Below are 72,089 nucleotides of genomic sequence, written 5' to 3'. Positions count from 1 at the left end.
AGCTGATGTGCATGCAATTGTTAGCATTTCAAAGAGCGACTTTGTAGATTTTCGATACAATTTTGGGAATCAGTACAGTTATTATTGTGCCAAGGAGAATTCTGCCCATTTCAGATGGGGACTCCAATCAGGCTTTTGAGTTGAAGGAGGTCAGGAATTCAACACCAACATGCCTGATCTTCGTTAGCATTGAAGAAGCACCACTCCAAGTCCGCTCAAGTACTAGTTAGACCACGGTGGCAGAGCTACGTGTTCGCAGGTGTGGGCAACTGCCCACACCAGCATCACAAAATTTCTTTATTTTCATATAAAGGGCCTTCAAATATTTGAAGCTACCCCTCAAGGGAATAGGTAATTGTTGTGGACTTATTAATTATATATATATATATATATATATAACACTTTTCCTGTTTAGATTCATGAGAAGGGCTGACGCTTGCAATTGCTCCTCAGGGCATCGCTCAACCAAAATCTCTACATCGCCGCTTTGGAAATGACTTCAACGACGTTGGCCGTTGCAATGACCAACCTCCTCCCTGCCTTCACATTCATTTTGGCAATCATGTTCCGGAAACTACTTTTCCTGTATATGATACAGAGAGCTGGAGATCGAGAGAGAGAGAGAAAGGGAGATTGTTCATGTTTTTTAAATTGAAGATCAGTGAAACTTAACTTGTTGACAGATGAGTGTAAGAGAGGAAAAGATTTTCGAATATTTTGAACTTATTGGCTAAGTTTGACCTGTTTGGTAGACACAGAGAGAGAAAGGTTAATCGATAACAATGAAAATACAATTGTCAAAGTAGATGACATGCTTCCACTAAAAGTTAGCAGGTCGTGGTCAATTCAATTTTCATGGGTACTCTGGTTGTAAATGGTGGATTCACAACACTCTATTTAGTTGGAATATTACTCTGCGCCCAAGTCCTAAAGCAAGCCTGTATCTCAAAGGCATGGAAAAGGGAAGGGGTTTTAGCCTCTTCAGGTATCCCGGTCTTTACAATGAAAGTTACAAAACAAGGCATAAATAAAGAAGGAAACACAAATAAGAGAGAGAGAGAGAGAGAGAAAATTGAATACGGGACGTACCCACTACATGCCATCCACTCTGACCCAAAGGTGGCCATAGGGCCGGGTCGCCGGTGGGTACCCGGTACCCAGCCCGGTACGGGCACGGTTCGAGGCCCGGAAAACCCATCTAGATTGGCCCGACGGGGCCCCATAACTTTGTAAAAAAAAAATTATTATTAATATATATTTTATTATTAAAATATATTTTATGATATTCAAAAAAATTATTTTATAGTTTAAAAAATAATTTTTATTGTAACCGAGCTTGGCTCGGGTTCAATTTTATATTAAAAAATATTTTATATTTTAAAAAATATTTTTTTATTATAATTAGCCGACCCGAGCCAGGGCCCAGGCCCAGACCCGAGTGGTGGACATTGGGCCGGCCCAATGCCCACCCTTACAATGACCAGTTGTATTCCCCATCATTCCAGGAGAGAGAGAGAGAAAAAAAAAAAAGAAAGATTTTAAATTATTAAGATTAATTAGTGAAAATTGACCTGTGGGGCAAATTAGAGAGACTGGAGATTAGGTCTTCAAGAAGCCAGGCTAAGGTATTGGGGACAGCAGTAGGCGTGTGTGGAGCCATGCTACTGACCTCTATCATGGTGCAAAGCTCCAGCTGTGGTCATTCCACACCCACCTACCGCACCATCACCCCAACCAACATCAGTCTAGCAACCAAGTACTGGGCTGGGACGTCAAGCTCTTGACTACCATTTACGGGGTATTTGTTCTCTCTTAATTGTCAATGTTGAAAATAATCAAATTATTCCCTATGGGTCTAACAAGTAACTATGGAATTTTACCATCAAAATGCTTATTTTTCAAGAAACTATAATTATTAAACGAATTGGGTATTGTGTTTCTGGAATTAGGATCACATAAGTTTGAAGCATGTGACTTATGAAAGCACTTGGAATTTGATTGAGTCAGTTCTTTCATCTCAATTTTCTCTCTTGGGGGCACGCAGGCCGTGTTCGTCTCAGCGATGGTGTTGTCTCTCATGTCATGGGCCGTAAAGAAAAGAGGGCCAGTGTTCGTCTCTGTTTTCAGTCCCCTCTCACTTGTTATCACTGCCATCTTGGGATCCATATTTCTTGATGAGACTCTCCACTTAGGAAGGTAAAAATTTGGAACTACTTCATTTTTCAGATCCTATTTATACAAAAATGGTTCTTTTCCTTATGAACCATATTGCAAATAGTCTCTTTGTCGAGTTGCTCTGCAATTTTTTCTATCTTTCCTATTGTTGTTTTAAGTTTTGGTCTCAGAGGATGGCTCTTAGTTCTCAGAGGATGCATGGTTCTCCAAACTGAGGATCTCATATCAGATGCCAGACCTAAGATCAACATGAAAATACCTGATTTCTGACATTAAATCCATGGATCTTAAAGGCTTAAGATATTCATACCTCCACCAAACTTTTTAATGTATGATCTAATTGTGGTTTCAGTGTGCTTGCTTCTGGATTTGTCATCTTGGGGCTGTACATGGTGTTGTGGGGGAAAGGAAAAGAAATGGAGCAACTTATTGCTGAGCTTCCTACTCAATTGTCATCTGGAGATCCAGGTAAAGCTTCTTTTGGAGGCATGCTTCTGGAGTCTCCGGCATCACATGATGAAGGAGAGACGAAGTACAAAGGAAAAAAGAAAAATTCAGTTGGTGTTCAAGTTGGTTGAGTCAAGAGAGCATAGTTCTCTGCTGCAACTCTGTTCAACAAAAAGAATAGCTCATGATATGTATTAGCAAATAAAAGCAGCACACGTTTATGAAGCAACACTGCCGTAGGCTGACTCATTACCATGGCACTTAATTCTAAGAGATGGAACTAATATGAGCTTGTCCATGGTGAAACACTTCATCGTAGAAACGTTTAGAAGTGTAAACGTTGCCGGTGAATGGATGAGCCAATTTGCTTGGGTTTATTCAGAGTTGTGTGTAAATACTGATTATCTAACAAGTTCTTGTCGATTGATGAGGAGGATAGTTGGGAGGATAGTTGGGAGTGAATGATTTTCATTATACCGTAAATTATTGTCTATGTGATTATAATTATGATGATGGCAACGGATCGTATGCATGCATGATTAACGCCTAAATCCTAATCATGATGAAGAAAAGCTCATATGTGCAAGCCAATGTGTAAGCTATAAATTCTCATAGATACATGTTCTATTAACTAAAACTAATTAATCATGTAGTTCAGTTCAGATTTGCATGCAGACTGATTTCTTTAGGATCGATTCTTACATGCAATATGCTGGAACTTTACTTGCTTATAGGATTTTCAGGTGATTCAAAAATGGATGGTGTGTGAAAATATTTTCAAAATGTTCTTATTAATAAAAAAATATCCTGCAAAAGTGATAGATTGGGGCATCGCTTCTTAACAAATCAACCATATAAATAATCTCTGCAAGGTGATTTAATCAAAAGTATTTGTCGGGTGCATATGTACATGCTTGTTCTTGAGCTTTTAGTACATCTCATGAATCTAAATCATGAATAAATGCAGCTCCAATATGCAATCGGAAGCGCAAGCTGCAGCAAGTCATGCTACAAAGTGGGCTCGATGAATCTTTTTGACCAGCCTGCACAGCCAATGAGGCCGCAATTTGGACAGTGTTTGGGCCAAGCCGGGAAGGCTAGGGTTGGTTTAGACCACTGTTTGATTAGACAACTCGAACAAGTCTTCACTCGGTGGCCGCACCAATTGCGTGGACGTGAATTTCGTAACTTTACTCGGCGCCAAGATTCATGTCGCGGAGACTCAACAACGTATTTGCCTTTTGGCGCTCGGAAACATGTCTATGAAATATATGAATCCCTTTCTGTTTTAAAACTTATTTCTTCGCTTTTCTTTGTCTGATTAGGTACTTTACGAATCTTATTCTTTAGGCTTTCTTTTTTTCCCTGTATTTTCAATGTTTTGCCAATTATCAATTTGAAGGGTGTTTGTTGGAACAGACTGTTCCGTTCGGTTCTGTCACTTTTGCCCTAGAAGGTGATTGTTCGTTGCCGGACGAACAATGTATTGAGTTGGATCAGGTGCATATCCAAACCGAATTGCTTCACAAAATAGGTTACAGAAAAAATGTTACATTTAATTAAGAAATCCAAATTTAAAAATGACATCTAATCGGGTGCAGGTCCGGATTCGGTTTTGAATATATATCTGATTGGATTTTGATTCAGATTCAGTTCTAAGTAAATATAGTATATCTAATATCTATACATTTTGAAGTCCGTTAATATATCATAATATGGTCTGAATCCAGTTGTATATTTAAAATCCGATTCAGATTCAGATGTGGAGTTAAACGTCAGATTCAAACTAATGTTAGGATTCAAACTAAAGTATGAAAATTACAATAGACAAATTAGATATGGTAAAGCGTAAATACGCTGTCAGCTTGAACACAAGCACAAGCATAGCACTAAACAGAGTGCATAATATGTTATTCCTGTGAAGACTCAACACAACTTCAAAGAATTTCTGAAGAAGCCAAGCTGCGCCCATTTGCAAAATACTTTCACTGCTTGAAAGTGAAAAATCATCACTTATTGGATGGTGGAGAAATGCGGCCATCCAAAATAGACATTAAAAATGTCCAAGTAACTGCCACAAGTTCTCTGAACTTTTGCACTTATTTACTTTTAGCCGAGGACATGAGTAATCATAGGAAAGTAAGCAGCTTTGTTGGGATTTGCATATAAGAATGTAAGCTAAATCCTTTCAGACTAGATGGGAATTGTCAGTGTTTAGCAGCTGGATGAGAAGTACTACTTGAATCTTCTTGATTTCTAGTTTTCTTCATTATCAGTTGGCTTATTAGACATTCTTGCATTTTCATAGATAATCCAGTACAGAAAACCAAGTTGGAATGTTAATCATTCAGGTTTGTGTAACAGCGGAATCATCTCCTTTTTCAAGTTACCAGAGCACAAGTCTGTTAGGTTTAAATGTTTAATCAGCATTCAATCTACAGTTATTCATCCAAGTCTGAGAACCTGACAGGATGAGTCCCAATCAGAATCCCATTGGTAGAAACTTGGTGAATCTGGTGTGAAGCTTCACTTCCCCTTCTGTTGTTTCTTTTCTTTCTTTATCCTTTTTCCTTAATGTATAGAAAGTGACAAACCAGGTGAAGTAATTAGACTGTCAGAGCAGAGAAGGTGGTACTGTCCAATTAGAATTCCTGCTTACACTCAAAGGATTGGCTAGGGCCTCTACTCTAGGAAGGCCGCTAGTTCCCAACAGCTTGCTGGCCGGGACTGGATTTCTATCAATCAACATGTACGTCAATTAGAAAGTACAATCTTTGAAAAAATTGTAAAAATCTCCGGTTGCGTTTACACACCCTAAAAGGAAATTAGCTTTCTTCGCAAAAGGGCTTATTTTGACCTTTTTTTGGGATCTCCTTAACTTCTATTCTCATTTGTGCGTGCAGTCGATGTTTGGTAAAAATCCTTTGGATTCATACCTTTTTTTTTTTTCAGCCCTTTGTTCTAATTATTATGATTTTTTTTATGCTTCACAAAGAAAATACTAATCCCCTGATTCAGCTGGTCAGGGAATAGGCATCGACGAAGAAATCAACTTCAATGATGATAATAAAATCACGATTGATGAACTTGAAGTGAGCGGTTCCTGTTATAGTGTTCAAACTTTGAAGTAATATTCAAGGTGGAGACATTGATTTAGTATCGGATATTTGATCGATGAAACTGTTTCGGAAAAATCGGATATAGAAAAAAAAAATTAATATTAGCTTTTTTAGCTGTTTGATTACATAAGTCTGAAGACATTTTTCACAATAGCTGACTCCATAGATCAAATTGTATAAGATCATCATAACAAGCATGTCACAAAATTGGCTGATGTAGCCCCAACACCTATTGGCTAGCTCGGACTTTCGTATCGGTTAGTGAAACCGATACACATTGATGCCAAGTTCACAGCTTCGATCACTTACTCTCTTAAGAAAGATAACAACTTCGACTGCTTCATTCATTCTCATGAAAAATCACAACATACATCACATTATGTTACAATTTTTTTTTTAATGACAAAAAATCAAGAAAAAATCGATGACAGAATCAAATCTGTTAAGAGTTGTAGCCTTCAAGACAACCCCACCCAGATGTGGCAAAATTCAAGATACAATTAAAAGGAAGCATGCCGTTTTTTTGGCAGAAGATATAATTAGAGCATTTACACTTAACTACCTGAATAGTGTCAATAGTAATGACACCTTACATTTTGTTTACTTTCTCTCTCTCTCTCTCTCTCTCTCTCTCTCTATCATCTATAAATTCTCTCTCTCTCTCTCTCTCTTTCTATCATCTATAAATGTAACCCCGTATGACCTATCTTTCATCTCATTTCAGTGCTGATTTTGAGATTGGCAACTTCAGCCTGTTCGCATCTTCTTTTCTCTGCAATATCGTTGGTGAAAAGAAGGCAGAAGCAGAAGAGCTAATTCAAGAAGAATAGAGAGAAGAGAGAGAGTTGTCAAATATATATTACGAGGAGGGATCAAATAGTAATGAACATTATTACAGTAGGAGGAGGAGAAGGGTGAAAGTGATGAAGGTGGTGGTGTGCACGGTGGTGGTAGCAGGAATGACGATCCTCTACAAGATCTCCGTAGACCAAGGGATGAGCCTCCGAGTCCTCATCGCTTACCGCTACATTTTTTGGTCCACCCTCCTCTGCCCGCTTGCCTTTTTCTTGGAGAGGTATGCGTATGAATTAACCCGATCACCATTTAAAACATATTACTTTAATGTAGTCTTTTTGACTAGCTTATAGATCTGATCTAATTAACTCTTAAGAGTAATTTGTTATATATGAAACGTGTGTTATGAAACGTGTGTTATTTTGGAATATGTTAAACATGTGCCGTGTTCCTATTTGGGATTTAAATGTTCTTTTTTCAATAATCAAAATATTAATAGCTTCTATAATATATCGAAATTTTCAGAAGTATAAAAGGCAACATTTTTTAAAAAATAGCTTGAATCTAATCATAAGTACATGCGTTATATAGCATGCCAATAAAAGTTTGCGAAATCACCAACAACGTGGTCGGAGGTGGATTTAGAAGAATGACAATCTCAAGAATCACCTCTCTTAAATGTAAATCCCCCAATAATGGTTCACCCCTACTAAGAAAATCCCCTGTGCAGTTGAGATCCAGCAAGAGCCATGCATAAGTATGGTCACCAACATCGTTTCCACATTTTAAGCAGCAAGGTTTTGATGAGTATAATAGAAAAATAAAAATAAAAAATGGTAAATTTTGAAAAATATTAAAAATCATTAGATTCGATCTTTAGTTTTGTGATCTCAGTTTGTTTGGATCTTCCAAAACGAACCAGAAGATACCCAATACAACCTAAGTGAATGGCACATGATATATAAATCAAAAAGATAGAAATGAACTACTCTTGCCAGCACAAAATACGTCATAGAAATGTACTTCTTTTGCCAGCATAAAATATGTGCAAATGACTTCATACTAAATACGTTTCTTTTGGACTTCTTATATACATTTAAACATAAGCGAGTGGAGAAAATACAAAATACCAAATACAAATATTCTCTTGGTTAAAAGATCGAACATATCCAATTTTCTTTCGATTGGTACAAGTTCTCATGTTTTTTTTTTGTGTGAAAAGAAGAAACTGTACAAAATGGAGAAAGTGAAGGTCAGAAATGGGTACTACAGGCAATATGAGATGAACCCAATAATCAAAAGAATAAAAAAATATTTTTTTTTCTTTACATTGATGGAAAGGAGCAACAAAAGAGTATAAATTTCATTAACAGTATCCTCTTCATGAATTATGCCCCAACAATTTCTTTTATGGTTGATGGGATTGTTTAATGCAGGAAGAAGAGGACGACGATGAGCTGGGTTGTTCTTGGCCAGGCCTTCCGTTGTTCCCTTTTTGGTTGAGCCACACACATACCTTATGTAGAGAGAGAGGAGAGGGGGGCAAAAATCTTTACTTCGCCTTATTTTTTAAAAAATATTGTCTTGCAACAAGAGCAGGACGACGAATTTGTTATAATGTGATGGAATTGTGCAGGGCAACAGTAAACCAGCATCAGTACATCGCCCCAGTCAAGATGGGTTCGGCGATGCTTGCTATTGCAATTTCCATGCCATCACCTCCATTTTGGCCGTCCTATTCAGGTGAACACCTTAATTCCCACATGAGAATTCGGAACGATCATTATCAGTTGTTTAGTTATACATCTAATTGGATGAATTAATATGATCTACTGCCTAAAAAAAATATTTTTCAAATTAAGTCGAAGTTGTAGGGTATAATTTTTTAGGTGAAAAGTTGTATAGTATATTTTCGTTTCATATAGCCCCCTCGATCGAATGTATGAACAAGAAAGGTAAAGCTAACATGGGTGGAATCTTATATATATATATATAACTTCATTGTTAAGGGGCCACGATTTGAAACAGATTCGAGAAGCTACAAATGAGGAGCTGAGCAAGCCAGGCGAAAGTGATTGGGATCTTCATAGGGATGGCTAGAGTTGCGCTACTCACCTCTTGCAAGGGCGCAAGACTCCAGCTTTGGTCCAATCATGCCCACCTGCTGCGCCGGCATGCAGGGTCACCGGAGCTAGGCATCCTCCAGATGGGCTCGCTCTTGGCTACAGCCAGCACTTTGTGCATGGCCATATGGTTCATCATCCAGGTACTGAATTACTACTCCCCTAAGCATATACACCAAATCAATTATCTTCTACTTTTTATTCTAACAAGTATAGAATTAATTAACTTAATTGTTTAATTAAATTGATCTCTAATGACAGGTGAAGACGAGCCAGAGGTACCCGCACCCGTATACGAGCACTGCGTAACTCAATGTGATTGCAACCGTCCAGTGCACAAGCATTGCAGCCATTACAGAGAGAGATGCATCTGCATGGATGCTCCGTAGGGATGTTAATCTCTTCACTGCCCTTGTATATATTATATTTATATATACCCAAAACTGAAATCCTCTAGCCATCTTGAACTTCACCTAATATAAGGGTGCACGCTGGGCCGGGCCGAGCCACCGACGGGTACCCAGTACCCGTCCTGTTCCCGATCCGACTCCGCAACCTAAAAAAAAAATTATTAATGATATATCTTTTATGATTAAAAATATATATTTTATATTTAAAAAATTTAATAATTTTTTTTTTATTGTAACTGGGCCGAGCAAGGCCGGGGTCCGGCCCAATGCTCAGGTCTAATCTAATCACAATGGCCTATTTGTATAGAAGCTGGTGCATGTGCACCAAAACAAATATGTATATGAGTGTGCAATGACCAAAAACACCTCCTGCATACTTGTTGCGTGCACAAAAACTCAATATGTATTTATACTGGTCCGGCCATCCGGGTACCAGCTGCTGAAGTAACCTACACCATACTCCCGTACTCGAAATCAGATCATTGTTTGGGGGCAAAATCCATTTATAATTGGGCCATTTACATATATTTTCTGTTTAATTTTGTTGATGGGCATGCAAGGGGTTGTGATATCAGAGATGATGATGTTACTCACGCTATGAGGCATCCCAAAGAGAGGACTTTTGTTTGTCTCTGTGTCTAAACCCTTGTCTCTCATCATCGTCACCGTCTTTGGATCTGTATTGCTTTAGGAGTCCAGTCATTTGGGTTGGTAAACTGTGAATTATTAGACTGCCAAAACTTACATTTTATCACCAATATTCAACACCGAGAGTTTTATAATGACTATGTCAGAATCTTGATCAAAACACCCATGAAGGTTGGTGAGGGGTAAATCAAAGTTTCTAAATTTTTTTTTTTTTGAGGTTGGGCCAAATCCCATGCGGGACCCCCTCCCTCCATGTGTTTGTTATTACTACAATAGAGAGACTTGCATTCTGCAGAAGTTACAAATTTGCGAAACTTAATTTCCTGCGTTTTAGTCTCGTTCATATTGCTTCTAGATCAATCTTAGGGAATGATCCCAAGAAATGACATGCTTTTTAAACGTGATTGTGGTTTCAGTGTGCTTGGTGCCGGATTCATCATCTTGGGGTTGTACACTGCCCTGTGGGGCAAAGGAGAAAAGGTGAAGGAACTTGCCCTGCTTTAGGCACACAGGTCTGCTGGAGAAGCAACTAACCTGGATTCAGTGTGTGAAGCTTCACCTACTGAGAAACTCTCCTGTGCAGTTGAGATCCAGCAAGAGCCATGCATAAGTAGAGTCACCAATGTCGTTTCCACATTTTAAGCAGCAAGGTTTTCATGAGTATAATAGAAAAAAAAATGGTAAAGTTTGAAAATTATTAAAAATCATTAGATTCGATCTTTAGTTTTGTGATCTCAGTTTGTTTAGATCTTCCAAAACGCACCAGAAGCTATCCAATACAACCTAAATGAATGGCACATGATATATAAATCAAAAAGATAGAAATGAACTACTCTTGCCTGCACAAAATATGTCATAGAAATGTACTTCTTTTGCCTGCATAAAATATGGCGCAATAAAAATAAATTGTGGCTGCTAACCCCACAGTGCAGAGTCGGTGGAGGGTCTGACTGAATAAATTTAGTTTGAGAGAAATCAAAAGTTTCTTTTGGAATTCTTATATGTATTTACACATAAGCGAGTGGAGAAAATACAAATATTTTGCTGGTTAAAAGATCGAATATCTCCAATTTTCTTTTGATTGGTACAAGTTCTCAAGTTTTTTTTTTTTCTGTGTGAAAAGAAGGAACCGAACAAAATGGAGAAAGTGAAGGCCAGAAATGGGTACTACAGGCAATATGAGATGAACCCAATAATCTAAAGAATAATTTTATTTTTTTCTCTTTACATTGATCAGAAAGGAACAACAAAAGAGTATTAATTTCAATTAACAGTATCCTCTTCATGAATTATGCCCCAACAATTTCTTTAATGGTTGATGTGATTGTTTAATGCATGAAGAGGATGACAACGTTGAGCTGGGTTGTTCTTTGCCAGGCCTCCTGCTGTTCCCTTTTTGGTTCAGTCACACACATACCTTATGTAGAGAGAGAGGAGAGGGGGAGAAGAAACTTCACATCGCCTATTTTTTTAAAAATAACGTCGTGTAGGAAGAGCAGGACAACGAATTTGTTATAATGTGATGGAATTGTGCAGGGCAACGCTAAACCAGCATCTGTACATCGCCTCAGTGAAGATGGGTATGGCGATGCTTGCTATTGCAATTTCCAATTTGTTCCCTGCCTTCACCTTCATTTTGGAAGTCCTATTCAGGTGAACACCTTAATTCCCACATGAGAATTTGGAACGATCATTACCAGTTGTTTAATTATACATATAATTGGATGAATTAATATGATCTGCTGCCTAATTTTTTTTTTTTAAAATTAAGTCAAAGTTGTATGGTATAATTTTTTATGTGAAAAGTTGTATAGTATATTTTCATTTCATTTAGCCCCCTGGATCGAATGTATGCACAAGAAAGGTAAAACTATCATGGGTGGAATCTTATATATATATATATATATATAGTATATATATATATATATATATATATATATATATAACTTCATTGTTAATGGACCATGATTTGAAACAGATTGGAAACCTACAAATGAGTCGAGCAAGCCTGGCGAAGGTGATTTGGACCTTCATAGGGATGGCTGGAGCTGCGCTACTCACCTTTTGGAAGGGCGCAAGACTCCAGCTCTGGTCCATTCACGCCCACCTGCTGCGCCGGCATGCAGGGTCACCGGAGCTTGGCAACCTAACGCTGGGCTCGCTCTGGGCTACAGCCAGCAGTTTGTGCATGGCCATATACTTCATCATCCAGGTACTGAATTACTACTCCCTTAAGCATATACACCAAATCAATTATCTTCCACTTTTTCTGCTAACAAGAATAGAATTGATTAACTTAATTGTTTAATTACATTGATCTCTAATAACAGGCGAGCGAGAGGTACCCGCACCCACATACGAGCACTGCGTTACTCAATCTGATTGTAGCCATCCAGTCCACATGCATTGCAGCCATTACTGAGAGAGATGCATCTGCATGGAAGCTCCATTGGGATGTTAATCTCTTCACTACCCTCTACATTGTATGCCTTCTTTCCTTCCTTTCTCATTTAACTCTCTACTTAGGCCACATATCTGTCTAGGAAATTTTCTTTGGAAAAACTATACATATATGTATATATTGTATTTATATATACACAAAACTGAAATCCTCCTCCACCTACAACTTCATTAAATCTAAGGGTGCACGCTGGGCTGGGCCAGGCCGAGCCACCGGCAGTTACCTGGTACCCGTCCTGAGCCCGGATCGGCCCCATAACTTAAAAAAAATATTAATGATATATATTTTATGATTAAAAATATATATTTTATATTTAAAATTTTTAATAATTTTTTTTTATTGTAACTGGGCCGAGCGAGGCCGGTGTCCGGCCCAATGCTCTGGTCTAATCTAATCACAACGGCCTATTTGTACAAAGCTGGTGCATGTGCGCCAAAAAAAAATGTATATCAGTGTGCAACGACCAAAAACACCTCCCGCATACATGTTGCGTGCACAAAAACGCAATTTGTGTTTATACTGGTCCGGCCATTCGGATACCAGCTGCTACAGTGCTGAAGTAACCAACACCATACTCCTGTACTCAAAATCAGAGCTTGGTTTTGTGGCAAAACCCATTTATAATTAGGCCATTTACATATATTTTCTGCTTAATTTTGGGGATGGGCTTGCAGGGGGTTGTGATATCAGGGATGGTGCAGTTAGTGAGGATATGGGACATCCAAAAAAGAGGACCTTTGTTTGCCTGTATGTTTAAACTGTGAATTGTTATGTGAGAAAATTGCTATCAGTAGGGTTGTCAACATATCAGATTCAAATCAGATATTCTCTTAATTGTATCTACTTTTTTGGATATTCACGTATTGGGACTCAATTAATAATGAAGGAAAAGTCATTTTTGAATCCAAATCCAAATTTTTGACCTGAATCTGACTGATTTCCAGAATATAAGAACACTGGATATAGTAAATCCAAACCAAATCCCGTTAGATATTTATTTATGTCTGAATCCAAATCCTTCCCGATGTTGTCATTTCTTAAATCTAAATCTAATCCAATTTTTAATCGGATATAGAAAAAATGTCATATCCGATTTTTTAGAACAGATATCCAATTCAAATGAGATACATAAGTATTGGAGCCAAATTTTGTGCTTATCATCTCTACTCCTTTATTTAATGAAGATTGAGTGGGGTAGAGTTTTACAATGACTGTATCATATTCTTGATTAATTGGCTCTAGTTGGGCACCATATTTATCATCTTGGGCCTGTACACTGTGTTGTGGGGCAAAGGGAAAGAGAATGAGGGGCTTGGTAGGCTTCCAATGCAAAAGCCGGTGGCCGGAGAAGGAGCAAAAGCAGGTTTGGACGGTTTGCACCCAGAGCCTCCGGGAGGAAGGCTAGAAGAGAACAGAAATGAAAAAAAAAGATGTTGTTGATCAATTTGCTGGTGGATTACAAAGCACTCTTGGTTCTTTCTGACTAGCAGTTACGAATGCATTGAGGAGAGCTACAGGGGAACTTGCCTGGATCATATATGTGGATATTGATTGTAGTTCGGTGAGCATGTTGGACACAAATCCAATTGAATTTGAATTTGAATGTTAACTAAATTATGTGTGAAACACCAACACTTATAGCATTCTTTGTCGTTTTTAAAATCTGAACCCAAACGCAAATCTGAATGGTGAGTAAATTGGGGTCAATTCCCTCATCAAGTGTCATGAGTAGTGATTGACCCCAAATGTTGGCACATCATGTAATCCCCTATCATGTTGTCCAGAAAAAATTCTGATCTCTTCCACCCTTTTTGGTGATCCTTATCGGGCAGACCTCAGTAATATTTGAATTTATGAAATGACGTGTAATTGCCTTTATGTTTAGATTCACTTTTACGTAAATGTCCCATCAACGTTACTACAGAATTTCTCTCTTTCTTTCTCTCTCTCACTTACTCTTCTCTCTCTCTCTCTCTCTCTCTCTCTCTCTATATATATATATATATATATATATATATATATATATATATATATATATATATATATATATATATATATATATGAGGATATATATGAGGATTATTGTGAAATTCCAACCTGTATGTACATTGGTAACTCATGTGAATTCCAATGGCTTTGGCATTCATTTTTACTGTTGAAATTTATAAGCCTTTCCGAGGGCTTTGGTTGTCGATATATATAAGATTTCCCATCGGCTTTGGACGTCGGGTATTTCAAATAAGCAGAGCAACACAATCTTTGGATTTTTGTTCATTATTCTCCTGGTTTGGGTCCAGACCCATGCATCCGTTTCTACCCTATTTAAGGGCATTTAAGCCTCACTTGCAATCAGTTTTTTGGAGTGAATCAAATCTTTAGATTAGTTAGGCATCGATAGTGAATTAGAAGAGGAATCCTCTTTTCCACTGCATGAGGTCTTCTGTCAAAAAAGGAACATTGGCTTGGGCAGTGATGAGGCTGAACTAGCGATTGTTAAAAAAAACTAGCGATTTTGTGTAATCCCACACCGGAGCGATCAACGGGAATGATTGGGGCCGACCATTGGAAAATAATTGTCTGGTGCTGGCATTTGCAAATGCATCATTATTGATCAGCAATTTGTTAGTGCATCGTTCATTAGAAAATGCAGATTTGCTATCTCTAGCCTTCATCTTAATGGTCAAACTCCACGACACACGCTCAAAACCTTAAATCCCAAACTCAGAGAAGAAGAGCCGCCAAGGTGTTGGCACCTGGGAGATGACTTGGTGGCGGATGAGGTTGTCGTACTTGGCAAGAACTGGGACGCCGGCCGAGCAATCCATGTGGCCGTGTGTCGCGTGAGCATGGACGTGCTTACTGAGCGTACCGGAGCTGCGGGCGTCCTCGTCGCCCTCTCCACCAGCATCGCCTTGCTGCGCTTGAAGCATTTATAATACCCCATGGCGAAGGCATCTATCATGAGCGTCCCCATTGCGGACACCATGGCGGTGAAGCCCACGGAGAGGAACTCCTGCTACGGTTGCTCGCTCAACAGGACGAGCTGAGGCTCTCCAAGGCGTCCCGAAGCACGTGGATGAAGACGGTGGCAAGGATCACGCCAGCCGCGGCGAACGACTTCACGGCGAAGAAGGCATCCCTCTCAGGGCATAAGATGGGGAACTTGTAGAGGATGGGCATCCTTCTTGACGCCACCTGTGCGCTATTACTATGCACACCTTGGTCCCTTCCACCCTTCTCTTCCTCCTACTGCAATAATTTTCAGTATAATTTGATCCCTCATAATATATATTTGATAACTCTCTCTCTCTTTCTCTCTATCTCTCTCTTCTTCAATTAGCTTTTTCTGCGTTTGCCTTCTTTTCACCAACGATACTTCAGAGAAAAGAACACGCTGAAGCTGCCAATCTCAAAAGAAGTTGCGAACACGCAGCTGCCAATCTCAATCTCAGCACTAAAATGAGATGAAAGATAGGTCATACATGGTTACATTTATAGATCATATAGAGGAAGTGTTAGACGTTATGCAAATCTAGTTGATATAGGCAAGTTGAATCTCTTCAAAGATATCACCGTTTTAAAATCCCTCTTTTCTTTCCTTTTTCTGAGGATGAGATAACACTTGGACGTTATTCACTCTTGTATAAATACTGTAATTTGATTACAATACAATCAATCAATTAAGTTTTCTTCAGTCCATTGTTATCATGGTATTAGATCAATTAAGTTTTCTTCAGTCCATTGTTATCATGGTATTAGAGCTTGGTCGAAGTCGACCAGGGCGAGCACGGGCAGCATCTGCTCGTGCTTGATCTTCCGCAGCGCCAGAGGATTCCGCAACAGAAGTCTTGCTGGTGTTTCCTTGCAGCAGAAACCCTTCTTCCTTTGTTCAACAGAAGTCCTGCGCCCAGCCCTTGTTCTTCTGCTTACCATCACCGGCGTCGGCAACCGTTGGCCTCCATAGTGCTCAGGCAGTGCCCTCTATTCGTTCTGGTTCCAACGAGCCCAAGCTCGACCGGAACCGATGCCTGAGCCGACCGGAATCTCCAGATTTCCGGTCGCCTTCCCTGCAGTGTTCTTCTCCTTCACAACCACTGCCTGCCAACTTCAGAAATTCGCCGTTATTTCCACCGACCATCTCTCACCCCGAGACTGAACAGGAACCATCGTCTCTCCGTTGCGCTTCCAAAGGTCCGGTGCTCGACCGATTCTGACCGGAATTACAGCTTTTCCGGCCGCCTGTCCCTTGTTTCCCCTATTTTGGGCGAGCAGTTTTAACGACTGTTGCTGCGAGAAGTTTTAACGGCTGTTGTTGTGTCCTTGCTTCAGCCGACCTCGTTACAAAACAACAGAATCACCTCGGTTTTTCTCTCCCATTTTGGGAAAACGCCCAATTTCAGGCGACGAAGGAGAAGATCCCCTTGGAAACTGAACAGGCCATTCCAACAGCAGGCAGGCCACCGATCGAGGCGGACGCGAACAGATTTGAGTACCTCTATAAATTGACCTAATGGACTAGATGCAGAGTCTGGCCGGTGGTGGACATTTTCCACAAGAAGGAGTGTCATCTCAACACGGATATGACGAAGACAATCCCTTTCATCTCCATCATTAGGACAATCCTGGTATGGTTCTTGTTTCCCAACCTTTAACTGGTGAAAACTATGAAGTTTGGCATCGTGCTATGACAATGGCTTTGGCAGCCAAGAATAGACTTGGTTTTGTCGATGGTTCTATTCCTAAACCAACATCTCCTAAATCTCTTGTCGTTTCTTGGGAGCGATGCAACAATATAGTTTTGTCTTGGCTGCTGAATTCTCTCCATAAAACCTTGTCGTCAAAAGTGGTTTATGCTAACAACGCAGCGCATGTTTGTATTGAACTTAAAATTCGCTTTTCTCAATCCAATGCTCCTAGGCTTTATCAGATACAAATGCAGATTATTAACTGCAAACAATTGCAGTCCTCCATTTGTGTTTATTATACTCAACTTAAATCTCTATGGGATGAGTATGATTCATATGTTATTTTGCCTACATGTGATTGTGGTGCCATGCGACAAGTTAAGGAGATACATGAACAACAACGTTTGCTTGAATTTTTAATGGAGCTCAATGAAAGCTACAGTGCTATTCACAGCCAAATTCTTCTTATGGAGCCAACGCCTTCTATTCCACGTGCTTATTCTTTGCTTGTTCAAGAAGAGCGTCAACGAGAAGTCCATGTTTCTCTCCCATCTGAAAGTATTTCTGCTGCAGCCATTCAACGACAAAATAATGATAGAGACCTTAATGTTAAGTTTAAAGGCAAACCACGTATGCAATGTGAGCATTGTGGAAGAATGGGGCACACTAAAGCCCGCTGCTATCACATCCATGGTTTTCCTAAGAGGAGCGTCTCTAATTCTCAAAGCCAGCAGCCTAAGGTAAACTCTTCAACTTGTGATGCCCTGTTGCCACTCATTCACCATCAAAATCTCCAACCGGTGGCGTCAACTTGGAGTCAATTCATGGATTTCTTAAACACACAAACTCCCAAAGTTAACATTGCAGGTATGATACTCCAGCCTATAGCTTGTTCTGTTTATTCACCAAGGTGGATTATAGACATCAGAGCCACCCATCATATCGCAAGCTCCATTTCTATTATCTCTTTTCCTATTCCAGCTGATTGTAACCCTGTTAAAATGCTAAATGGATCAACCACACCTATCACTCATAGAGGACAGGTTCGATTAAATCCATTTCTCACGTTGTCCAATGTTCTTTGTGTCCCAACCTTTTCATTTATTCTTATTTCAGTCCCTAAACTTGTCACATAAAATAACTGAGATGTTATTTTTAATGATTGTTGTTGCATTGTTCAGGACCGTCACTTGAAGAGGATGATTGGGCGGGGTAAATTGGAGAATGGCCTATACGTTTTGGAGATTGAGAAACCAGCCGCTGCACATGTGATGTCGGATTCTTCCTTATGGCACTACCGTCTTGGTCATCCTTCATTCTCTAGACTCAAAAATTTATTTAGTTTCTCTTGATTTGTCTCATGTTGATGAACATTGTTCAATTTGTCGCCTTGCCAAACAATCTCGATTACCATTTCCCAATAGTTCAATCTCTACTACCAGATGTTTTCAATTGAATCATTGTGATATTTGGGGAGGCTACCAAACGGATCACTTTCTGGTGCACATTATTTTTTGACTATTGTTGATGATTTTTCTAGATCCACATGGGTATATTTGAGGCGTTACAAACATAAAACTTTTTTTATAATTCAAAATTTTATCTGTATGGTGGAAAATCAGTATCACACAAGGATAAAAAAGCTTCGTAGTAACAATGACCTAGAATTTTTTTCCAATGATATGACACAACTTTTGCAAACCAAGGGCATAGAAAGACAACACTCTTGTGTGGGCACCGCACAACAAAATGGAGTTGTCGAACGAAAGCATAAGGATCTCCTCAACATAGCTCGCACCCTTAGGTTTCAAGCTAAACTTTCTTTGAAATTTTGGGAAGATTGTGTCTTAACTGCAGCATATTTATTAAACCGTTTGCCCACAAAACCATTAAAGGAAAAAACTCCTTTCGAAATTCTTCACGGCAAACATCCAACTTATAATCATATTCGGACATTCTGATGCCTATGCTATGCATATAATATTTCAAATCGTCATAAATTTGATGCTCGTTCGCGAAAATGTGTCTTTATTGGATATCCGTTTGGACAAAGTGCTTATAAACTTAACGATCTTGAAACACATGAAGTCTTTACAAGTCGTGACGTTCATTTTGAAGAACATGAGTTTCCTTTTTCTCGCATCCAAGATAGTGATAGTCGGCTTGTGTTGCCTCTCCCTACACGTGAATCTCTTGAATATGAGTACATGGTTCCTAGTTCTGATTCCATATCTCACGAAACTACCACCATATTGTCACATGAACACTCTTTGTCAACATCACCAAACGAACCTCCACCACCCACTATGCCACAACCTGACTCCAACGATACCACTATTAGTCACCTACCATTAAGGCATTCTACTCGGCAGCGCATGGTACCATCTCGTCTACAAGACTATCGGTGCTTCTACTCTACCTCGCTCAAATCCTCTAATTCGGGTAATGGTACGAACTCTACAACACCAACACATCACCTAATGCACCATTTTCTTCATCTTGATAATTTCTCCCAATGTCACCAAGCCTTTTTAACTACTATTCTCAACAACCGAGAACCGTCTTCTTTTAATGAGGCAATATAGTATCAGAAATGGAGAGATGCTATGGATGCTGAGCTTCAAGTGTTAGAGGCAAACTATACTTGGGAAATCACTTCTCTTCCACCAGGCAAAAAACCCTTTGGTTGTCACTGGGTTTACAAAATCAAGTATAAAGCTGTGACAGACACAAGGTGCGACTTATTGCTAAAGAATATACACAAACCGAAGGTATCAACTACATTGAGACCTTTTCTCCCGTTGCCAAAATTTCGACTATTCGATGCCTTCTATCCATTGCTGCTATTAAAGGGTGGTCTCTTTACCAAGTGAACGTCAATAATGTCTTTCTTCATGGAGATTTGCAAGAAAAAGTCTATATGTCTCTTCCACTTGGTTTTACCCGACAAGGGGAGAACATTGTCTTTCGGCTAAAGAAATCTCTTTATGGGTTGAAACAGTTATCTCAGAATTGATTTTTTAAACTCACTGAGCTCCTTCAACACCTTGATTTTTCTCAATCTAAGGCAGATTACTCCTTGTTCTCTAAGGTCAACAAGAATGGCAGTACTTTTATCGTGATATATGTTGATGACATTATTATTGTAGGGGATAATCAACAAGCCATTGATCAGTTGAAGGTCATCATCAATAGTAAATTTCAATTGAAAGATTTAGGAGAACTTAAATATTTTTTGGGCATTGAAGTTGCAAGATCAAAATGTGGAATTTTTCTTTCTCAAAAGAAATATATAATGGACACTCTCCATGAAGCTGGATATAGTGGGGCCAAACCAGGTGACACACCAATGGAACAACATCTAAAGGTAGATGATGAAAAAGGTCAACTGTTAGAAGACCCTACTTTCTTCAAAAAAATTGTTAGTCGTCTAGTCTATTTGACCATCACACGACCGGATATTCTTCATAGTGTCCATATTTTAAGTCAGTTCATGGCACACCCAAGAACCACTCACTTGGAAATGGCCTTTCGCATCCTTCGATATATTAAATCATCTCCTGGACACGGTATTCTTTTATCATCTAATAGCAACATTGTTGTTAAAGGATTTTGTGACTCGGATTGGGCCTCATGGCCAATGACAAGGAGATCAACTTCTGGATTTTGCATATTTATGGGAGACAACCCAATATCATGGAATGTCAAGAAGCAATCCACTATATCAAGGTCTTCAGCAGAAGCAGAGTATAGAGCTATGGCTCTAGCCGCTTGTGAAATGACTTGGATAAAATATATTCTCAAAGATTTTGGAATCATTCATGAGTAGCCTATGGAGTTACATTGTGACAATAATGCAGCAATACATATAGCTGCAAACCCGGTGTTTCATGAAAGGACTAAGCATATAGAGATCGACTGTCATGTTGTTCGCGAGAAAATCCAAAGTAAAGAAATCTGCACCAAACACGTAAACTCTGGAAATCAAGTTGCTGATATCTTTACAAAGCCTTTAGCAAAGGAATCATTTTTCAAATTAAAAGGTATGTTGGCCTTAATTGACCCAGGAGCTCCAACTTGAAGGGGAGTGTTAGACGTTATGCAAATCTAGTCGATATAGGCAAGTTGAATCTCTCCAAAGATCTCACCGTTGTAAAATCCCTCTTTTCTTTCCTTTTTCTGAGGATGAGATAACGCTTGGACATTATGCTCACTCTTGTATAAATACTGTAATTTGATTACAATACAATCAATCAATTAAGTTTTCTTCAGTCCATTGTTTATCAGGGAGAGAGAGGGAGAGAGAGAGAGAAAGAAGGTGAGGCATGCCGGACATGCCCGGCATAACTACTAAGGTTGGCATGCCCGGCACGCCTCATCTACTCACCTACCGATCGGATGTTATTTCTTAAATCCAAATTGGATTATATTTTTTTGCTTTTTTTAGTATACGGTCCTTAAATAGTTAACTATATTTTTTATGTAAACTTGTAGTGGGTCAAATGATAAATTTACCTATCGAACACTTGAGTTCAAAGAACTAAACATATACACCTCTTGTTTTTCCTTAGCTAAAGGATTTAAGTGCGGTTCCAACAATATTGAAAAGTTGGGTGCGCTTATCAATTACAAAAAATAAGGGCATGCATGGTTGATGGTAATCAATTTTAGAACACCAAGCTCTCAAAGAGATTTGAAGTGTTCACATAGTAAGATGAGCCACCTCCGGCCCAGGTGCGTTGTGCTGCTTCTTGCAGCTCTGCGGACCTCTTTCGTACATCCAAACTCTCATTTGTGGGCACCGTAAGCTGCTTGACCGATCTCTCGATCTTCTCGGCCGGCAGCACCTCGTCAGCTGCTCCCCACTCCCAAACCACCACCCCCATCTTCAACACATCAGTGTGGCTTATGTGGGGCAAGCATATGCTCTACAGAGCTCATTCTCTAAAAGTTTAAATTAGTGGTTGAATTTGGGTGAATCGAGTCCAGTTAAATAAGAGAGTAGTACGAGACCTAGGTTACTAGTGACCTCATAGCCAATCAAAAATTTGTTAACTATAAACTCAATGTTCCATGAAAAATTTTTTTGCTTTATCTTGAATAATAAAAAAAAAACAATTTTGGATTCTTAAGGATGAAGAGCATTAATCTGTAATAAACTAAATTATATGTCGAAACACCAATACTTATAGCGTTCTTTGGCGTTTTTAAAATCTCAACCCAAACCCAAATCTGAATGGTGACTACATTGAAATTTCATCAAGTGTTATAGTTTGTGATTGACCCCAAATGTTGGCACATCATGTAATCCACTCATGTCGTCCAGAAAAAATTATGATCTCTTCCACCCTTTTTGGTGATACTTATCCAGCCGAACTGAGTAATAATTTGAATTTAAGAAATGATGTCTAATTGACTTTATGTTTGAATTCAATTTTACGTAAATGTCCCATCAACATTACTGGATAATTTCCCTCTCTTTCTCTCTATCTCTCTCTCTCTCTCTCTCTCTCTATATATATATATATATATATATATACACATTGTTAACTCATGTGAATTCCAATGGCTTTGGCCTGCACTTTAACTGTTGAAATTTATAAGCTATTCCCAGGGCTTTGGTTGTTGATATATATATATATATATATATAAGGTTTCCCAACGGCTTTGGATGTGGGACATTTCAAGGAATTCCTACATAGGTTAGGTTGGCAAAGTAAAGAGAACATCACCCAAAACTATAGCCGTTGAGGGTTCTTTACCAACCGCCCCACAATGGTCATTGGCAGTGGTGGAGCTAAGATTTTTTTTTTTTTTTTTTTATTAAATAGCAATTTTTTACTAAATAGCAATTGAGTTGGCGACATAAGTTTGATGTGGGCATCACATCTAATTTTTGAGTCATGACAATATGATCTGAAAACTCTATAATAAGTTTTTTTGTTGGGTTGATGTGGGTAAATGTTCACACTAGCCAACAAGCATCTCTGCCACTGGGCTGCTATCAATGCGGTGCGCCTCTTAGATGTCTGACGCTTTAGATGTTGACACTGAACACTAACTAATGTTTGATCTATGAGATATGCACCTACTACATAAAAAATTGGATGCAGCCTGTAAAGAAAGATTCCAAAACCTTCTTCCACTCAAACGACAACTAGCTAAAAATATGTATGAGATGGGCAACCTGCGTACAAAGTATTAGGGTTTAGAATTCACAGTTTCGGATGAGTTTCATATGGGATCGCAGACATGCAAAGTGCAACATTGCTTGAATTGTAACCGACAAAAAATATTTGGTATTTTCTTGACTATATTGATCATCGTCACAAAAAATGCGTTAAAATGTCATAAAATAAGTCAGTCGAGTAAAAAAGCAAAAAAGATTTTTTTAAAACACCAAATAAAAAAAACATATTTTGTTGTTTTGTTTATTTTAACAGTTTTTTATGTTTTTTTATTCTCAAACTGCTTATTTCTATTTTCTAATTTTTATTTTTTGGCTATTCACTTCCATTTTGTTGTTGGTTACTAATTTCATATTTATTTTATTTTTCTTAATTTTTAGATTTTTTTTAATTTTAAAACTTACGGTGTTTTTCTTGATTTTCTTCTTCTTTGAAAGCTTGTCGTATTATACTAAAAAAAACTCACCATTTAAAATGCAAAAACAACAGTTGTAACTATTATATAGACTAGTCAACCATTAAATTCTTGTCGATGTTAGGTATCATTTGCCAGTAAGGATACTGAGTGAATATCCCATTGTCCTGTCCTAAAGAAATGGAAAATATTCATAAAATGCTTTGAAGTATATTTATAGATCATTAGAATCTACCATATTCTTTGGGGCTCATGGGTAATATCCTTTGTGGCCGATGCTGCTCAATGACCATTTGGAGTTAACTATTGAAATTAGTGGCGGACTATTAAATACATGCTCCAATGTGGTTATGTGGGGAGGCATTTTTGTTTGCTTAAACGGCAATTATCACCTTTCCACATTTATCCTTTTATGAGGCAGTATTGACTCTTTCTTATTTCAGGCATTTTGGTCATTTGGCATCCCGGCATTGAGTTCAAGCGCTCGAACATTAAATTTGTTTCAGCGTATGGTCTCTTTGACAATGGTAAGTGAGACAAAGTCTTGCTTTCTTACTACGTTTCATATAAGATTTGGATTAGTACAAGCGACAGTTGTAAAGCAAATGGGCCTCGTTGGGCAACTGCCCACACAGACCCATTGGTGCTAAAGTAAGAACGAGGCTCGACTGAGTCCAGCCTGTGAGTCATTAGACCATGCCAGCTTTGGCCACTGTTTAGAGAATATATCTGCTGGATGCTTCTTCCTAAACCGCACTTAATTCTCTTTAGTTGAAAATTTATCTCCACCAATGCTCCAACTTTTTTTAAAAATTTCCTTGTTCTAAGGCAATTACTAAAAAAAACGTGAAAAAGCAGCAGTCAGGGAAGCAGGGACACTTTGCACTTATCTCACCAACTTGTCCCATTTTTTTTTAGCAAATTCATGACACATTCCATAATGTCTTTGATGCCAAACACCCTCTTGTGGACGTTCAAGAGGTGATGTCAGTGAAGATGGACTTTTGCCAACGTCTACCCCCAAATGTCGATCAACAACGGCCTTCATCGACCCGTGTAGGGTACATGTCGTTGAAAAGCTATTTTTAGCGATGGCTGTGAAGTGGATGTCAATAAAAGTATATTTTTCAACGACATGTTAACTTGTTTTCTTAATGTTCATTGTATGCATGTGGACATTGCCAAACTTTACACGATTTTCACTACAGTGATGACATTAGTAGGAGAGCAATTTTTGTTCTTATTTTTATGTCATAGCACTGTGGACATATACATATGCTTTAACTTTGGTTATTACATTTTTGTAACTTAGAACTTTATTTATTCAGTTGCGGTGTAAAATAACTTCTAACATTTGTTATATATATTTGTTTAGTTATGAACACATAATTGTTTGATAGCTTTATTGTAAGCAAGTTTATATTTGCATATCTATTTTCCATTTTTGGCAGTGGCAGACGAAGGGAACAAAAATTAACAACTTTTTAGTGACGTTTCAAAAAAAAAAGTCAGTTAAAGTATTATTGACGTCCAAGTATGTGCCGATAAAAAAAAAATTATCAACGTCCAGCCACCTGTCTATAAAAATCTTTACCGACATCTGTTGGAATGTTGATAAAAAAATTTATCGACATCTAGGGTGTCTTGATAAAAATTTTTAACGACGTCCAACATGATGAACGTTTTACCAACGTCCACCAGTCGGTAATAATCTATTTAACTAAGTTTAGGATGCATCGGTGACGATTTCTACATCAACACCCACACCGACGCATGCCGTGGAAGTGTCTATGAAAGTTTACACCGTCATTTTCTTCAACGAAGGCCGATGTAGGAGGCGATAAAAACTTTTTACCTATGTTTACTCTCTTGTTAACAAAGTTTTCCGGCTGTCTGTGAATCTACTTTTTGTTTTGGGTACAATATATTTCTTTGTGCAGTACTTGAAATCAAGTAAAAGAAAGTCAATGGCAGAGACTGGTATACACTCAGAAAGCACATTGCAAAGAATCGAATTAGGTGCTGAACAGACTGAAGTCCACAAACAGACAGACTCTACATTTGGCGAAATCTTGTTTGGCTACGGCCCACATGCAGCAGAGAGTATGTAACAAAAGAAAAGTTCTGCTTGTTGGGGTTCCCTTTTCAATCTGCAGATTGTCTAATGGAAAACTGTCAGGCTAGGAGTAGTACTGGTGGGCCGGAGAATCCTTTAATAATAGAAAAAGAGCCATTCCTCACGTCAATGTGAAGTTCTCTCATGGACTTAGGCAAACAAGAAGCAAAGTCTTGGTAGATTTAGAGAGGGAGATCAGTAGAGACGGTGGTAGCCATTAATGGAGGTAAGTGGAAGAGATCGGAGGGAGGGGATGAAGGCAGTGCTGTACATGGTGGTGGTGCATGTAATAGTTGCAGGAATGAACATCCTCTACAAGCTTTCCGTAGATGGAGGGCGGATGAGCCTCCGCGTCCTCGTCGCTTACCGGTACATGTTTGGAGCTGCCTTCCTCTGCCTTCTTGCCTTCTTCTTGCAGAGGTATGCTTGCTATCTATTTTAGAGAAATGCACAGATCTTCTAGTCTAGAGGAGGAGGATCTGGATGTATATATACCTTGGAATTTAAACCCTTTATCTGGCGCACCACTTATAAGCTGATGTGCATGCAATTGTTAGCGTTTCAAAGAGCAACTTTGTAGATTTACATACAATTTTGGGAGTCGGTACAGTTATTATTGTGCCAAGGAGAATTCTGCCCATTTTAGATGGGGACTCCAATCAGACTTTTGAGTTGAAGGAGGTCAGGAATTCAACACCAATATGCCTGATCTTCGTTAGCATTGAAGAAGCACCACTCCAAGTCCGCTCAAGTACTAGTTAGACCACGGTGGCGGAGCTACGTGTTTGCAGGTGTGGGCAACTGCCCACACCAGCATCACAAAATTTCTTTATTTTCATATAAAGGCTTTCAAATATTTGAAGCTACCCCTCAAGGTACGGAAGCTTTTGGTTAGTGGCCCTCAGCACAAATTTTTTTGGTTCCACTACCGCTTAGACCACACTAGGTATAACAAACACATGAATGTTTTATGATCTTTATTTAGAATGTTATCTGGGTGTGGAGATGTACGAGCATTTTGATTGAACACCCTCTTTTTTCTATTAAGCGCATGAATATTGACATGGAATTGTAATTGTTGTTATATGATTGATGCATTCAGGAAGACCCGGACAAGGCTTACATGTTTTATACTTGGCCAGGCCTTCTGTTGTGCAATTTTCGGGTGAGTATGTGTGTGTGGGGGGTAATGTGCTTATTATGTCTAACCAATATTTTTTTACTAAGGTTGTGTTTGTTTCACCATGGAACTCAAATCTCAAATCCATGGACTTAAGGTCAGACTCTTCCCATCAACAATCCGACCTTCAATTCATAGTTTTTAACATGTAGCATAGATTCAAAAACCAAAATCCATGTTATTGAGATCTTCAATTTGTTTAAACTGAAAATTTCCCAAAACACATCTTTTTATGCAACCTCAAATTTAAAATCCAAGTTATCAAACCCAACCTAAGTTTGAGAGAAAAAAGGTAGTTGTTGCGGACTTATTAATTTTCTATATATATATATATAGTTCAAAAACCAAAATCCATGTTATTGAGATCTTCAGTTTGTTTAAACTGAAAATTTCCCAAAACACATCTTTTTATGTTGCCTCAAATTTAAGTTCCAAGTTATCAAACCCAACCTAAGTTTGAGAGAAAAAAGGTAATTGTTGTGGACTTATTAATTTTCTATATATATATATATATAATTTAAGATCCAAGTTATCAAACCCAACCTAAGTTTGAGAGAAAAAGGTAATTGTTGCGGACTTATTAATTTTCTATATATATATATATATATATATCACACTTTTGCTGTTTAGAATCAATGAGAAGGGCTGACGCTTGCAATTGCTCCTCAGGGCATCGCTCAACCAAAATCTCTACATCGCCGCTATGAAAATGACTTAAGCGACGTTGGCCGTTGCAATGACCAACCTCCTCCCTGCCTTCACATTCATTTTGGCTGCCATGTTCCGGTAACTTCACTTTTCGTGTGCATGATACAGAGAGAGAGAGAGAGAGAGAGAGAGAGAGAGAGAGGGATATTGTTCATGTATTTTAAATTGAAGACTAGTGAAACTTAACTTGGAGAAAGAGATTTTCAGATATTTTGAACTTATTGACGAAGTTTGACCTGTTTGGCAGACAAGAGGGAGATAAAGAAGTTAATCGATAACAATGAAATACAATTGCCGAAGTAGATGACAAGCTTCCACCAAAAGTTACCAGGTCGTCGTCAGTTCAATTTTCATGAGTACTATTCATCTTGTCTGTGGTGACATAAAGTCTAAAAGAAAGACTGGTAAATGCATTTAAAAGAGCACATAAAGAAATTAGAAAAGGGGTCACAAAAATATGGAATCTATATCTAAGAAATACAATACAAATAGTCATTACTTCTTTAAAAATCTAATTAAAAATTTGCAATCATACAAGTAATAAAAGAAATGGCAACACATATTTGATTGACATTTAAAGATGTAGTAAAGGTTATCACTAAAATCTCCTAGCATCCTTAGGAAAGCCTAACAGATTCCCAAGCCAGGTCTTTAAAATAGAAAACTCCAAAAAAATTATCACAGCAAAATATTTAGAAACATGAAACATTTAATCAAGATAAATCATATTTATAAAAAATGCAAACAAGAGAATTGAAACTTAACCAAATCAATAGAGTTACAAATTTGTGTTTATGCACTCCTCCAATGATAAAAGAAAGAAGAAAAGGGGAAAGCATAAAAAGGGAGTGCCATATTGGCGAGCATCCTTTTGTGCTCATCTTAAGCATGTGACTGCAAAAGATTACGTAATACTGAAATCAACATTTTCAAACAAAAAAACTGATAAAAATCTTTTGACGCAATCTTGCTTTCAAGGGTTGCTGTTATTAGCATATGCGAAACATAATGCAGAAAATGAAAACAGATAGAAGAGAACAGAGCAGTGTTCAACGACAAACCTAAACAAGTTATTAAGCATGAGTACTATTCATTTACCAGTCTAATTTCTTTATGTGCTCTTTTAAATGCATTTACCCCTTTTAAAAGCTCCAGCTGTGGTCATTCCACACCCACCTACTGCACCATCACCCCAACCAACATCAGTCCAGCAACCACGCGGTGGGCTCAATGCTGGCCATGGCGAACACATATGGCTTATAATCCAGGTGATTAGCTTAATCACTGTTGCATCCTAAAACTAGGACTAATTTCCAATTCTTGTGTTCAATTTATGTGATAGGTTTTGTACACAGGCTAAGATGAGCAAGAGATATCCGCACCCTTACTCGAGCTCAGCCCTCTTGAACCTGTTTGCAGCCATTCAATCTACATGTGTTGCCGCTATCACAGATCGGGATCCATCTGCATGGGAGCTTCGTTGGGATGTTAACCTTTTGACGATCATCTACACGGTACATGGTTTCAATTGTGTCTATATATATATATATATATATATATATATATATATATATATATATATATATATATATATATATATATATATATAGAGAGAGAGAGAGAGAGAACTTGGTTAGGACGTTGACCTTTTGACGGTCATCTACATGGTACATGGTTTCAATTGTGCCTGTGTGTGTTTCATATATATATATATATATATATATATTATATATATATATATATATATATATATATATATATATATATATATATATATAGAGAGAGAGAGAGAGAGGGGGAGAGAGAGAGAGAAAAGCTGAAATCCTCTGGCCGTCCATGCAATGCATCGAACTTTGTGCTGTGAGACAGTGAGAGGAATCCAGAAATCTAGAGAGAGAAGATAAGTGCTATACCTTGGGTACTAGACTCACCCAGAAGATTCAGAGACGTACTTTCTACATTGCCGGTTCAGAAAGAAATAAAGATAAAATGTTGTGAATTAATATTTAGACGATAATGGCATCTCATTTTTGGTCAAGTGAGTACTAATGGCATTTTGTTGTCAAGTGAGAGACATACAATTTGTTGTCAAGGTCAATTCTTGGTGTAAGACTCATCACTTGTCAATAATTAGTGTAAGAATTTCTCACTGATCAGGTGCTATCAGTCAAATTCGTGTAATGCACCCCCAAAATTTGCCACCCTTAAGGGAAAAATAAAATAAAATCATGATGATCATAACTTATAGTCAGGGCAAGGCCTTAGCCGATAAAAGGCCCAATTTATTTGAGATCGTGAGTCTGAGGTTCTTTAATCGTGCGTCCCATGCATTGCTTCAGGCGACACCATTGCAAAGCAGACTAGAAGCCAAGAAAGCTGGTGATGAAGCTATGACATATATTTATAAGATTCTAATGAATTCCATAAGAAACAAATTTTTCTCATTTTCAATGATCTGTTAGTACCTATATATATAATCGATCACGTCTGAAATACAAGACGCATTTCCTTAATTTTCTCTTTGTTCATTCTTATTGATGTTACCGGAATTTCACACCATCGTCTATACTGACTTCTTTTCTGCAACAGGGTGAAACTGTGTTTTGACAAGCAGGCTGCAGAATTTGACTAAAAACAAGAAGGTTTTGACAAGGGTGCCATAGGGAGCGAGTGATCAAAATCTACTAGATCAGCACCAAAAGAGAAAGACTAAAGACTAACCAAAATCTACGTTTTATTGGATCTCCCTGTAACTAAGGATACTCTCTCCCTCGTGACGAATGAAAGGAGAGATTTCTGTCGTGAACATAGGCACTTTTCTGCCGAACCACATTGACTCTTGCTTTTGTTCTCTCTTCTTTCTTGCTATCTTGCTTTTAACTAGGGACCGTCCTTCGATATGTGGCCGCTGTAGCTAATCAACCCCTTTTGCCCAAGAGATTTGGATTTGGCCCAATTTAAATAATATTTAAATTCTTACACCTACCCATTTCTCTCTCCCACCACCTCTTGTATAATGTATAGGAAAGAGAGAGAGAGAGAGAACCCGTGACAACCATTTTATACCAACTGATCAATCTTAAGTTAACTTATACCGTATCAAAACTAAGTAATAGTAGCTAGATAATGAAGTAAGCAGGTGGAATATAAATTCATCGGTGTCATCACAACACGTGCTCCACCTGAACAAATTTTCAATTTTACTGCATGATTCATTGCTGTTACCATGACTTCTCATATTTTTCAGTTCCCGTATCTGACAATATGTGAACTTATTTTTTAACTTGTTCAGAATTGAGAGTTAATGTTCCATTTTATTATATTCCAAACTTCACATAAAGAAATAAAATTCTAGCTTTACTGATGTTATTTTATAAAGATATATATGAAAAATATCGAAACTTAATTATATTTCAAGGAACTGAAATAACCCTCATATGAAGCAATGGGTCTCCATTAAGGAAACTCATTTAATTCCTCCTTTGAGGGGTATTTCAGTCCCTTGAAAACACAAATGCATTTTTATATTTTTTTATCTTAATCTTCGATATTTTTGTAAAAACAATGGCCCACATAATTCCCATCAAATATTACATATGATCTCTCTCTCTCTCTCTCTCTCTCTCTCCACACACCACACACACACACACACAACTGACCAACATCTATGTTGGATGGTTTTTTTATATTTTGTGACGCTAAAAGCAGTTGCAAATGGTGCATTCCATGATACCAGTTGATTGAGTAATATATATATACATATATATATACATATATATATATATATATGATTATTAAGATTGTTCAAAATGGTCCCTAGATTCTGTATGTGTAGAGAATGGTGACTTATATTTTTCCCCTTTTTTTATGAGCTTGCAGGGCATACTGGTATCATGCTTGGTTGTGGCTCTCATTTCATGGGCTATTCAGATGAGAGGACCACTGTTTGTCTCAGCTTTCAACCCCTTGTCCCTTGTCATTGTTGCCTTTTTTGGGTCCATGTTTCTTGATGAGGCTCTTCATCTAGGAAGGTAAAATGGCACTCAAAACGCACTTAAAGGTTGGAAAGAAAATGAAACTTTCTTAGTCATTACCAAGACAGTGTATATAATGTATGGTTATATATTATATTATTTAGTTCCAGTTATATATAATATATGGAACGTCCAATAACATAAAGTTCCCAAGATGTAGAATGGAAATTTGAAACGATATACAGTAAGCAGCAGAAACACCTTGTGGTTTCAGTGTGGTTGGTGCTGGATTGATCATCTTGGGTCTGTACACTGTGCTGTGGGGCAAAGGGAAAGAGGTGAAGGAACTTATCCAGCTTCAGGCACACAGATCTGCTGCAGAAGCAACTAAACTGGATTCAGATGGTTTGCACTCGAACCTGGCAGGTGCAGGCATTGGTGCGGATCAAGTGCCAAAGCACAGCATAAAAGAAGATCAGATAGACAGTGTTCAGTTGTAGCTAATTGAGTCAGGAGCATGCTGCTTTCACAGCCAGTTTTTCCATGCACTTAAGAAGAGTCCAGCATTAAGCATTAGCATGTAAGGAAAGTGATGCTAAACAAGAGTTATAAATGAGCCAATATCTTGTTTGCAATCACTTATGTGCACACAGAGAAATCTAGTCTGTTCATGATCAAGGATGTCACTGGATATTGAATCTGAATTGGTTGACCACATTTGGAAGAGCAAATGAGCATATGCCCTGGTTTGGATTTCCTTTCTGAGGTTTTACCGTTGAAACTGATCCTTGGATTTTGTATATATATATATATATATTACCCGACAAAATGGGTGAGGACAACAAGCAGACTTTTTGAATTTGTGTTAAAAAGTGTACTAAACAAAATGTGAACCAAATAATGTGTTTGTAAACACTAATTTAATGTAAATTATGCTTCAATTCAAGTTATTTTTGTCAAAATATTGAACTTTCTAATACCAAAATTCATTTTTAGATTATTAAAAAACCATGATTAAAGTAAAAAAGTGATTAACTAACTTAATATTTTGTTTTCTCAAAATCACTAAGATCATATCCATAAGGTTCGATTGAAAAAAAAAAACCTTGGATAATTAGTTTTAATGGGTCTGGGTTTTGTCGCTTACCCAAGTGGTCTCATGTGTGTGTGTGTGTGTGTGTATAAACATACACACACCCATACCATGTGTGTGTGTGTGTGTATATAAACATACACACACCCACACCAGATGCTTTGCATAGTATGGGTTATTTTAATTTTAGCATTTGTTTAATTTTTTTTGTAACTTTGGCTATATGGATGTGACCTAAGGAATTTGATTAATGGGAGCTTATTGTTTGATGCCTACTTTATAGTTGGGTTCTTCAAGCATCATATTCTTTATTAGGGGCATGTTTCCAGGGGTTTATTCCTGTCAAGAGTACTTTGCGTTTAAATTAAAGAGAAAAGGATGGTTCACTTAGCTATCAGTGGAGGATAGGATCAGGAACCAACTAATCACCATGAGAAAGGAACGATAATCTTCCACAGGGCTTGGCGATCGAATGATTAGTGTTTTTCTTATACATATGCATTGATGTGCATTGCAGATGTGCTAAGTTTCTCGAATCGAATTGACGACAAGTTCAATTTACAGATCGATAAGGGGTGCCACATGTCACAATGTAAAATATTTTGGTTTTTCCATTGTTATTGTTTAATTTTTCTTTTAAGTGTAAGGATATATACTTTTTTTTGGCCGATTCACAACCTGTTCAAGCGAGCCGCTGGAATGGCCGGTTCGTTAGTCCACCCTCCATAAAATTTGGAACAAATAAAAGCGCAATAGGTTGAATGCACGGCTGTGACAAAGCATAAAATTAGATTATGTTCTTTTGTTCAACATATATGATGGCTCTTTAATTATGCGGGAATCGCTGTCTCCTATTTGATGGTTGTGACTGTAAATTAGCGGCCCATTGCAAAGTGGTTCTTTGATACTTTATGAAAAAGTGTCAAATTAAGCACTTCAGATTCGTTTTAAGATTCTGATCTCTAGCAGTGCTGTATGTGTCACACAGTATTGTTTATCTTCTATTTTGTTGTCATTGATCCTACATGGTTGTGACCCTAAATAACAGTAAGTGGGGACCAACACTAAAAGTTCTAAATAAGTTGACGAAACTCAATCAAGTTCGAATTAATTGTGCTTCCGTTCTATCTTCATTTTAATGTTTTTTATATGTTTTTAAACAAATAATTCCTGCTTTACAGGAATTGTTGTTACTGCTGTTTTTCCATATGTTTTTGTTTGTATTTGTCAAACAGTACCAACAGCTATTAGCCCTTCTGGTAAAAACTTTAAAAAAATGGATAAAATAAACCTTCTGGTAGAAACTTAAAAAAAAATGATAAAATAATAATTTGCCTCTTTGAAAAACAAAAAGCAGTTTTACAAGAGGAAAATTAGATTTGGAACCCTCTACTTCAAACTCAAATTTTCACGTCATTCCTTAACAATAAACCATGCTCAAGATGTGATCAATGTGTTTTGAAAACTAAAACTTAACATAAAAAATGTGTTTATTATTGAAAATAAGTAGTTACTATGCCTTCATATACCATATTTAATGGGAATGATTTGAATTGAAAATTATTTTAGATGGTGAAGATTAAATTGAAAATATGGAAATAAAGTATTTTTTTCAAAGGACTGAAATACTTCTCAAAAGAAACAAGTGTCTTTAATTATTAAAATATATATGTACGTATATGATACATATATGAGTATAATTGGAAGCAGTCTCATATTTTAACCATTGCTTCATTAATTTCTATAGATTAATTTGTTATAGTTCAAATGGGTTTTTAAAAAAGTCACACTATCCTTGAAGGGGTTAGTGCGATGGATAGAGAAGGGGCTATATAGGCAGCTAGTCTTCATTTCGAGTTCCTATGAAGTCAACTCCTTTTGCTACAAAAAGAGGATAAACAATATACAAGTTAAAACATAGCGAGAGTATCATCCAAGGTAGTACTGAAAGCCAGTGCATGATTTTCTACAGAGATCAAAGAAGTGTGGATCGGTTGTCAAGCCTGGAGATAGGATGAAATACTTTTCCTACTAACCCTCAAAAAATCATACTCTTTACAAGTTAATAACAAGCATGGTTTTTATTTTTACAACAACGTAAATGCTATGCTTTTTTACTTTTATGTCTCTACATACTACAAGTTGCATATGCACAGGGGCGGAGGCAGTGACCTTGGCCCATTCAATTTTTAAAAAAATAAAAAATTTATATGTAAATTTCCATTCAATTCAACGTATATATTGAAAAATACTATTTCAACCTTTGTTAAGATTTAGAAACTATAGTTTAGCTCTTGCAACCAAAAAATCCTAATTCGGCCCCTACTTATACAAGTTAGATTTCAGCACCCGAAAGCAATTCTAATGGATGGCAGTCTTCCATCATTTATGAGAGAGAATATGTAGCACTTACAGGAATAAACTTTAACAACACTACTCAATCGTCGTTGCATATAAAATGCAATTGGGAGTGGAGATCTGGTTCCCCATGGAGCCGCCTATTAAAGGGACCTGCATCAACCAATTAGGAGTTAGAAGAAAACTTATAAGCCTATATATAGTGTACTTAGGTTGAAGCAGTCCTTCCATCTTCTAATTCTTCCTTCAAGAAGAAGAAGGAGAAGAAGAAAAAGAAGAGCTAGTTGCAGTAGGACTAGTAAATGGAGGAAAAGCTGACAACCTGTCGTAATGGAGTGGAAGGGGCGATGCCGGCGGTGGCCATGGTGGTGGTGCAGGTGGGGTTGGCCGGAATGAACATCCTCTACAAGCTGGCAATAGACCGAGGAATGAGCTTCCGCGTGCTCATCGCTTACCGCTACATTTTTGGCTCTGCCTTTATTTGCCCTATAGCCTTCTTCTTAGAGAGGTAAGCCCATACATGTAAAATCCATGCTAGTGTTCAAACTGCCGATCTCTCAAAACACTCCTTTTTATTCAGTCTCGGGTTTAATCCATCAAATTCAACCTTATTGTTTAGGTAAAATATAGACATGTTTTAGTATACAGGTATGAATTAAACATGCTATAATTCAAGTTGTTTTTATGAAAATTGTTGAATTTTTTTTACTGCAAAAGCTTTGACGTTGCTGGAGCCGTACATTATTTATGGTTAAAAGAATAAACTTGAACTTGAAAAATGATTTATGACTTAATATTTGATTCTTATGATCATAAAATCATATCTATAAGCTTATATTATGCAAAAAAAATTGCTTTAATAATATCTTTTAAGAGTTTGTGAGTAGCTAGTAGCAGCTAGTCCATGGAGTAGTCACATGTTTCTAGAAAATCACATTCTTTAGACATATAAAATGAGTTTTGTATGCTAAAAAGTCCTTACTGGTGATTAATTATAAACTTTTAGAGAATTTCAGTCCCACACTCAAAAAACACCATTTCTATATAGATTACTGGCTCCTCTAATTAAAAAAATGCTTAATTTTTCTCTCTATATGTACACCATCATCGATGCATGCAGGAAGGCCAGGACGAAGCTGACTTGGATTGTACTTGGCCAAAGCCTTTTGCAGTGGACTTTTTGGGTAAGAGAGAGAGAGAGAGAGAGAGAGAGAGAGAGAGCAAGAATGTGTGTGTGTATGTGTGTGCATGTTTAGGACTCTCTTTGTATGTATGCATGTATGTATGTGTGTGCGAGAGAACCTGCTCGAAGGTTGTCGTCCGACGAACTAGGATTGTGGCACTGAATTTTCAGACTTTTCTAAGCAAAAAGAGAGAGTTGCATATGTCATGTACACATGCCCAGCCACATATCACTGTGGATCTGAGATATGCGTAGATCTAAGATTTATGAATTTAAGGTCCCCCATATTTCAAATCTATGGTTTTTAACATGCATATGAATTTAAAATTCAGCTACCATGATCCCTGAGTTTGTTTAAACTAAGGAACTTTCAAAACACACCTTTTTATACAGCCTTAGATTTCAAATCTCTCAAACACAACCATAGTGACAGATAGTTCCTTAGTATCCTCAACTTGCTCCTTGACTTTGTCCTTAGTCTCCTCAACCACAGAAATGCTGCACTATTTATGCATTAGAACAGTCATGGAAGACTACCGTCCAAAAATACATTTTCCATGTCAAATGCCCCCTTAAATTATTTTTCTTTCTTAGTAGACACATTTTACTTAGTTGCTTATCGGCTTTTTTATAACAGACATTCTGAAATTCCAACTTTAGTATAAATAATAAACTATAGATATTTATGTTTTTAATTTACAGCACATATAATATGAGTACTGCAACCAGGGACGGAGTCAAGGAGTCAAGGGGGGCCCGCATGTGCCTTGGCCCCACCTCAAATTTTTTTTTTAATTTACGTGTAAATTTTAGAAGATTTTACTTGTCCTATATAAAAATATTAAAAAATGATATTTCGGCCGGTGTCAAAATTTAGAGACTTTAATTTGTTCCCCCTCATGAAAAATTTATAGCTCTGCCCCCTAACTGCAACCGTATTGTTCTGAGAGTTTGAATTTTATGAAAGATTTCTTCGATCAGTATCATGCCGCATGGGATGATGATATATGAAGATGTAACTTACATTATCATTTTTTGCAGGGCAACACTGAATGACATTTTCTACTTAATCTCAATGAAAATGACTTCAGCGACATTTGTTTGTGCAATGGCCAACCTATTACCTGCCTTCACCTTCATGCTCGCAGTCATGTTTCGGTAGCTTTTCACTTAATTCCCTGATCTTTACCATCTTGTTCTTCTTTCTTTCATTCATTCATTCATGCCAATAAGGTTCTCTCTTGAATTCAATTAGTTTATTGGATAACTGCAGATCATCCTGGATCATGGTTCCTTAAGCTGTTTTCAAGCTTTAAGCAGGGACTAATGCTTCAAGGATTTATTTATCTTAAGGGTAACTAAAACAAGGGTTAAGCCATGTACTTACAACATTAAGTTAATGCCCTGGATTAAATGTTTGGGCCCCAAACACAAAAAGAGAGCATTTGTTAGTTTTACACTATAGCATGGATTGGAGATCCACGTTGGAGGTGGATGCTACACTTTGATAAGACTATGGATTTGGCTATCGGGGATTTTAGATCCCCTCGGATTTGAAAGATCCAAGGGGAGTCAGACTCAACCTTAGCATCTCAATTCCATGGATTTGAGGTTCGACCTAAGGTACAAGACCTCTCAGTGATCTTATCTGAGATCTGAGGTAAACAAACACCGTCATGGTTCTCATATAAAAATTAGGATCCCAGATCAGCTTCCAGGTCCGAAGCTAAGCATCTTCATGCAACCTCCCACAAAAAAAAAAAGGAAAAGCACCAAAAAAAAAAAGGTTACATATGTTCTGCCCCAAGATACAAGTTTTGATTATTTCCTATTTTTTAGAACAATCAAGAAAATATTTTAAATTGATATAAATTTGAAAAATAAAGTGACATGAGCATATAATATAATAAAGGCTCGTTTGGTAAACCAAATAGAACAATTTGTTTTAGGCAGATTCACGAAACAATTACATACTATTCCTTTTACCAAACAGATCTAAAGCATCCAAATGTAAAACATTTGAAGCTTTATATGCTTTATATGAAGTTTGTTTGTGTTTTGGTTTATGCATGGTGTGCTGACCAGAATGGAAAGGCTGAGAATTAAGACACGAATAGGGCAGGCCAAGGTTATGGGGACCCTCATAGGCATTGGCGGGGCCATGCTGCTTACCTTCTACAAGGGTGCCAAGTTCCAGCTATGGCCGGTTCACAGCCAGTTGCTTCACCATCAGGCCGACCAGCAGCACAAGTCAGGCAACCAGCAGGCGTTGGGCACAATTTTTGCTGTTGACTATGCTTTGACCTATGCGATATGGCTGATAATCCAGGTGCCTTAAATCTTATTACACTACCAAAAAAAAAAAAGTAGATTCAAGAATGGCCGAAAAATGTCGGTACAAGAGGAAGTAATGTCGACAAAATTTTTGGTTGTCGGTGAAAACTATCACTGACACTTTTGTTGCACGCGTTGTTGTGCCCGTCGGTGTAAACATTTTCATCCATACTTCATAAACGTAGTTAACAAACGATTATTGTCGTCCAGAGGATGTTGGTAATAATAAACTTTTACCGACAATCCTGTGAACGTTGGTAAAACATTTTTATCGACACTTGCATGAACATCGGTAAAATTTTTTATCAGACATTATACTGGACGTGGGCAAAACATTTTATGGACACAGTTCCCAAACACTAGAACAAATGCCCCATTGAGCATTGTCTAGAATGAGAACATGATAATGAAGTTTGATCTCTAATATTTGCAGGCCAAGATGAACGACAGGTATCCACATCCTTACTCCAGCACAGCCCTCATGTGCCTGTTTACAGCCGTTCAGTCCACATGCATTGCAGGCGTTGTCGATAGGACTATATCTGCAAGGAAGCTCAGCTGGGACGTCAAGCTCTTGACTGCATGGATCCTCTTGTCAATGTTGAAAGGATCAAATTATTCCCCATGGGTCTAACAAGTAACTAAGGAGGCGTTTCTATACCCAGAATTATGGAATTTTACCATCAAGATGGTTATTTTTCAAGAAATTAGAATCATTAAACAAATTGGGTATTTTGTTTCTGGAATTAGGATCACATAAGTTTGAAGCATGTGACTTATGAAAGCACTTGGAATTTGATTCAGTTCTTTCATCTCAATTTTCTCTCTTGGTTGCACGCAGGCCGTGTTCGTCTCAGCGATGGTGTTGTCTCTCATGTCATGGGCCGTATAGGAAAGAGGGCCAGTGTTCGTCTCTGTGTTCAGTCCTCTCTCACTTGTTATCACTGCCATCTTGGGATCCATATTTCTTGATGAGACTCTCCACTTAGGAAGGTAAAAACTTTGAAACTACTTCATTTTTCAGGTCCTGTTTATACAAAATTGGTTCTTTTCCCTATGAACCATATTGCAAATAGTCTCTTTGTTGAGCGGTTCTGCAATTTTTTCTGTCTTTTGTATCGTTGTTTTAAATATTGGTCTCAGAGGATGGTTCTTAGTTCTTGGAGGATGCATGGTTCTCCAAACTGACGATCTCATATCAGAGGCCAGACCTAAGATCAACATGAAAATGCCTGATTTCTGACATTAAATCCATGGATCTCAAAGTCTTAAGATATTCATACCTGATAACATCTGATATGACCCACCAAATTTTTTAATGTATGATCCAATTGTGGTTTCAGTGTGCTTGCTGCTGGATTTATCATCTTGGGACTGTAGGGTTTAGGGTTTAGGGTTTAGGGGAAAGGAAAAGAAATGGAGCAACTTATTGCTCAGCTTCCTACTCAATTGTCATCTGGAGATCCAGCTAAAGCTTCTTTTGGAGGCATGCTTCTGGAGTCTCTGGGTTCACATGATGAAGGAGAGACGAAGTACAAAGGAAAAAAGGAAAATACTGTTGGTGTTCAAGTTGGTTGAGTCAGAGTGCATGGAACTCTGCTGCAACTCTGTTCAACCAAAGAATAGCTCATGATATGTATTAGCAAATAAAAGCAGCACACGTTCATGAAGCAACACTGCCGTAGGTTGACTCATTCCCGTGGCACTTAATTCTAAGAGATGGAATTAATATGAGCTTGTCCATGGTGAAACACTTCATCGAAGAAACGTTTAGAAGTGTGAACGTTGCCGGTGAATGGATGAGCCAATTTGCTTGGGTTCATTCAGAGTTGGGTGTAATACTGATAATCGAACAAGTTCCTGTCAATTGATGAGGAGGATAGTTGGGAGTGAATGATTTTTATTATACAGTAAATTATTGTCTATGTGATTATAATTATGATGATGGCAACAGATCGTATGCATGCATGATTAACGCCTAAATCCTAATCAGGATGAAGAAAAGCTCATATATGCAAGCCAATGTCTAAGCTATAAATTCTCATAGATACATGTTCTATTAACTAAAACTAATTAGTCATGTAGTTCAGTTCAGATATGCATGCAGACTGATTTCTTTAGGATCGATTCTTACATGCAATATGCTGGAACTTTACTTGCTTATAGGATTTTCAGGTGATTCAAAAATGGATGGTTTGTGAAAATATTTTCAAAATGTTCTTACTAATAAAAAAATATCCTGCAAAAGTGATAGATTCGGGCATCGCTTCTTAACAAATCAACCATATAAATAATCTCTGCAAGGCGATTTAATCAAAATTATTTGTTGGGTGCATATATACATGCTTGTTCTTCCCATGAATCTAAATCATGAATAAATGCAGCTCCAATATGCAATCGGAACTGCAAACTGCAGCAAGTCATGCTACAAAATCTTGTATTGGTGTGTATGAGAGTGAGAGGGCATACAGTTAAATACGCTTTCAGCTTGAACACAGGCACAAGCATAGTACTAAACAGAGTCCATAATATGTTATTCCTGTGAAGACTCAATACAACTTCAAAGAATTTGTGAAGAAGCCAATTTGGGCCCCGTTGCAAAATACTTTCACTTCCTGAGAATGAAAAATCATCATTTATTTGATGGTGGAGAAATGCGGCCATACAAAATAGACATTAAAAATCTCCAAGTTCTCTCAACTTCTGCACTTATTTACTTTTAGCACAGAGGACATGAGTAATCACAGGAAATTAAGCAGCTTTCTTGGGATTTGCATAGAAGAATGTGAGCTAAATCCTCTGAGACTAGATGAGAATTGTCAGTGTTTAGCAGCTGGATGAGAAGTACTACTTGAATCTTCTTGATTTCTGGTTTTCTTCATTATCTGTTGGCTTATTAGACATTCTTGCATTTTCCTAGATAATCCAGTACAGAAAAACAAGTTGGGATGTTAATCTTTCAAGTTTGTGTAACAGCGGCATCATCTCCTTTTTCAAGTTGGCAGGAGTACAAGTATGTTCTCTGAACGTCCGACTTTTTGAATGTGGAACCACCAGTAGCTACGGTCACATAGTTTCTTGTTAGTCTCCAATCAACAGTAAATTGCACATTCTTTTTAGTCTCTAATCAGCAATCCGGCAAGCGCATGTGAACCACCAGTAGCTACCGTCACATGGCTTAAAAGCTTTTGATAAGGGTCACATTATGTTCTTAAAACAAATGTTCCAAGATCATCATATTCTGCTGCCAAAAAAATATGAGATGATTATAAATGTTTTTCTTACATCCAACAGCAAATCCAAACATTACTACACAGTGGTTTATTGAAATAAGAACATGGTGTTCTTGGAATGTGCATTCTACGAACATGTGTTCCAACAACTCAATATTGACCAGTTGATGCAGGTAATTAACTACATAAAATATTTTTCCTTCTTTCTTCTTCTTTTTGTCTGTCTCAAAGTTTTATGTAAAGAATATGAGCATTACATCAGATGAGAAATGTTGACAATAAAATATTTTTCCTTTTTCTTCTTCTTTTTATCTGTCTCAAACTCAAAGTTTTATGTGAACAATATGAGCATTACATCAGATGGGAAATGTTGACAACCATGTGCACTCTGTAGACAATAGAGGGGAATAAGGCATATGAATGTTGCATTCAATCTTATTACTTGAGAAATGTTATTTCTTGTGTCTATTTCAAAGATAACCACTTATGGAACTTGTAGTCATGCATAAGACACATGTAACACTCTTCCATGTTATGAAACGTGAACCAAGTACAGTAAATTATTGTCCATGTCGCACTATTGAGCATCACATGCACACTTAGCTAGTACCTGACTGTAATGTCCCGAACCACCCACTTTAGCTGAGGATAAAACTTAGAAACTATATCATACTTAGGGCTCGTTTTGATGATTTTTATCTTATCCTTTTTCAGGCATCCCACAACCGGTCTGACACTCATTGGCATCGACCGACTTTTCTTCTCTCCACTGCAACCCTGCTGGGGGATCTCCCCTACTTTTTATTGACAAACTCGAATCTGCACAAAATAGACAACAAGAAAGAGGGACCTCACAGTTATCGCACCTCATTTCGTCTTAGAGTCCTCAAAACAGGGATCCATGAAGAGCTTGACAACCTGTGCAGGTGGATTACAATTAGAGATGTACAAAAACTTCCTAAGAAGAAAGAAATATGATGAAACAGCCAAGAAGTGATTCGGTTGACCTTTGCTTAGGATCAACCCTTTCCTCTAGCAAATTGGTCCCAGAATCAGTCGAACACCCTTGCATGCATTGGGGATCAACATTAATATGTGGTCGAAAATCTCCCAACTTCCTACACTGCCAGTTTTACTAGAAAATTTGCATACGTAGCAGACCTACTCCTCATTGTTGGTCTTGATGACGAAACCCCATGAGATCTGTTTGTGTTGCTCCTAACAGCAAAGCCAATGTCAAAAATTCCTTTGCAAGGGGTGGCCATGGATTTGGGAGAATTTTAGTAAATGGCCACAAGGTCGTTGCCTCCCTCAATGAATTAGAAGCATTCTTGGAAAGCAAAAACATCTTCACATCAAACCAAGTTGGGATGTTAACCTTTCAAGTTTGTGTAACAGCGGAATCATCTCCTTTTTCAGGTTGGTAGGAGTACAAGTCTGTTCTCTGAACATCCGACTTTTTGAATGTGGAACCACCAGTAGCTACGGTCACATAGTTTCTTGTTAGTCTCCAATCAGCAATCCACCAAGTGCATGTGAACCACCAGTAGCTACCGTCACATAGTTCCTTGTTAGTCTCTAATCAGCAATAGAATGTTCATTCTTGTTAGTCTCCAATGAAATAATTTGGAACTATAAACAAGTTAAATCTTAACTATCCATACCACTAACATGAGATGGAGATGCTGGCATCTTTAATGTCTAGTTCAAGATCAAATCCAATGAGTATATATGTAGCTTGGAGGGGTTTAAATGTTTAATCAGCATTCAATCTACAGTTATTCATCCAAGTCTGAGAACATGCTAGGATGAGTCTGAATGCCAATTAGAATCTAATTTGGTAGAAACTTGGTGAATCTGGTTTCCCATTTGTGTGAAACTTCACTTACTTAGAACGGGGAACTTTCTTCTGACATTGTTCATTTTCACTTCCCCTTCTGTCGTTTCATTTCTTTCTTTGTTTTATCCTTTTTTCTTAATGTACCCTGTGATTTTTTACAGTATCATAAAAATGACATTATCTTGTTATAGGTGTACAATTAATTTTCCATCAAATTTTATGTTACTTACTACTTACTTTCAGGTTTTTTAATTATTACCACCACTTTAATGTTCATATTTTTGCCTATACAATTGTCACCACCATCTCGCTCTCATTTCATAGAAATTTTGTCTCTGTTTCCTTGCTTCTATTTCCATTACATTGTTCCATGTATCCATTTTTCTTCTTGGTTGCTATGGTCCAACGTAAATGTTATCGCCTGTCTGACAACATACGAATGACAAAGAACTAAGGCAAATCCAAGAGTTTCCTACGTCAGTTCTGCTATTTGCTTCGATATCCAACAAATGTAGATGAAAATCTGATCAAATTCACCACCTTTTGTCTAATCTGTCGATGGCCAGAACCTGCATTGATCCAAGGGGTTAAATTATTTAAGTTTTTCTTCCCAAACTTCCATCATTTTTCAAAAGAAAAAATGCGTTACATTCCCACACGTTCCACAATTTCTTATTATTTCTACGCCTATCGATAGAGAAAGCACAAGTCCAATCATCTACCAAATTGCACCTAAACACAAATGTCTAGTAGACCATTAAAATTGCCGGCATTCAGTTGACAGACTCTATTCCTGTCAATGGTGTTCCAGCATGCAAGTGAAGAGCACAATCTCCAACAACCTGCACCACGATCACCATTAATTGGAAAAACAAGAACTACAATTATTTCCATGCAAGAGAGAGAGAGAGAGAGAGAGGAAAAAGAAGGAGGGGGATGGTTGTTCGGGCATGAAGGAATACTTAATAACGTTCCAAATTGACTTGCCAATAATCAAACCTTTGCCATAGATCTGTAGGAATATTCAGTAACTCCAGCAATATAAGGTGTGATCTGCACATTTGGGTGCATAAGAATTGGATCATCTGGATCAAATGGCTCAGTCAATGCAACGTCAATTCCCAGACCACCCAAATGTCCAGATTCAAGAGAGGATTTAACAGCTTCATAGTCTAGGAGACCACCACGAGCAACATTGACCAGAATAGCACCCTTGAGATAAAACAACAGTTTGTGAATGATATGGAAGTAATTACAATCACTCAAAGGTGCTAATTAGAACAAGTTTTTTACTTCAAAATTAATGAGTCTGGAATATCTTTAACGAGAAATATGTGAGGTAAAATTATATCCTTAACAGATGTTCTTATTTCTTAATAAGTGCACCTCGGATGACAAGCTTGATTGCAAGTCACTAAAATTTTATTCTTAACAGATGTTCTTATTTCTTAGTAAGTACACCTTGGATTACAAGCTTGATGTTTATGTTTTCTTTGCTCATGAGGTCAGGGATATATAAACCAGAATGCTGGGTCAGGGATAAAAACTTGGCGTTTTAATCTTGATGTTTAAGTTTTTTTTATCATGACCTGTCAACATCATCACTTAAAGTGCTATTCACTGACGGTATGAAAATGACCCGTCAATAAAAATAAAGTTTCACCAACGAAGTTCAAGAGCTGTCTTGGTTACTTGACTCTCAACCGCTTAATGAACGATCATGTAAATTGGACCATATGAATTTATTTACGGTCAGAGTTGGCAGGCAGCATTCGCCAGCAAGATCCATCTAAAGTTGGAATCCCGCTTGCCAACAACTTAGAAAATTTTGAATCCCCAACTTCGGAGCACTGCATTGACGAAGCCGCAGCCCTCGCTACTTATTAGGAACCTCCTTTAGGTTTCAAGTTTCGAGTAGCTGTTTCGCCTCATGAGTTTAATGAAGGAAACTGGAGATTGTTGTTTGTAAATAGTGAAGTCACATCAGCATTATATGGATGCCTGCCTATTCAGGGGAGTATTGAATCATCATCTTCTTAAGACTGTGTCCATCTTTGTCAACTCCAGCTGTAATGCAACACCCACATTATAAAGAGAGAGAAAGACAGAGTGCGTGTTAAGAGAGAGAACATATATATATATATATATATATATATATATATATATATATATATATATATATGAAAAATACATACTTCCACTGCTTTCTTATTAACCTGTATGCATAAGACCAGTCTATAAAAAGAAAGTTTCACCACGAGGTTCAAGAGCTGTCAATGAATAACATTTTCAGCGATGGTGCTGACTGGTCATTAGAAAACTTTTACATCATGGAGTTTCCGAAAAAATTTCATGAGTAAAGTCCTTTTACTGACGGCAGGTTGTCTTGTCAATTATTTCTGTTGAAACTCAACTTTTACTGACAGCTAGCTAGCTGTCAGTTATAAATGTATAGGAGTATCACAAAGTTGGTCTAAGTAAGTAAAAGCTGTTAATTCCCTTGTTATTTTTGTTCTTACGGAGATTGTTTTCCCCTTTTTTTGCTCGAGCGCCCCATACCTCGATTTCGTCTGATCGTTGTTACTTTTTTGTTCTTATAGAGAGAGATTCCACTTTTTGTTGTTCAGGGAGTATTTTGGGGGTTTAGGCCACCAGTATTAAGTTGTCCAGGGAGTATTTTGGGGGTTTAGGCCACCAGTATTAAGTTGTCCAGGGAGTATTTTGGGGGTTTAGGCCACCAGTATTAAGTATAAGTATGAATTAACCCGATCACCATTTAAAACGTATTACTTTAATGTAAGTTTTTTTACTAGCTTATAGATCTGGTCTAATTAACTCTTAAGAATAATTTGATATATATGAGAGGTGTGTTATTTTGATATATATTAAACATGTGGTGTGTTCCTACCTAGGAATTAAACGTATTCTTTCAATCATCAAATATTAATAGCTTCTAGAATATATTGAAATTTTCAGCAGTATAAAAATCAACATTTTTTCTGAGCATAGCTTGAATTTAATCATAAGTACATGCGTTATATAGCATGTCCATCTTTTCATCTAGAATATCTTTCAAGACGAATTCTTGTTGGACTAGAAATGTATGGTATTGGATAAATATTTTTCTCTCTCTCTCTACACACACATATATATATATAGATTACCAAACCACTGAAGCTAGTAGTAGTACGTTGCTCCTGAACTGACCTTCATTGAGTGTTATGGAAACAGCAACGAGATGTTATATTGTTCTTATAAGTGCACACTGAACATTTGGTTAATATATAGAAACGATAACTTATAATTTTGAAAATTTTGTATATTTGTGGGGTATTGATTGTTTTATTTAGCCATATTTATGAAGAATGATGCGATCTAAAACTTGTTTTCTCGTAAACAAGAGTATTTGTAGGTCATATAGATATATGAAGCTATAAAGTAATGTAAATAAAGAAACATGCAACACGTTTAGAAAAAGGTGGACATAGACAAATGCAGCTATGCGTGCACATAATGTTAATTTATTTTATTTGAGTCTGCTTGTTGCGTTAGTGGGTGTTTCTTGATGGAGATGCTTCTTAAATGCAAAAAAGTGACGACAGTCCATTTGAATCAGCTCTCTCTCTCTCTCTCTCTCTTTATATATATATATATATATATATATATATATATACTAATAAGTAAATTTTTAATTAAGGGCACTAACAAGTTTGTGTTCACATATAGAGGTTTCGGAAAGTTAACAAAGATCGCATTTGCACTCCTCGCTTATACGTCTGGCTCCCTACATGGCATGCAGGTGCACACTCATATATTCTTACGTACACAATATATATATATATATATATATATATATATATATATATATATATATATATATATATATATATAGTAATTTGTAAAGCCCAGGAAACTAGGGCACGGATAAAGCTAAAACTAAACCCCTCAAAATAGATGGTTTAGAACTTTTGCACCAACCATATTGATATGATCTAAAGAAGGCTTTAATGAAATATGCATATTAAGTTAATTATTCTTTTGAGTCAAATGGTGCTTTCATAGTAATTGAAAAATCAATTACTTTTATAACATCAAAATTTTACTAGTAGAAAAACTAATATTTTTTTGAATAACTTATATTAAGACTTCTTTTATGATTAATTAGTATTTACAGAAATGTTAGGATGTCCATATTTTGTTTAAATACATTTTAATGAAAAATTCAGTTGTCATATATATCTCTCTCTCTCAATATATATATATATATATATATATATATATATATATATATATATATATATATATAGAGAGAGAGAGAGAGAGAGAGAGGGAGAGGGAGAGATTAGTAGAAAGTAGATGCTTAGGTCAGGGATAACCAGACCTTCTATTTTTTTGCTAAAAATGATTTTTGTATAAAATATATACGTATTAATATATTTATAAAAACATGCTTTGATTTAAGTTGTTTTAGGAAAATGTAGATTTTATTTATTGTCAAAATGTTGCTGTTATGAGGGCCATTCATTTTTTTCTTATTATAAAAACATACTTGCAGCCTAACAAAGCCTAAGAAATGATCAACTTAACATATGTTTTGGATCAACCTATTCTTGAGATCATATCAGTGCAATTAAATTACAAAAAAACATAAACATCAAGATTAAAACGCCTAGTGTCTACATATCTCTCTCTCTCACTCTCTCTTTCAATTATCTTCAACAGGGAAGTTCTCGTGTTATGCAAAAAGGCTGTTAAAACTATTTTTACCAACTTCTTTCTGGTTCGCCAACTCGTAGCAGGATTCCCTCACAAGGTAACCTCTAGGCTCCCTACTGGGCTGATGGAGACTCGTCGCCACTGCTAAATTGTTAAAAGACTTGCAACACTCACATGGCAGTCGTAGAAATAGCAATCCCTCTAGGCACCACATTGTTTCGACGGTTGCTTAGAAAAGAAAGGCTGTAGGTTTTCCTTTTTGTAAACGGACTCTAATTTGATTTGGCCTACTGTCTTGCTATTTGGGGCATTAATTTTACCATATCCATGTCACTCATCTTTTCTACCTTTCACTTTTAATCTTTTCTACGAGAACAATAAAAAGTAACAACGTACAGCATGGGTAATAACTATAGCACTAACAGTTTCAACACTTAGATGTTAAAGTATGACATTTGGAAGTGACTCAGTTTGTAATGGAAAAGCTATTGCGATATAAAATGTTTCAGTTATACAATGGTAAAGTTTGTCTCAATAATTTACTTGTCCAGTAAATCTGAATTGAGGTATCTATGAATGTTTAAGTCAAAGAAGATGGCTTCCCGGAATTTTTTGAAGTTCCTCATGTTCTAAATTCATGTAGCAAATACCAACACCTCCAAGAAAAAGATTTAGGGGCCATTTCTATACCTGAAATGGGGTTTGTATTTCAAACCCACTTTGAGGGCATTTAGACGACATCGAAACTGGGTTTATAGGTGTTTTGGAACCCCCTAAAAATGATTAATGGGTGTTTTTGATGACGCCCTCAAGAACATAGTTTTGTAGAAACTAGCTCTTGCGAAAGGTAAGTTTTTTAGTAAGTTTTTAAGAACCAGCTCTTTATTGGGTAACACACCTAAAACACATTTTCTTTTTTGTTTTGAATAACTTAGGGAAAAGTGGCTATTTGGTCGTTCACTCTTCGTTTGAAATCGGCTCTTATCAAAAATATGTTTTCTTAAGCTCAAGTGTCATCCAAACACTTCCGTGGTTTTTTCATCCAAAACATTGCGCTCATCCATATTGTGAGGGAATGATGGTAGTTGAGCAAAATGGAAGGAAGAGATTGTTTGTGTTCGAGAAAGATCGGGATCCAAAAAAATGATGAGAAGTTTAGATTGTCAACAATGTTACTCAACTGCATGTTGAAGAGAAGAAACCATGTTGTTGAGGTGACAGAGACAAAACATACATGTTTGAGGTAATGTACTGGTTGCAATCTCGATGTCCTTGAAGGAATTCATTGCAACCTCGATGTCCTTGAAGGAATTCATTAGATGAATGATGTACTGCAGGGCCGTGAACCAAGGTAAATCCAAATTCCTCTTCCACCGTGAAGAAAAAAATGAATTTCATGCATAGTTGGCTGACTCAACGAGCTCAGAAATCGCCCGAGTTAAGGTTGACTCCACTAGCTTTTGACTCGGCCTGACACTCTTCTTGACTCACCTTTGACTCAGTCTTGTTAAGCAAAAAGGCTGTTAAATCCTGTTAATAAACATTGTTGATCCGTGTTAAACAACAAAAAAGTTATTTTTTTATATAGGTGTCTTATAATCATTTAGTTATGCCCCATGAGAAATGAAAATTTTTAAAACAATGTCCCTTAGCCAAAAAATTCTCCTTACGCCATGCCATGGCTTTGACCTCACATGCTAAAGCATCATGAAGCTGAATAGTGGGACTACGAACGTAGTCTACGCAACCAAACATTTATAGTTGAGTCAAACTTTTTTGTGAAAGTATAATATCAGTGTCAATATTATGTTAAAACTTCAAGGATGTTAAAACTTGAAGTCAGCATTTGAAGTATGGTTTTTTTTCATCGTGCTTGAATTGGCACACTATGTGAACTGAACAATTTGGCCTAGTAACCATGAAATATCTGGAGGCATTGTTAATTTTAGCAAATTTCCTGCCTTCGATGTAAACAAAATTCTTATGCTATAGAAAATGTACGGTGATGTTTCATAACTGGACCCATATGTGTAGAGTATTATCAAGTGTAAATTTGCCCTTGGTTTAGGAATACCCATGTATGTCACATTGCAACTTCTAACCGCAAAAGGTATTTGAACTTGCCAAGACCTTAAGTTGAACTTGAGAGTGCAAATATGATTTCAAACATATAATTCATCGACCATAGTTGTTTGCGGTGATCGTATCATTGTTAGTGTATACAAGTAGAATGGTGATTTGTCCATTACTTCTCTAAATGTACACAATATAACTTAGAAGTAAGATCATGGTCCGAAGCTAGTCGAGGCAATACAAGGTCATGGGCACGCAATTTCTCACGAGTGTGTGGGGGAACACAATTTCATAAAACATATGAGTTATGGAATATTTTATATTTTTTTAAGATCACATATCTATGGTTATGTTGACCATATAAATATCGGATAAACAAACATTAGTTAACACAAGAAGATAATTTTCTGAAGGTTTATGTCATGGACATAAGATAAATAATCAAGAGCTCTTAAATCTATACTTTGGTAGATGCCTAAAAAAAGTCTCATAAAAGCCTTTTGACTCCCAAAACACACATGCAAATGTAAGTAACGAAATGTGCAACTATAATAATATACAGGAAGTTTTGTCATAAAATCTTAAAGCTTGGGCAACTTCGAAAGATGCCTATGCTTCCATAAGTGAGGAATAAATGCCAAAAATAAACCCTGAAATAAAATTTAGAATGATAAAACATAAGATTTTAAGGAAAGACAACATTGAACATCTCAAGTCTGGAAAAAGCAGTTAAAGAAAAAAAGTTATTTTACATTTGGTGGCAGAAGATGGGACAGTAATACTTTTCTTGTAGTGGAAAAGAAAATTAAACTTAGGGCGACATGATTATTTTTTCTTCAAAAAAATATGGTGACGTTAAATGAGGCGCAGCAATTTAACGTTAAAAACTAAAATACTTCCGTTAATGGTAGGGCGGTTTCGAAGTTGGGAGTGAGGACTGAGGAGTGATCACATAAAGAGAAAAGGTATTCACAGTTTTCACGGGAAAGGAAATAATCAGAACCGTCCACGTCATCAAGATGTGCGGTGGACATGCAGAGCCAGTTCCCCCCATTCATTTGGGACATTTTTACCCTCAAATAGTCAAATTCCTTCCCCACTAAAGCGGACCCTACGTCAGATGAAAAGAGACAAAAGAGCATTCTCAGAAAAAACTAAATACAGTAGCTCACCTCACCTGCGGATGTCATTAACGCGGTATAAATAATCGTTGGCCTGCTCATTCCTCCATTTCCGACTCTCTCCGAGAGGGAGAGGAAGCGGAGATGGTGGACTCAAAAGGAAAGGGAAAGGAGATTGCCGAAAAGTCTTCTTCCGGCAATAGGAAGTCCTCACGTCCTCCCGACGACCAAGCATCTGGTTCTCGAAAACACAGGCAGTCCGGGTAAAATCTACTGCTGTTTTTGTCATTTATACATGTAATGGGAGAAAGCGTAGTTGCTTTGTGGTTCCAGTTTTGATGGACGTGGTGCTGCATTTCGCTTATTTTCATTTTTGGTGTGGGGGTCTGCTTTTCGCTTTGCCGAATAAATGGGCGGTCCTGATATTCGTTTGGATAAGCAGCTGTTTATGTTTATTTAGCTCGAGCGTGTGGCATTGGGGGTTTCCTGTTCATAGATACCAAAGAAATCAAGATTCACACACATTTATATTTGTTTAATCTTGATTGTGCAATACATGTTTTATTTCAAAAAGTTTCGTGCATGAGGGGCTAACCCTGATGTTAGAGTTCGTGGGCTTAAACATTTATAGGCGTCAGAAAGATTTAAGACTTCTTAAAGTTTGAAACGAATCACTGTAGTAATCAAACACATTCAAATCCCGAAACGGGCTTCGTCCACCAAAGAAATTTTTATTTCAACGCGTCTTGCTCGAACTGCGTTTTGTGTGTTAATTTTTATCTCACGCGGTTCCTTAAAATGTATATCTCATTACACTGTCGTTTAGAAATAGTTGTTCCGCTCTGCATTCTTACGTAAAACCAGGTGCAGAAGAAACTCCAAAAACTCTCCCCTTTCGTGATCGATACGACGGCGGCTGTGGCAGCCCAATCGTTTCGGAACTCTGAGTAGCAGAGACCTCTTTGCATTAAGGGCGAGTTCCTTCTGTGTGGTAGCAACTCTATGAGCCCTTCGCCAGAGAGTGAGACTGTGAGAGAGATTAAGAAGTGCATTTCTTTTGCAGATTGTTGGCTCCGTCCTTTTGAAGAAAGAAAAAGCATGGTGAGAAAAAGGTGCCGGACTGGTGATGGTCAGCCGGAACGTCGCAAGGGGGTGGGAATGTACTTTTTCAAAGTTTTTATAGGAGATTTCCACAAGAAGCTTATAATCTCCCCTTTCCTCTTTATCTTTTTTTTTTTTTTTCTTTCTCTTTATGCAGTATACTTCTCCGTTCTTCGTCTTCCCATTTTTCTTGGTGAGTTTTTGCATTTCGTTTTACTGATGATGTTAGAGGGTTTTCAAAGCATTTGTCCCATCATCGCTTTTATCAGGAAAGCTTTTGTTTCTTTTTCTTTATGTTTTCTTTCCTAATAGGACAAGTCGCCGATGGTGTCCTTTTTCTTTCCTTCCAGTGGCTTTCTTTTTTGAGTGCTCTTGAAAGTGGAAGACGAAATGGTCTACTTGGAATGGTTTTGTGTGTTCTACTATACTCAAAGTTTGAGTCATGTACGTTGCAAAAGCTGCGAGGGGAACTGTTTAACCACGCCATTGCACCCCTGTCGCACCTTCACATGTGCTGGCGCATATGTTGGCGCACTCCGACTCCCCAAATCCTATCGCTTGTTATGTCAAGTGCGGTCATCATATTCATTTTGATTGGGTGCTTATCAAATGAGTCAAGAACTCGCGGAGTCATTAGCTTGTTCATAAACATTATGCTAATGTTCTGTCTTTTCCTTTTTACTATTTGTGGACTTGCTTTTTACTATTTGTAGACTTTGTGCGTCGTTTTTGCTTTTGGCATAAAAACTTCGCGCAAGAGGGGAAGGGAAAAAGTGTACGGGCCGGTGAAATTTCACCTGCTCGTATTCCTTGCAATCAAAACAGGGTGAACTTTCACCTGTTTCTCGTTAAAACGAGCGGGTGAAAGTTCACCTGCTCAAAAGTCCGACCTCGCAGGACGGACTTTTGAGCGGGTGAACTTTCACCCACTCGTCGGCTACCGACCAGACGGCGCAGAGGGGGAAGGGGACGACGCAGAGGGGGAAGGGAGAAGTAGAGGGGAAAGGGAGAAGTAGAGGGGGAAGGGGGAAGGGAGAAGCTGAGGGAGAAGTAGAGGGGGAAGGGGGAAGGGAGAAGAGAGGGGGAAGGGAGAAGCGGAGGGGGAAGGGGAGGACGCAAAAAAGGGAAGGGAGAAGCAGAGGGGGAAGGGGATCGGACGACGCAGAGGGGGAAGGGGTAGAAGCAGAGGGGAAAGGGAGAAGGGTTAGAAGCAGAGGGGAAATGGGGAAGGTTGGAGAGGGATTGAGCGAGAGAGAAGAAAAATAAGGAATAAGGAGGCCATTGATCTATTGCAGCCATGGCCATGGTAGAGAACGCCGGCGTGGATTTGGGGGTGAACGTCGGATCGTCGTTGGCTGGCCGGAATTTTGGTGACGAAGTGTTCTGTCATCTTTTAACGGTCACCTAAAAGGTCTCTCCTTCATTTTATCCTGTGCATCAAACACAGTTAATTTTACCCTACAAAAAACTTCCCTGCAATCAAACATGGCCTCAAATTGGAAGAGGGTTAAATTTCATCCTGTATTTTTTTCCAGAAAAATTTACAATGGTAAATTTACCACGTTAAATTCTTTCTTACAATCAAACTGACCCTTAGTTTCTTGCTTACTACGGAGAAGATAACATCGTTACCAACTTTTACGTGGATTCATGAGTCATGTGGACCAGATCTCCTTTATTCTCTCCCGTTAGTTTTTTGCGTTATGTGTCTTTGTTTTCTTTGCTTTATGTGTCTTTATTTTTCCTTTGTTGTACTTTTGTAACTTACCACTGTCGGTGCCACTCCTATACGATACATGTACTCATAGAGAAATTGGATGCTGGTGGTAGGACAGAGAATTGAAGTAAAACACTGGACAGAGTGATACTTCTTTGCAGACTTATATTAAATCTTGAAACTGAGAACCCATAGTTACTTCATTGGATTTCCTCCTCAAGTTCTTAATCTATGCATGTATAGGTAGGGATAGGATGTGACTAAATAAGCCGATTTTTTTATGAAAAAATGCTACTTCTTTTTTATTGAGTGAGTCAATTCACGTGAACAACGGCCTGGTTATGTAAGAATTTTATGGCATAGTTAATTTGGTTTTGCTATTTTAATATGGTTCTGTTGTCAAGTAGATTTAATAGATACAATATGGGGACAACTTGTCCATACAAACCCCTATGAACTTTAGACAAGTTTTACAAATGATTGGATGATCTTATATTGTTTGTTTCTTTTCTTCTTTCAGGTGAAAAATTCAAATAAAATGATTTATTTTTTTATGTCAACCCTCTAATTGGATGTAATAATGCCAGCGCTGTTGTGTTTGCAACTTTGCACAAGTGAAGTGCACTTCATGTATGTATTTTATGTACCATGAATATCAGCTGGACTAGACTTTTCTTTTATTTTAAACTTCTTTTGATTCCTCTATGGGCATTGTTCTGTCTTTATTTTTTGCAGTGCATGCCTCCCACTTTTGCAAGATTAATTGAGGATGACTCTTCTTATGGTGCTGCTTTGAACACTTCAGTTGGTTGTTACCAGGATATAGAGGTTCTTAAGGACAGTTATTGAATGTTTCTTCACAATGGTTGGCATGCATTTGTTGAGCATCATTCTTTACAATTCGGGGACTTTCTTGTTTTTTGATATGATGGTGATATGGAATTTGATGTTAAAATATTTGATAGAAGTGGATGTGAGAAAATTTGTTTCAAACCAGTTCAAATGGATGATAAGAAATTCATCCCGTGTAATCCAAAGAAGAATGTCTCTCAAGCAGATGGTTATATGTGCAACCCTGAAGTACCAAGAAGTGAATGTGCTAAGGAGGTTGCCCAAGACAGTTGTTAATGGTCGAGGCAAAAATGTAGTTCTTCCAAGAATTTTGTAGTTAAGGTATAAGTTTAAAGTAATTGAAAGTTGTTGAACTTTTGCTTCATTTATATTTGTAATTTGAAACCTTATGTTATTATATCAACAATATTGTGAATATTAAGATGTTAATTATGCATAGTCTGGTATTTGTGTTGGGATCACAGTAATGGCCAACATTTGTATCTTAGTGTAAGCTTGATTTTAGCAGGGTGCATATGTTCTTGATATGACTTCTCGTAGAGATCCGTTAAAGTCAAAGATGTAATCTGGAACTGCAATAAATGGATCAAGCATGCCTCAGGAGGCTATTTCCTTAGAAATAACTCCTCCTAGTTTTATGATTACAATGTCAACTTCAAGCATTAACAAATGCTGAGTTGAAATGACTTTTAACGGATCTCTATGAGAAGTCATATCAAGAACAACTGCACCCTGCTAAAATCAAGTTTACACTAAGATATAAATGTTGGTTATCACTGTGATCCCAACACAAATATTAGACTATGCATAATTAACATCTTAATATTCACAATATTGTTGATTTAATAACATATGGTTTCAAATTACAAATATAGATGAAGTAGAAGTTTAACAACTTTCAATTACTTTAAACTTATAACTTAACTACAAAATTCTTGAAAGAATTACATTTTTCTCTTGACCTTCGACAACTGTCCTGGGCAACCTCCTCAGCACATTCACTTCTTGATACTTCAGGGTCCCACATATAACCCTCTGATTGAGAGACACTCTTCTTTGGATTACACGGGATGAATTTCTTGTCATCTATTTGTATTGGTTTAAAACAAATTTTCTCACAACCACTTCTATCAAATATTTTAACATCAAATTGCATATCACTGTCATAATGGAAAACAAGAAAGTCCACGAATTGTAAAGAATGATGCTCAACAAATGCATGCCAACTATTGTGAAAAAACATGCCATAGCTGTCGTCTAAATGCCCTCAAAGTGGGTTTGAAACACAAACCACATTACAGGTATAGAAATGGTCCATAAGTGTTTTTCTCTTGGAGGTGTTGGTATATGCCACATGAATGTATAACATGAGGAACTTCAAAAACTGATAAAAATCTTTTGAGGCCATCTTGCTTTCAACGGTTGATGTTTTTAGCATATGCGAAACATAATGCAGAAAATGAAAACAGATAGAAAGAACAGAGCAGTGTTCAACGACAAACCTAAACAAGTTATTAAGCATGAGTACTATTCATTTACCAGTCTAATTTCTTTATGTGCTCTTTTAAATGCATTTACCCCTTTTAAAAGCTCCAGCTGTGGTCATTCCACACCCACCTACCGCACCATCGCCCCAACCAACATCAGTCCAGCAACCACGCGGTGGGCTCAATGCTGGCCATGGCGAACACATATGGCTTATAATCCAGGTGATTAGCTTAATCACTGTTGCATCCTAAAACTAGGACTAATTTCCAATTCTTGTGTTCAATTTATGTGATAGGTTTTGTACAAAGGCTAAGATGAGCAAGAGATATCCGCACCCTTACTCGAGCTCAGCCCCCTTGGACCTGTTTGCAGCCATTCAATCTACATGTGTTGCCGCTATCACAGATTGGGATCCATGTGCATGGGAGCTTCGTTGGGATGTCAACCTTTTGACGATCATCTATACGGTACATGGTTTCAATTGTGTATATATATATATATATATATATATATATATATATATATATATATATATATATATATATATAGAGAGAGAGAGAGAGAGAGAGAGAGAGAGAGAGAAAGCTTGGTTAGGACGTTGACCTTTTGACGGTCATCTGTACATGGTTTCACTTGTGCCTGTGTGTGTTTCATATATATATATATATATATAGAGAGAGAGAGAGAGAGAGAGGGAGAGAGAGGGAGAGAGAGAGAGAGAAAAGCTGAAATCCTCTGGCCGTCCATGCAATGCATCGAACTTTGTGCTGTGAGAGGAATCCAGAAATCTAGAGAGAGAAGATAAGTGCTATACCTTGGGTACTAGACTCACCCAGAATGATTCAGAGACATACTTTCTACATTGCCGGTTCAGAAAGAAATAAAGATAAAATGTTGTGAATTAATATTTAGACGACCAAAACAATGTTCTATCTTTTTTGGATCTAAATCCAAAAAAGAAACAAATTTTTCTCATTTTCAATGATCTGTTAGTACCTATATATATAATCGATCACGTCTGAAATACAAGACGCATTTCCTTAAATTTCTCTTTGTTCATTCTTATTGATGTTACCGGAATTTCACACCATTGTCTATACTGACTTCTTTTCTGCAACAGGGTGAAACTGTGTTTTGACAAGCAGGCTGCAGAATTTGACTAAAAACAAGAAGGTTTTGACAAGGGTGCCATAGGGAGCGAGTGATCAAAATCTACTAGATCAGCACCAAAAGAGAAAGACTAAAGACTAACCAAAATCTACGTTTTATTGGATCTCCCTGTAACTAAGGATACTCTCTCCCTCGTGACGAATGAAAGGAGAGATTTCTGTCGTGAACATAGGCACTTTCCTGCCGAACCACATTGACTCTTGCTTTTGTTCTCTCTTCTTTCTTGCTATCTTGCTTTTAACTAGGGACCGTCCTTCGATATGTGGCCGCTGTAGCTAATCAACCCCTTTTGCCCAAGAGATTTGGATTTGGCCCAATTTAAATAATATTTAAATTCTTACACCTACCCATTTCTCTCTCCCGCCACCTCTTGTATAATGTATAGGAAAGAGAGAACCCGTGACAACCATTTTATACCAACTGATCAATCTTAAGTTAACTTATACCGTATCAAAACTAAGTAATAGTAGTTAGATAATGAAGTAAGCAGGTGGAATATAAATTCATCGGTGTCATCACAACACGTGCTCCACCTGAACAAATTTTCAATTTTACTGCATGATTCATTGCTGTTACCATGACTTCTCATATTTTTCAGTTCCCGTATCTGACAATATGTGGACTTATTTTTTAACTTGTTCAGAATTGAGAGTTAATGTTCCATTTTATTATATTCCAAACTTCACATAAAGAAATAAAATTCTAGCTTTACTGATGTTATTTTATAAAGATATATATGAAAAATATCGAAACTTAATTATATTTCAAGGAACTGAAATAACCCTCATATGAAGCAATGGGTCTCCATTAAGGAAACTCATTTAATTCCTCCTTTGAGGGGTATTTCAGTCCCTTGAAAATACAAATGTATTTATATATTTTTTTATCTTAATCTCCGATATTTGTGTCAAAACAATGGCCCACATAATTCCCATCAAATATTACATATGATCTCTCTCTCTCTCTCCACACACCACACACACACACACACAACTGACCAACATCTATGTTGGATGGTTTTTTTTATATTTTGTGACGCTAAAAGCAGTTGCAAATGGTGCATTCCATGATACCAGTTGATTGAGTAATATATATATGATTATTAAGATTGTTCAAAATGGTCCCTAGATTCTGTATGTGTAGAGATTGGTGACTTATATTTTTCCCCTTTTTTTATGAGCTTGCAGGGCATACTGGTATCAGGCTTGGTTGTGGCTCTCATTTCATGGGCTATTCAGATGAGAGGACCACTGTTTGTCTCAGCTTTCAACCCCTTGTCCCTTGTCACTGTTGCCTTTTTTGGGTCCATGTTTCTTGATGAGGCTCTTCATCTAGGAAGGTAAAATAGCACTCAAGACGCACTTAAAGGTTGGAAAGAAAATGAAACTTTCTTAGTCATTACCAAGACAGTGTATATAATGTATGGTTATATATTATATTATTTAGTTCCAGTTATATATAATATATGGAACGTCCAATAACATAAAGTTCCCAAGATGTAGAATGGAAATTTGAAACGATATACAGTAAGCAGCAGAAACACCTTGTGGTTTCAGTGTGGTTGGTGCTGGATTGATCATCTTGGGACTGTACACTGTGCTGTGGGGCAAAGGGAAAGAGGTGAAGGAACTTATCCAGCTTCAGGCACACAGATCTGCTGCAGAGGCAACTAAACTGGATTCAGATGGTTTGCACTCGACAGGTGCAGGCATTGGTGCGAATCAAGTGCCAAAGCACAGCATAAAAGAAGATCAGATAGACAGTGTTCAGTTGTAGCTAATTGAGTCAGGAGCATGCAGCTCTCACAGCCAATTTTTCCATGCACTTAAGAAGAGTCCAGCATTAAGCATTAGCATGTAAGGAAAGAGATGCTAAACAAGAGTTATAAATGAGCCAATATCTTGTTTGCAATCACTTATGTGCACACAGAGAAATCTAGTCTGTTCATGATCAAGGATGTCACTGGATATTGAATCTGAATTGGTTGACCACATTTGGAAGAGCAAATGAGCATATGCCGTGGTTTGGGTTTCCTTTCTGAGGTTTTACTGTTGAAACTGATCCTTGGATTATGTATATATATATATATATATATATTACCCGACAAAATGGGTAAGGACAACAGGCAGACTTTTTGAATTTGTGTTAAAAAGTGTTTTAAACAAAATGTGAACCAAATAATGTGTTTGTAAACACTAATTTAATGTAAATTATGCTTCAATTCAAGTTATTTTTGTCAAAATATTGGACTTTCTAATACCAAAATTCATTTTTAGATTATTAAAAAACCATGATTAAGGTAAAAAAGTGACTAACTAACTTAATATTTTGTTTTCTCAAAATCACTAAGATCATATCCATAAGGTTCGATTGAAAAAAAAAACCTTGGATAATTAGTTTTAATGGGTCTGGGTTTTGTCGCTTATCCAAGTGGTCTCATGTGTGTGTGTGTGTGTATATATATATATACATACACACACCCATACCATGTGTGTGTGTGTATATATATATAAACATACACACACCCACACCAGATGCTTTGCATAGTATGGGTTATTTTAATTTTAGCATTTGTTTAATTTTTTTTGTCAACTTTGGCTATATGGATGTGACCTAAGGAATTTGATTAATGGGAGCTTATTGTTTGATGCCTACTTTATAGTTGGGTTCTTCAAGCATCATATTCTTTATTAGGGGCATGTTTCCAGGGGTTTATTCCTGTCAAGAGTACTTTGCGTTTAAATTAAAGAGAAAAGGATGGTTCACTTAGCTATCAGTGGAGGATAGGATCAGGAACCAACTAATCACCATGAGAAAGGAACGATAATCTTCCACAGGGCTTGGCGATCGAATGATTAGTGTTTCTTATACATATGCGTTGATGTGCATTGCAGATGTGCTAAGTGTCTCGAATCGAATTGACGACAAGTTCAATTTACAGATCGATAAGGGGTGCCACATGTCACAATGTAAAATATTTTGGTTTTTCCATTGTTATTGTTTAATTTTTCTTTTAAGTGTAAGGATATAGGCTTTTTTTTGGCCGATTCACAACCTGTTCAACCGAGCCGCTGGAAGGGCCGGTTCGTTAGTCCACCCTCCATAAAATTTGAACAAATAAAAGAGCATAGGTTGAATGCACGGCTGTGACAAAGCATAAAATTAGATTATGTTCTTTTGTTCAACATATATGATGGCCCTTTAATTATGCGGGAATCGCTGTCTCCTATTTGATGGTTGTGACTGTAAATTAGCGGCCCATTGCAAAGTGGTTCTTTGATACTTTATGAAAAAGTGTCAAATTAAGCACTTCAGATTCGTTTTAAGATTCTGATCTCTAGCAGTGTTGTATGTGTCACACAGTATTGTTTATCTTCTATTTTGTTGTCATTGATCCTACATGGTTGTGACCCTAAATAACAGTAAGTGGGGACCAACCCTAAAAGTTCTAAATAAGTTGACGAAAGTAAATCAAGTTCTAATTAATTGTGCTTCCATTCTATCTTCATTTTAAAGTTTTTTATATGTTTTTAAACAAATAATTCCTGCTTTACAGGAATTGTTGTTACTGCTGTTTTTCCATATGTTTTTGTTTGTATTTGTCAAACAGTACCAACAGCTATTAGCCCTTCTGGTAAAAACTGTTAAAAAAATGGATAAAATAAACCTTCTGTTAGAAACTTAAAAAAAAATGATAAAATGACAATTTGGCTCTTTGAAAAACAAAAAGCAGTTTTACAAGAGGGAAATTAGATTTGGAACCCTCTACTTCAAACTCAAATTTTCACATCATTCCTTAACAATAAACCATGCTCAAGATGTGATCAATGTGTTTTGAAAACTAAAACTTAACATAAAAAATGTGTTTATTATTGAAAATAAGTAGTTACTATGCCTTCATATACAATATTTAATGGGAATGATTTGACTCATTGATTCTAAGTATATCAAATGGTGAAGATTAAATTGAAAATATGGAAATAAAGTATTTTTTTCAAAGGACTGAAATACTTCTCAAAAGAAACAAGTGTCTTTAATTATTAAAATACATATGTACGTATATGATACATATATGAGTATAATTGGAAGCAGTCTCATATTTTAACCATTGCTTCATTAATTTCTATAGATTAATTTGTTATAGTTCAAATGGGTTTTTAAAAAAGTCACACTATCCTTGAAGGGGTTAGTGCGATGGATAGAGAAGGGGCTATATAGGCAGCTAGTCTTCATTTCAAGTTCCTATGAAATCAACTCCTTTTGCTACAAAAAGAGGATCACCAATATACAAGTTAATACATAGTGAGAATATCATCCAAGGTAGTACTGAAAGCCAGTAAATGATTTCCTACAGAGATCAAAGAAGTGTGGATCGGTTGTCAAGCCTGGAGATAGGATGACTCTTCTTATGTTGTGCTTTTTTACTTTTATGTCTCCACATACTACAAGTTGCATATGCACAGGGGCGGAGGCAGGGACCTTGGCCCATTCAATTTTTAAAAAAATAAAAAATTTATATGTAAATTTCGATTCAATTCAACGTACATATTGAAAAATACTATTTCAACCTTTGTTAAAATTTAGAAACTATAGTTTAGCTCTTGCAACCAAAAAATCCTAATTCCGCCCCTACTTATACAAGTTAGATTTCAGCACCCGAAAGCAATTCTAATGGATGGCAGTCTTCCATCATTTATGAGAGAGAATATGTAGCACTTACAGGAATAAACTTTAACAATACTACTCGATCGATTCTTTACTGAATCTGTCGTTGCATATAGAATGCAATTGGGAGTGGAGATCTGGTTCCCCATGGAGCCGCCTATTAAAGGGACCTGCATCAACCAATTAGGAGTTAGAAGGAAACTTATAAGCCTATATATACTGTACTTAGGCTGAAGCAGTCCTTCCATCTTCTAATTCTTCCTTGAAGAAGAAGAAGGAGAAGAAGAAAAAGAAGAGCTAGTTGTAGTAGGACTAGTAAATGGAGGAAAAGCTGACAACATGTCGTAATGGAGTGGAAGGGGCGATGCCGGCGGTGGCCATGGTGGTGGTGCAGGTGGTGTTGGCCAGAATGAACATCCTCTACAAGCTGGCAATAGACTGAGGAATGAGCCTCCGCGTGCTCATCGCTTACCGCTACATTTTTTGCTCTGCCTTTATTTGCCCTATAGCCTTCTTCTTAGAGAGGTAAGCCAATACATGTAAAATCCATGCTAGTGTTCAAACTGCCGATCTCCCAAAATACTCCTTTTTATTCAGTCTCGGGTTTAATCTATCAAATGCAACCTTATTGTTTAGGTAAAATATAGACATGTTTTAGTATACAGATATGAATTAAACATGCTATAATTCAAGTTGTTTTTATGAAAATTGTTGAATTTTTTTTACTGCAAAAGCTTTGACGTTGCTGGAGCAGTACATTATTTATGGTTAAAAGAATAAACTTGAACTTGAAAAATGATTTATGACTTAATATTTGATTCTTATGAAATCAATCATAAAATCATATCTATAACCTTATATTATACAAAAAAAATTGCTTTAATAATATCTTTTAAGAGTTTGTGAGTAGCTAGTAGCAGCTAGTCCATGGACTAGTCACATATTTCTAGAAAATCACATTCTTTAGACATATAAAATGAGTTTTGTATGCTAAAAAGTCCTTACTGGCGATTAATTATAAACTTTTAGAGAATTTCAGTCCCACACTCAAAAAACACCATTTCTATATAGATTACTGGCTCCTCTAATTAAAAAAATGCTTAATTTTTCTCTCTATATGTACACCATCTTCGATGCATGCAGGAAGGCCAGGACGAAGCTGACTTGGATTGTACTTGGCCAAGCCTTTTGCAGTGGACTTTTTGGGTAAGAGAGAGAGAGAGAGAGAGAGAGCAAGAATGTGTGTGTGTGTGTGCATGTTTAGGACTCTCTTTGTGTGTATGTATGTGTGTGCGAGAGAACATGCTCGAAGGTTGTCGTCCGACGAACTAGGATTGCGGCACTGAATTTTCAGATTTTTCTAAGCAAAAAGAGAGAGTTGCATATGTCATGTACACATGCCCAGCCGCATATCACTGTGGATCTCAGATATGCGTAGATCTAAGATTTATGAATTTAAGGTCCCCCATATTTCAAATCTATGGTTTTTAACATGCATATGAATTTAAAATTCAGCTACCATGATCCTGAGTTTGTTTAAACTAAGGAACTTTCAAAACACACCTTTTTATACAGCCTTAGATTTCAAATCTCTCAAACACAACCATAGTGACAGATAGTTCCTTAGTGTCCTCAACTTGCTCCGTGATTTTGTCCTTAGTCTCCTCAACCACAGAAATGTCGCATTATTTATGCATTAGAACAGTCATGGAAGACTACCGTCCAAAAATACATTTTCCATGTTGTCAAATGCCCCCTTAAATTATTTTTCATTCTTAGTAGACAGATTTTACTTAGTTGCTTATCGGCTTTTTTATAACAGACATTCTGAAATTCCAACTTTAGTATAAATAATAAACTATAGATATTTATGTTTTTAATTTACAGCACATATAATATGAGTACTGCAACCAGGGACGGAGTCAAGGGGAGCCCGCATGTGCATTGGCCCCACCTCAAATTTTTTTTTTTAAATTTACATGTAAATTTTAGAAGATTTTACTTGTCCTATATAAAAATCTTAAAAAATGATATTTTGGCCGGTGTCAAAATTTAGAGACTTTAATTTGGCCCCCTAATGAAAAATTTATAGCTCTGCCCCTAACTGCAACCATATTGTTCTGAGAGTTTGAATTTTATGAAAGATTTCTTCGATCAGTATCATGCCGCATGGGATGATGATATATGAAGATGTAACTTACATTATCATTTTTTGCAGGGCAACACTGAATCACATTTTCTACTTAATCTCAATGAAAATGACTTCAGCGACATTTGTTTGTGCAATGGCCAACCTATTACCTGCCTTCACCTTCATGCTCGCTGTCATGTTTCGGTAGCTTTTCAGTTAATTCCCTGATCTTTACCATCTTGTTCTTCTTTCATTCATTCATTCATTCATGCCAATAAGGTTCTCTCTTGAATTCAATTAGTTTAATGGATAACTGCAGATCATCCTGGATCATGGTTCCTTAGGCTGTTTTCAAGCTTTAAACAGGGACTAATGCTCCAAGGATTTATTTATCTTAAGGGTAACTAAAACAAGGGTTAAGCCATGTACTTACAACATTAAGTTAATGCCCTGGATTAAATGTTTGGGCCCCAAACACAAAAAGAGAGCATTTGTTAGTTTTACACTATAGCATGGATTGGAGATCCACGTTGGGGGTGGATGCTACACTTTGATAAGACTATGGATTTGGCTATCGGGGATTTTAGATCCCCTCGGATTTGAAAGATCCAAGGGGAGTCAGACTCAACCTTAGCCTCTCAATTCCATGGATTTGAGGTTCGACCTAAGGTACAAGACCTCTCAGTGATCTTATCTGAGATCTGTGGTAAACAAACACCGTCATGGTTCTCATATAAAAATTAGGATCCCAGATCAGCTTCCAGGTCCGGAGCTAAGCATCTTCATGCAACCTCCCACAAAAAAAAAAAAAAAAGGAAAAGCACCAAAAAAAAAAAGGTTACATATGTTCTGCCCCAATACAAGTTTTGATTATTTCCTATTTTTTAGAACAATCAAGAAAATATTTTAAATTGATATAAATTTGAAAAATAAAGTGATATGAGCATATAATATAATAAAGGCTCGTTTGGTAAACCAAATAGAACAATTTGTTTTAGGCACATTCACGAAACAATTACATACTATTCCTTTTACCAAACAGATCTAAAGCATCCAAATGTAAAACATTTGAAGCTTTATATGCTTTATATGAAGTTTGTTTGTGTTTTGGTTTATGCATGGTGTGCTGAGCAGAATGGAAAGGCTGAGAATTAAGACACGAATAGGGCAGGCCAAGGTTATGGGGACCCTCATAGGCATTGGCGGGGCCATGCTTACCTTCTACAAAGGTGCCAAGTTCCAGCTATGACCGGTTCACAGCCAGTTGCTTCACCATCAGGCCGACCAGCAGCACAAGTCAGGCAACCAGCAGGCGTTGGGCACAATTTTTGCTGTTGCCTATGCTTTGACCTATGCGATATGGCTGATAATCCAGGTGCCTTAAATCTTATTACACTACCAAAAAAAAAAAAGTAGATTCAAGAATGGCCGAAAAATGTCGGTACAAGAGGAAGTAATGTCGACAAAATTTTTGGTTGTCGGTGAAAACTATCACTGACACTTTTGTTGCACGCGTTGTTGTGCCCGTCGGTGTAAACATTTTCATCCATACTTCATAAACGTAGCTAAACAAACGATTATTGTCGTCCAGAGGATGTTGGTAATAATAAACTTTTACCGACAATGCTGTGAACGTTGGTAAAACATTTTTATCGACACTTGCATGAACATCGGTAAAACATTTTTATCGACACTTGCATGAACATCGGTAAAAATTTTTATCAGACATTATACTGGACGTGGGCAAAACATTTTATGGACACAGTTCCCAAACACTAGAACAAATGCCCCATTGAGCATTGTCTAGAACGAGAACATGATAATGAAGTTTGATCTCTAATATTTGCAGGCCAAGATGAACGACAGGTATCCACATCCTTACTCCAGCACAGCCCTCATGTGCCTGTTTACAGCCGTTCAGTCCACATGCATTGCAGGCGTTGTCGATAGGACTATATCTGCATGGAAGCTCAGCTGGGACGTCAAGCTCTTGACTACCATTTACGGGGTATTTGTTCTATCTCTTAATTGTCAATGTTGAAAGGATCAATTTATTCCCCATGGGTCTAACAAGTAACTAAGGACGCGCTTCTATACCCAGAATTATGGAATTTTACCATCAAGATGGTTATTTTTCAAGAAATTAGAATCATTAAACAAATTGGGTATTTTGTTTCTGGAATTAGGATCACATAAGTTTGAAGCATGTGACTTATGAAAGCACTTGGAATTTGATTGAGTCAGTTCTTTCATCTCAATTTTCTCTTGGTTGCACGCAGGCCGTGTTCGTCTCAGCGATGGTGTTGTCTCTCATGTCATGGGCCGTAAAGAAAAGAGGGCCAGTGTTCGTCTCTGTGTTCAGTCCTCTCTCACTTGTTATCACTGCCATCTTGGTATCCATATTTCTTGACGAGACTCTCCACTTAGGAAGGTGAAAATTTTGAAACTACTTCATTTTTCAGGTCCTGTTTACACAAAATTGGTTCTTTTCCCTATGAACCATATTGCAAATAGTCTCTTTGTTGAGCGGTTCTGCAATTTTTTCTGTCTTTTGTATCGTTGTTTTAAATATTGGTCTCAGAGGATGGTTCTTAGTTCTCGGAGGATGCATGGTTCTCCAAACTGACGATCTCATATCAGAGGGCAGACCTAAGATCAACATGAAAATGCCTGATTTCTGACATTAAATCCATGGATCTCAAAGTCTTAAGATATTCATACCTGATAACATCTGATATGACCCACCAAATTTTTTAATGTATGATCCAATTGTGGTTTCAGTGTGATTGCTGCTGGATTTATCATCTTGGGACTGTACATCGTGTTGTGGGGGAAAGGAAAAGAAATGGAGCAACTTATTGCTCAGCTTCCTACTCAATTGTCATCTGGAGATCCAGCTAAAGCTTCTTTTGGAGGCATGCTTCTGGAGTCTCTGGGTTCACATGTTGAAGGGGAGACTAAGTACAAAGGAAAAAAGGAAAATACAGTTGGTGTTCAAGTTGGTTGAGTCAGAGAGCATGGAACTCCGCCGCAACTCTGTTCAACCAAAGAATAGCTCATGATATGTATTAGCAAATAAAAGCAGCACACGTTCATGAAGCAACACTGCCGTAGGTTGACTCATTCCCGTGGCACTTAATTCTAAGAGATGGAATTAATATGAGCTTGTCCATGGTGAAACACTTCATCGAAGAAACGTTTAGAAGTGTGAACGTTGCCGGTGAATGGATGAGCCAATTTGCTTGGGTTCATTCAGAGTTGTGTGTAATACTGATAATCGAACAAGTTCTTGTCGATTGATGAGGAGGATAGTTGGGAGTGAATGATTTTTATTATACAGTAAATTATTGTCTATGTGATTATAATTATGATGATGGCAACAGATCGTATGCTTGCATGATTAACGCCTAAATCCTAATCAGGATGAAGAAAAGCTCATATATGCAAGCCAATGTCTAAGCTATAAATTCTCATAGATACATGTTCTATTAACTAAAACTAATTAGTCAAGTAGTTCAGTTCAGATATGCATGCAGACTGACTTCTTTAGGATTGATTCTTAAATGCAATATGCTGGAACTTTACTTGCTTATAGGATTTTCAGGTGATTCAAAAATGGATGGTTTGTGAAAATATTTTCAAAATGTTCTTACTAATAAAAAAATATCCTGCAAAAGTGATAGATTCGGGCATCGCTTTTTAACAAATCAACCATATAAATAATCTCTGCAAGGCAATTTAATCAAAATTATTTGTTGGGTGCATATATACATGCTTGTTCTTCCCATGAATCTAGATCATGAATAAATGCAGCTCCAATATGTAATCGGAAGCGCAAACTGCAGCAAGTCATGCTACAAAATCTTGTATTGGTGTGTATGAGAGTGAGAGGGCTTACAGTTAAATACGCTTTCAGCTTGAACACAGGCACAAGCATAGTACTAAACAGAGTCCATAATATGTTATTCCTGTGAGGACTGAATACAACTTCAAAGAATTTCTGAAGAAGCCAAGTTGGGCCCCTTTGCAAAATACTTTCACTTCCTGAGAATGAAAAATCATCACTTATTTGATGGTGGAGAAATGCGGCCATACAAAATAGACATTAAAAATCTCCAAGTTCTCTCAACTTCTGCACTTATTTACTTTTAGCACAGAGGACATGAGTAATCACAGGAAATTAAGCAGCTTTCTTGGGATTTGCATAGAAGAATGTGAGCTAAATCCTCTGAGACTAGATGAGAATTGTCAGTGTTTAGCAGCTGGATGAGAAGTCCTACTTGAATCTTCTTGATTTCTAGTTTTCTTCATTTTCCGTTGGCTTATTAGACATTCTTGCATTTTCCTAGATAATCCAGTACAGAAAAACAAGTTGGGATGTTAATCTTTCAAGTTTGTGTAACAGCGGCATCATCTCCTTTTTCAAGTTGGCAGGAGTACAAGTCTGTTCTCTGAGCGTCCGACTTTTTGAATGTGGAACCACCAGTAGCTACGGTCACATAGTTTCTTGTTAGTCTCCAATCAGCAGTAAAATGCACATTCTTGTTAGTCTCTAATCAGCAATCCGGCAAGTGCATGTGAACCACCAGTAGCTACCATCACATGGCTTAAAGGCTTTTGATAGGGATCACGTTATGTTCTTAAAACAAATGTTCCAAGATCATCATATTCTGCTGCCAAAAAAATATGAGATGATTATAAATGTTTTTCTTACATCCAACAGCAAATCCAAACATTACTACACAGTGGTTTATTGAAATAAGAACATGGTGTTCTTGGAATGTGCATTCTACGAACATGTGTTCCAACAACTCATATTGACCAGTTGTTGCTGGTAATTAACTACATAAAATATTTTTCCTTCTTTCTTCTTCTTTTTGTCTGTCTCAAAGTTTTATGTAAAGAATGTGAGCATTAACATCAGATGAGAAATGTTGACAATAAAATATTTTTCCTTCTTTCTTCTTCTTTTTGTGGGTCTCAAACTCAAAGTTTTATGTAAACAATATGAGCATTACACCAGATGGGAAATGTTGACAACCATGTGCACTCTGTAGACAATAGAGGGGGATATGGCATATGAATGTTGCTTTCAATCTTATTACTTAAGAAATGTTATTTCTTGTGTCTATTTCAAAGATAACCACTTATGGAACATGTAGTCATGCATAAGACACATGTAGCACTCTCCCATGTTATGAAACGTGAACCAAGTACAGTAAATTATTGTCCATGTCGCACTATTGAGCATCACACGCACACTTAGCTAGTACCTGACTGTAGTGTCCCGAACCACCCACTTTAGCTGAGGATAAAACCTAGAAACTATATCATACTTAGGGGTCGTTTTGATGATTTTTATCTTATCTTTTTTCAGGCATCCCACAACCGGTCTGACACTCATTGGCATGGACCTACTTTTCTTCTCTCTGCTGCAACCCTGCTGGGGCATCTCCCCTAATTTTTATTGACAAAGTCAAATCTGCACAAAATAGACAACAAGAAAGAGGGACGTCACAGTTATCGCACCTCATTTCGTCTTAGAGTCCTCAAAACAGGGATCCATGAAGAGCTTGACAACCTGTGCAGGCTGATTACAATTAGAGATGTACAAAAACTCCCTAAGAAGAAAGAAATATGATGAAACAGCCAAGAAACCTTTGCTTAGGATCAACCCTTTCCTCTAGCAAATTGGTCCCAGAATCAGTCGAACACCCTTGCATGCATTGGGGATCAACATTAATATGTGGTCCAAAATCTCCCAACTTCCTACACTGCCAGTTTTACTAGAAAATTTCTACTCCTCATTGTTGGTCTTGATGACGAAACCCCATGAGATCTGTTTGTGTTGCTCCTAACAGCAAAGCCAATGTCAAAAATTTCTTTGCAAGGGGTGGCCATGGATTTGGGAGAATTCTAGTAAATGGCCACAAGGTCGTTGCCTCCCTCAATGAATTAGAAGCATTCTTGGAAAGCAAAAACATCTTCACATCAAACAAAGTTGGGATGTTAACCTTTCAAGTTTGTGTAACAGCGAAATCATCTCCTTTTTCAGGTTGGCAGGAGTACAAGTCTGTTCTCTGAACATCCGACTTTTTGAGTGTGGAACCTGATGAAAGTTAATGCAAAATTAATGCAGCTGCCTTTATGAAGAAGGTGAACGGTTTAACTTTTGGGTTCTCCAAAAGTTCCATCATTCCAAGACATGTGCCCTATTTTAATTTTCATTTTTTTGTTTTTAATATGGTCATTATATTTTCAGTTTTCTGTTTTTAATATGTTCATAATGACCATAATGGAGTTATTAAGAGTCAATGTCATTTATTTTTCAATTTTTTCTTACATGTATATATATGGCCCTTTGGGTTGGCTAAATGTGTGAGAGAAAGCATTTCAAGTGTGCTCCAAATTTTTAGTGTTGTGTGCTCTTATCACGTGTCATGTCTTTGTGATCACTTGTAGAAACAAGTGCTCGATTAGTGTGTTGTGTTCTTCTGTTGTGTCATTCACAGGAGCATAAGAAGAGGAAGTGCAGAGAGGTCATTCCTTTTGCTAATAGTGGTATCAGAGCAAGGTTGATTGTGTTGTCGTGATTGTTGGTGAAAGTGCAAAAGAGAGGCCTACAAGGTAAAGTCTGCACATAACTTGTTCGACAAAATTTCTGTGAGTAATTTTTGTTCATTATGGCTAATGGCATGTCCACTTCAAATATTTTTCAATCGCTCATACCGGTATTTAGTGGTAATAATTACGGTTTTTGGAGCATAAAAATGAAGACCTTCTTTTTGTCACAAGATCTTTGGGATTTAGTTGAAAATGGTTATATAGAAAGTGCAGAGAGCTCAAAACAAGGAGAAAAGACAGTTGAATCAAGAGAGCAACGGAAGAAGGATTCAAAAGCCTTGCTTGTTCTTCAACAAGCTGTAAGTGAGACTATCTTTCCTCGAATTGCTGGTGCTACTAGTTCAAATGAAGCTTGGACTATTCTCAAGCAAGAATATCATGGTGATAAGAAGGTAATAACAGTGAAACTCCAAATCCTCCGTAAAGAGTTTGAGACATTATTTATGAAAAACAATGAATCAGTCCAAGATTTTTTTTCAAGATCTTTCATAATTATAAATGAGATGAAAACCTTTGGAGAGGTTGTTAGCAACCAGAAAATTGTAGAAAAAATATTGAGGAGCTTACCGCCTAAATTTGATCATGTGGTTACGGCTATAGAAGAGTCTAAGGATTTGACTGTATACTCTGCTAATGAATTATTGGGTTCTCTTTTAGCCCATGAACAAAGAATGAACATGTCAACTGAGAAAAGTGTTGAACAAGCATTCCAAGCTCAAGTCAAGTTGGATGACTTTAGCAAAGAGAAAAAGGGAGCAACTGTATGAAAGAATGCATATCTCGGGCGAGGTAGAGGTAACTATCGTGGACGTGGACGAGGAAGATTTGAGGCAGTCAGAAACAAGTCAGAAGGAGGTGACACTAACAATCAAAAACATGCCCACAAAAGCAGATATTGTGTTTTTTGCAAAAGAAATGGTCATACTGAAGCGTACTGTTGGGATAA

The 72,089-nt window shown here is 37.3% G+C and overlaps 4 protein-coding genes and 1 pseudogene across 8 annotated transcripts; all 5 read left to right on the top strand.

Annotated features, from left to right (window-relative positions):
* Positions 1-17,038: 17,038 nt before the first annotated feature.
* LOC116266877 (uncharacterized) lies at positions 17,039-18,330 on the top strand. The gene is made up of 2 exons (XM_031648321.1): positions 17,039-17,603; positions 18,045-18,330. The coding sequence occupies exons 1-2, from the start codon at positions 17,112-17,114 to the stop codon at positions 18,213-18,215; spliced, it is 663 nt and encodes a 220-aa protein (XP_031504181.1). The 5' UTR covers positions 17,039-17,111; the 3' UTR covers positions 18,216-18,330.
* Positions 18,331-25,640: 7,310 nt separating this feature from the next.
* Positions 25,641-27,798, top strand: LOC116266878 (WAT1-related protein At1g09380-like). Its single transcript, XM_031648322.1, has 4 exons — positions 25,641-26,002; positions 26,685-26,747; positions 27,432-27,548; positions 27,718-27,798. The coding sequence occupies exons 1-3, from the start codon at positions 25,803-25,805 to the stop codon at positions 27,478-27,480; spliced, it is 312 nt and encodes a 103-aa protein (XP_031504182.1). The 5' UTR covers positions 25,641-25,802; the 3' UTR covers positions 27,481-27,548; positions 27,718-27,798.
* Positions 27,484-31,944, top strand: LOC116266673 (WAT1-related protein At1g68170-like; annotated as a pseudogene).
* A 3,159-nt stretch (positions 31,945-35,103) lies between these two features.
* Positions 35,104-67,832, top strand: LOC116266672 (WAT1-related protein At1g68170-like). Of its 5 annotated transcripts, none has more exons than XR_007575143.1 (7): positions 35,104-35,403; positions 36,016-36,079; positions 37,120-37,236; positions 38,164-39,049; positions 39,254-39,405; positions 41,333-41,425; positions 42,360-43,536. XR_007575143.1 is itself a non-coding variant. In XM_050081146.1 (7 exons), the coding sequence occupies exons 4-7, from the start codon at positions 38,210-38,212 to the stop codon at positions 67,524-67,526; spliced, it is 735 nt and encodes a 244-aa protein (XP_049937103.1). In that variant the 5' UTR covers positions 35,104-35,403; positions 36,016-36,079; positions 37,120-37,236; positions 38,201-38,209; the 3' UTR covers positions 67,527-67,832. The 5 variants fall into 5 exon arrangements, 3 of the variants coding, with proteins under 3 accessions (XP_049937103.1, XP_049937102.1, XP_049937101.1); XM_050081146.1 differs by lacking the exons at positions 39,254-39,405; positions 41,333-41,425; positions 42,360-43,536 and adding exons at positions 66,369-66,527; positions 66,799-66,950; positions 67,301-67,832 and having other exon boundaries at positions 38,201-38,407; XM_050081145.1 differs by lacking the exons at positions 39,254-39,405; positions 41,333-41,425; positions 42,360-43,536 and adding exons at positions 66,369-66,527; positions 66,799-66,950; positions 67,301-67,832 and having other exon boundaries at positions 38,164-38,407.
* LOC126410677 (WAT1-related protein At1g68170-like) lies at positions 51,469-59,634 on the top strand. The gene is made up of 6 exons (XM_050081147.1): positions 51,469-51,658; positions 54,734-54,843; positions 54,949-56,774; positions 56,849-57,020; positions 58,911-59,062; positions 59,280-59,634. The coding sequence occupies exons 4-6, from the start codon at positions 56,868-56,870 to the stop codon at positions 59,497-59,499; spliced, it is 525 nt and encodes a 174-aa protein (XP_049937104.1). The 5' UTR covers positions 51,469-51,658; positions 54,734-54,843; positions 54,949-56,774; positions 56,849-56,867; the 3' UTR covers positions 59,500-59,634.
* Positions 67,833-72,089: the final 4,257 nt, after the last annotated feature.

The sequence above is a fragment of the Nymphaea colorata genome, chromosome 13 (genome assembly GCF_008831285.2).
Source record: "Nymphaea colorata isolate Beijing-Zhang1983 chromosome 13, ASM883128v2, whole genome shotgun sequence".
Classification (NCBI taxonomy): Eukaryota; Viridiplantae; Streptophyta; class Magnoliopsida; order Nymphaeales; family Nymphaeaceae; genus Nymphaea; species Nymphaea colorata.
The sequence above is the reverse complement of the archived record's forward strand: the minus strand, read 5'-3'. Positions and strand labels throughout refer to the sequence as shown.

What these genes read in the sequence shown, in the direction of transcription:
- LOC116266877 (XM_031648321.1), top strand. Translation starts at nt 17,112, where the DNA reads ATGCAGATTATTAACTGCAAACAATTGCAGTCCTCCATTTGTGTTTAT. An exon ending in CTCAAAGCCAGCAGCCTAAG is followed by an intron (nt 17,604 to 18,044) that starts GTAAACTCTTCA and finishes TGCATTGTTCAG; the next exon opens with GACCGTCACTTGAAGAGGAT.
- LOC116266878 (XM_031648322.1), top strand. Translation starts at nt 25,803, where the DNA reads ATGGAGGTAAGTGGAAGAGATCGGAGGGAGGGGATGAAGGCAGTGCTG. An exon ending in CTTGCCTTCTTCTTGCAGAG is followed by an intron (nt 26,003 to 26,684) that starts GTATGCTTGCTA and finishes TGATGCATTCAG; the next exon opens with GAAGACCCGGACAAGGCTTA. An exon ending in TTCTGTTGTGCAATTTTCGG is followed by an intron (nt 26,748 to 27,431) that starts GTGAGTATGTGT and finishes ATTGCTCCTCAG; the next exon opens with GGCATCGCTCAACCAAAATC.
- LOC116266672 (XM_050081144.1), top strand. Translation starts at nt 37,064, where the DNA reads ATGCCGCATGGGATGATGATATATGAAGATGTAACTTACATTATCATT. An exon ending in ATGCTCGCAGTCATGTTTCG is followed by an intron (nt 37,237 to 38,163) that starts GTAGCTTTTCAC and finishes TGTGCTGACCAG; the next exon opens with AATGGAAAGGCTGAGAATTA. An exon ending in CGATATGGCTGATAATCCAG is followed by an intron (nt 38,408 to 66,368) that starts GTGCCTTAAATC and finishes TAATATTTGCAG; the next exon opens with GCCAAGATGAACGACAGGTA.
- LOC126410677 (XM_050081147.1), top strand. Translation starts at nt 56,868, where the DNA reads ATGAGCAAGAGATATCCGCACCCTTACTCGAGCTCAGCCCCCTTGGAC. An exon ending in TTTTGACGATCATCTATACG is followed by an intron (nt 57,021 to 58,910) that starts GTACATGGTTTC and finishes ATGAGCTTGCAG; the next exon opens with GGCATACTGGTATCAGGCTT. An exon ending in GAGGCTCTTCATCTAGGAAG is followed by an intron (nt 59,063 to 59,279) that starts GTAAAATAGCAC and finishes TTGTGGTTTCAG; the next exon opens with TGTGGTTGGTGCTGGATTGA.